The sequence below is a fragment of the Amborella trichopoda genome, chromosome 2, assembly GCF_054954075.1.
Source record: "Amborella trichopoda isolate Santa Cruz 75 chromosome 2, AtrichopodaSantaCruz75HAP2 v2.0, whole genome shotgun sequence".
Taxonomy (NCBI): domain Eukaryota; kingdom Viridiplantae; phylum Streptophyta; class Magnoliopsida; order Amborellales; family Amborellaceae; genus Amborella; species Amborella trichopoda.
In genome coordinates, this window is record NC_142337.1 from 64789321 (window position 1) to 64847846 (window position 58526).

A 58526-nucleotide genomic window follows, 5' to 3' on the forward strand; every position below is an offset into this window, starting at 1 on the left:
TAAGTAAAATTTAAAAACAAAAAATAATAATTATAGTAAGAAAACATTTGGACCATTAGTTTCTATTGTTTTTAGATGGAATGCCTACCTGCATCCATCTTTAAGATGGATGCTTTACATTTTCTGGACCGCTTATGTAGAAATGCAGTCTGGCCCGCATCAAACAATTTTCCATTTCAAAACTCCCATGAAATAGCACATTCCAACTTTTAAAAGAATAATTTATTAAAGGTTGAGGCTATAAAGTGTTAACCTTAAACAATCAAGGTAGTGTGCACCTCAAAATCTCGTTATAAGATGTATTTTAGGGTCCATAACTCTTATGATCGCCCCAAACTATGTTTTTCACTCATATTATGAAATTGAATGCTCCAAAAATTGTGTAGATCTATCAAATCTATGAACACTTAAATATATTCATATCTTGTAAAAATTGTGTAACAAGATGTACCTTATTAATACTTGAAATTCAATTTTTCTTTTGTATTTTTATATATCAAATTGGATAAACTTTTTCCTTTATTAAATAGTTCCTCTTATTGGCATTTAGTTAAATTTCCATATCTTGAAAGTAGCAAATGATATTATTTGGATCACCATTTTTTCAAATTTGCCTTCTAGATCGATGTTTGCATTGCGTTGGGATGCAGGCGTTGAACTGCATCCTTTCGCAAAAAATATTTGACTTTTGTTTTTTTTATTGTTAAAAGGAGTTTTCTTTTTCCACTTCTAAAATTGGGCAAATTCACCTTCTAATGTTGGCTTAGGGCGCGTGAAAATATTTATGGGGAAATTTTTTTACATCAAATACTATTTCAAGTGGTTAAGTATGGGAATATTTTTGTATCAATTAGCTGCGTGAAAAGATGCACCCCCAATTGGTGTGGAATATTCTCATATCAAACTATACGAGATAATTATTTTACATTAAAATATTTCTATGCGAAACTCACATACTCTTCTTTCACACAAAATGTGGCCACCATGGCTCAAGGAAAGGGCCAGGCCTGGCCAAGTCGACAATAGGGCTGGTGTGGTTTGATTTGTCCCACTCCTTTATTCTTATTATTATTTTTTTATATTTTTTTACTTTTATTATATCAGTCCTACTCCCGCCCAGCCTTGACCCTAGCTGGACTTGGGCTAATGCTTATTCAGCCCTATCAGGTCCAGGGCGGGCTAGGGCCAGCCTTGAAGCGACTAAAGACAAGCTAGTTCCAAGGTCGACCTGGCCCATTGCCACTACTATTCTAAATCTTTTAAAAAACTGCCCCAATCATGTACAAAATCTAAGTATGAGAGAATGATAATTGTTGTATTCTGATTTGAACGAATACTTTTTTCTACTTTTTATAGCTACAACTTATTTTATTTAAGTAGGGTATAATAGGTCTGAACTACGGACTTAAGCATCAGTAACTTAATTCGAGAGGAGTACGAAATATAATAGCATTTACAATGGGATCTAATTTCTATTAAGGCCTGGGCCCTATGAGAAAAGTAAAGTTTCACCTTGAAATCTTATCTGAAAAATATATTGGATTTGAAAAATTTCTATGATGACTCGAAAATCAATTTTTGTTGTTGATTATGAAAGTTGTTTCAATAAATACTACAGATCTTGCGGATATGTAAACACTTGAATATGACAATCATGAAGCAATTTGCAAGTAGTTACTGTTGAAAATGTTAGATTATTATCAAGTTGGACAGTGATTTTTTATATTTAATTTCTAATATAATATTTGAAATTTTTGTTAGCTCTATTATTGTAAAATTTCAACATTTGTATGTTTTGAAATTGTGTATACATTATATTCATATCTATTGATATTAATAGAAAACTGTTACATGAAAAAGTATACAGTTATTCGATAAAGAAAGAAAAATATGATAATATCCCATAAAACTGAAATCTTCCCACCAATAATATCTCGATAGCTCCTTTATTGTCAATGAGGTTATTTTTCAAATGTGGTTCCCTTTCAAAATTCATCTTAGAGATGAATTTAGGAATTGAAACGCACAAACTTACCCTAAATTCATTTTCGCTTTTGATCCATGATTTTGTAGCTCAAAAAACAATGCAAGTCTAAAGAAAGGGGTTGAGGTCAAGGTGGTAGTACCGCCTGTGACTGAGCTGCAAGCCTTAGTTTTTATTTCTACCAATGCTAACTCCTTTCAAAAACTACTAACAGTTTAAAAAATTACTGGTCCACTACTGACAATTAACGTTAAAAAAAAAAAAAAAAAGTTTGCAAGTCTAATAATGTATGAAGAATCAAAACGAATGACGATGACTAATCATAAAATAATATTTAAATGCTATATTTTATTGTTATAAAATTAAATTATTTCAAATTCATGATCATTGTTAGGAGACTTATAGACAAATGAGAGAAAAAAGTTTATATATGGTTGCACCTAATACTATTGAAGTATGTTGCACCTAAAAAATGTAGTAGAAAAAAATGTTTTCAAGTTGAAAAACCTTCAAATTGATCATCTCACCCTTCGGATGTGCGGATTTAAATACAAAATGGAATATGAAATCCCCAAATGGTGCATCTTGCAACAATTCATCAGGAGAGTCTATTTTCAATATTTTAAAGTTTTTATATATCTGCTCAACCCACATTGTTGTTGGAATTTTAAATTTTATAATTAGAATTGAACATTAATTTTCGCCATCCTAAGGTTTCGTATACCATAACTACTTCTTCCAGCAAAATTTATAGGTGTGCCCACTTGTATATTATAACGTGAGAATCACCATGTTATAGCACTTTGTATATAGAAAAAGTTTGTATAAGGTTGCAACATTAAACTATAGAAAAAATGTACACTTAAAAAATCCATTAAAAAAGGCTTTTATAGTGGAAAACGCTCTAATGTTCATCTCAACCTAGATATATATATAGGTATGAGAAAAAATAGATTTTTGAAATACCAAAAATAATGCATTATCTAGACTATTCAATCTCAAAATTTTAATGTATTCATAGGCCTTCTTGATCTAGGTCATTTTTTGAGTTTTAAATTTCACCATTTGATATGAGGTAGTTTTTTCAGGACATCATTGAAATTTCAGACACAAAAATTATAAGTGTGCCTTAATTGAATTGATTATACTTGGCACCCTATACAAACCACATCTATCTACCCATCTATTTATATATTAAACGAGATGAGCATCCCTTATCATCCCCACGTGTCCTATCCTATTAAATTGTTTTCTTGATTTCCTAATAAATCTCTCTTTCTCGATTAAAATTTTAATTTTGACCTTTAATTTTGTTTAGAAAGAGTATCGCATATATAATTTTATGTAATGCTACATTTAACTCCCCCCTTCTTTCTATTTTAATTTGCTCTCTCTCTCCCCATCCCACATTCTCCACTCTCTCTGTCTCTTCCAATATAACATTAAAAAATATGCTATATTAATTACCTATCTCTTTATATCTATTTTAATTTTATCTCTCTATATCTATTTTAATTTATTTTCCCTCTCTCTATATATCTATTTTAATCCCACATTCTCCACTCTCTCTCTCTCTTCTAATATAACATTAAAAAATATGCTATATTAATTACCTATATCTCTATATCTATTTTAATTTACTTTCTTTCTCTCTCTATATATATATTTTAATCCCACATTCTCCACTCTCCCTCTCTTCCAATATAACAAAAATATGCTATATTAATTACCTATCTCTCTATATCTATTTTAATTTACTTTTCTTCTCTCTATATATCTATTTTAATCCCACATTCTCTACTCTCCCTCTCTTCCAATATAACAAAAATATGCTAATATTAATTACCTATCTCTCTATATCTATTTTAATTTACTTTCCCTCTCTCTATATATCTATTTTAATTTACTTTCTTTCTTGCCCTCCCTCCCATGTTATCCACCTTCTCTCTCTCTATTAGTTATTTGCCTTATTCATCACAACCTTTCTATTTATGAAACATTTATTCTCTCATCTACTCTTTCTCATTATAGTTTTAACTGTAAATCTATCTCTCTATCTACGGTTTTACGTGTAAATTTATGTCTTTCTCTATCTACAGTTTTACATGCAAAATTATATTTCTCTCTCTTAGCCACATTTGTTTCCATCACCTCCTATATTTACTCTCTCTTTCTTTATCCATTATCTCTCTCAATACATTTACGTGCAAATTATCCCCTTAACTTTATTTTTCTCTTTATCTTTCTAGTTTGGTATTTTTATTCCTATGAGTCTCTCTTCATATCCCCCGCCCTATTCTCTCTCTTTATGTAAATCGTGGCCGCTCTCCCTACTTGGCCTCACTCACTCTCTCTCCCAAACCTAGTATTCTCTTACATCCTACAAACTCTCTCTCTCTCCCCCCTCACTCACTCTCTCTCCAAAATCTAGTATCCTCTTACATCCTACAAAGTCCCTCTCTCCCCCCCAAATGTAGTCTTCTCTTACATCCTACAAGCTCTCTCTCACTCTCTCTCTTATGGTGGGTTATGCAAGCAAGTGCTGAACAAATATTTTAATAGGTATATATCTTTAGTCAATAATTTCCCCCATCTTCTTGTGACTGTTGTCATTCCCTTGCTTTAAGGGTCTCTAGAATTCGAATGGGTGTGTAGTTTTAGTCGATAATTTCCCCTATCTTCATATGATTGTTGTCATGTCCATATTTTTGTCAAGTGAATGTAGACATTAAAGGCCTTATCAGTGCTTGTAAAATGAAATGATATAGTGGAACATGAACTTAGTGGAAGTGTGGCATCGTAGATCATACTAAACAAACGACGCATGCAGATATCGAACTGTGATTGACGGTTTAGACCAGTCGATTGGGAAAAACCTATATTACCTGAGAAACTATGATTGACGGTTTAGCCCAGTCGATTGGGAAAAACCTATATTACCTGGGAATAGAAAATTAACCAATAAGGGTTTTAATGGGTCTTGATGAGGTCGAAGTATGCCTTGATGAATAAGCTGAGGGATTGTGTGACCCTTGTGTGTGATGGTGGCCCTCATATACGGGGATCAAAGCCTAAACCATATACTATCACACGATATGCATAATGATAGACCATTTCGAGAAAGTGAACCACTTTTCAGGGTGAAGTTTATGCATGTACGAGAGATACCCTTATGCATCATAAGAATTGTGATCGCATCAAGTCTAAGTGACATGGCACGTCATTAAGGGATAACCTGAAATCCACATACTGAGATTGTGACCCTTGGCTCATCGGCCAGACTTTAGTGATACACTAATGAGCCCCTGTTTGGACTGTGGGTCGTGAGAAACACTGAGTCAGTTTGATAAAACAAGCGCGGTCCGTAGTCCACAGTTGAAGGTGGTGTGCCTCAGTGTTTTGTTGATTCAATTCCTATACCATATGAATCATTTTCCCATCTAATGAATTTAATTGTGTTTGTTTTAATGATATATGATTTTTATAATTATTATTTGAATTTTTCTAGATCTCTGGATATTTTATTAGAAAAATTTCATATAGAACCCTAATTCTTCATATTATTTCATGGTAGACCCTCATTCCGTTTTTCTTTCAAGCGGCATAAATAAACCCTTAAAGGTTTACCGCACCCCTTCATTTCTTATCTCCCTCTTTTATTGACTATTGACCATAAAATTAGCCACAACAAATCTTTCTATATTATTTCAACCAAAAAACCTTTTTAACCTTTTTTTCCCTTTTCACCCATTAAAAAAGTTTTTGGTTTGAAATGATATAAAAATATTTTTTGGGGTTAATAAAAGTCAATAAAAGAATGAGGTAAGAGATGAGAGGCTACGGTGAAATCTTTAAGGGTTTCCTTATGCAGCTTGAAAGAAAAATGGAATAAGGGACTATAAAATAATATGAGGAATTAGAGTTCTATACAAAAAAAATTTTTTATTTATCAAATTTAGATTTATAAAAATAGAGATATTGATTTTAGATTGATTTAAATATTCGGATTTGATTTTATGGATTTTAAAAAAACATATAATTAATTTTAATATTGCATGGGCCCCATTGTGCACATGGGCTCATCATGGCCTATATAGTGGGGTCCATGAGATCCTCTCACAGGTGGAACTCCCCACCCATTTAGAAGCTTTATATATTTTTTGTGATAAGTGACTTAGGCGTGTAGGCCAAGCTGTTATGTGTTTTTTAAAGGTATTGGCTTGATGAAGCTTTGAATGAATTTTTAGAAAGCGTGAGAAGGCTTGTGCATTATTTTGATATGCACAATATTATATTTGAAATTATTTTATTTAATTCATATTGATGGAAAAATGGTTTAGAAAAAGATGATAAATGTTGTAGCACATTCCATAATGTTGATGGCCATCTATTGAATGAATGACTCAAATCTCTCACCCCACAAGTCAACTAAGATGAATGGTTCATATTCAATCTTATAATAAGAGGCAAGCCAAAAAAATCCCAAGAAACCATAATGTTGTTCAAAGCCTGTAAAAAGGATTGTCTCTACCCAAAATATCTACACCTTATCTTTTATATCTAATTCTTATATTTTTCTCTTATATCCCACAAATGGGCGCGCTCCACTTAGAATTTATCTCTCTCTATTTTAAGAAAAAATTTCTCTCCAAAAGGAAGCACGTTCCAGTCTCTCATCTTTGATATATCTCTCTCCCACATTGTGAAAGAACCTAAAGGTTTAGGTAATGAAGTTATTCTCTCTCCCATCTCTCAACTATAAATTTATGGCTAAAAGTTTTAGAATGTAGCAAAAGATAATTCATCTCTTTCAAACTAGGTTGCTAAGGGAATTAACCTAAGGGTATGAGATTTGTGATAAAGGAGTTCATAGTTCCATTAGAGGGCTTGGCTTAAACTTGCTTCCCGTTTGAGATTCAAGGTTGATCATTTAAATATTTTTAATTAAAATATTTTTCTATTTAGTGAGTGATTGAATGTATGATAGAAACATATAGCTTTCTATCTTACGTGAATTTTTTTCTATATATTTAAAATCATTAATATTATCAGTTCTTAATTTTTAAATAAAATTTTAATATTTTATTTTCAGTTTCTTTAAATTTTTTATGTGGTTAATTTTAGTTTTGTTGGACAAATGGGTTTTAGATGAAAACTTAGAAGTTATTTTATTTTTTTTTAATTTTTTTTTTCTTCAGTGTCATTCATGGGCACTAACCTAGATGGTCATATTAAATATGTTTTATAGAATTTTATTTTTAATACAATATTTTATGTTTCTCTAATATTTAATTTATATTCCCCTACTAGTTAATTTACATTTCTCTAATGTTTAGTTTATATTTCCCTAATAGTTAATTTATAGTAGGATAAAATTTTATTTATTTAGATTTGTTTATGGTTTTCTTATTTTTTTTGTGTTTCTATTATTAAATTGACAAATCATGACAATTGTTTGATAATATATGTATTTTTAATGTTCTATAGAATTTTTTTTTCAATTACATTTCTCTAACATTTAATTTATATTTCCCTAATAGTTAATTTATATTATGATAATTTTTTTTTTATTTGGATATGTTTGTGGTTTTCTTATTATTTTGTGTGTTTCCATTATTAAATTGACAAATCATGATAATTGGTTGATAATATATGTAGTTTGTATGCTGATATTATGTGTAGGATTCCCATCTTTGATGTAATTGTAGATTTGTGTCTTTTGATTTCTCTATTTTTCTCTATTTCAATGCACTCTTACTCTTTTTTAATTTTATTAATTGTTCTAATTTTCAAATCTTTTTCTTCATAAACTCTCTCTCTCTAGAGAGAGACAATTTGTACTTATAAATGCACGTTACGAGTATAATTTTTACCCTATTTTGAAGTTTTGTCATATAATTCTTATTTTTTTTAAAAAAAAAATTTAAAAATAATATTTATCTATATAATTAATTGAAAGAAAAGCTTTATATATGAGTCAAGTCACATATAAAGTATATGTGACCCTTGCTCTCAGCCCTCCAATGTGAGGGAGCTTGCTCTTGAGCATCAAATCTTGATCCAATGGCTCTGAGTATTTCATTTACGTGTTCTATTTTACAAATCATGTTGTAGCATAATTTGAGGTATGCACACATTTAACAAGGGTACACAAGATAAAAATAATAAAAATATTTTATATTATAAAAATTACCATAATACCCCTAAAATTTGTAGGGGTATTTTGATCATTTAGTTTTATCATAATTTTTTTTTTTTTTTTTTTTTTTCCAGGTGTGACCCAATAAGAATGGGGGATACCCAAAATTTCATTGAAAGTATTTTGAGGAAAAAATATTAAAAATCAAACAGTATTTTGACATGACAGTTTGACATGAGCAATCCCAGCCGTTTCTTCGGATTGAAAATTTATTTTAGTAATTAAAATTTTCTTTAGCTCTCTTAAAAAAGCAAAAAATAAAAATTTTAAAATTATTTAATAAAAGTACTAATTATATAAATTAGTAATATACTATTGCTATGAAAAAAGAAAAAGCAAGATTTAATAAATATATTGATAAATATAAAAAGAAATAGATTATTCCATATCTATTTCTTTTAATACGCACTGATAATTAAATAATATATATTATAATGTAAGTAAAAATAATTTAATTTATAACTTTTATCTAATTAAATGTACTCTCTCCATCTTAAATGCTTCCATATTTTTAGATTTTTCTCTCTGGTTCTATGCAATTTTACTCTATTTCAAATGCTTTCTATTTTAAATTTTAGATTTTTCTCTTAATATGTTATCTTAGGCCGTGAAGTGTTTTTTTTTCTCTCTCTCTTTAGTTTTTCTCCTTGATTTAATTACTTAAATATTCTATTTTAATATGCCCTCTCTTTATAAGAGAGAGAGAGAGAGGCAAAATATAATTAATTATAAAAACAAGTTAGAAATTGAATTATAATCAATTATAATCATGTTTTCACATTTATACAATATATTTTTGTATTTTTCCTTCTTAATTTTCAAAGTAATATCTGTTTATAAGTACATAGTATATTTGCTAATATGATTTTAGAGTAGGTTGCTAACATCTATTTATAAATAAATATTAAATTTACTAATATGACTAATAAACATTTGGGAAAATATCTCCATAGGCCCCATTAAACATGAATGATTAAAGATTATTATACTCATAAGTACAAGGATTTGAGGATTTTCTTTTTGAAATTCGGTATTGACCAATGTATATAGGTTTATATCATTTTTTTTTTTTTCATAACAAGGTTAATGCTTTTGAAGTATGCCTTAATAACCTAATTTATTGGATGCAGCTATTAGCAAGACCTTATGTTTTAAAGAACTATTATATTTGATATTGGCATTTGAAAGACCCTATATTGATTTTCCTCTCACTATTATTTATATAACTTAAACTCGCCATCACTGTTATTAATGCAATTTGAATTATTTAATATTTTTTTAATTTGTGCCAAATGGATATGAATTAATTAAATATTTTCAAAATACTGTATCAAATTTGTAATTATTTGGCACAATATTCATTTTGAAAGATAAATTCCTTCATTTAAAATTTTTTAGTTCCCCTGTAATCTTATTTTATCACAAATAGTATATATGAATTACTTGTTTCTATCATAAATTTTAAGAAATCATAATTATTTTAATGAAAATATTTTAATTATGAGAATAAATTCAATAATATCTAATACCATATTTTATTCAAAACATTTTTCAATTATAAATATATTTAAGTGATTAATATTAAATATCACCTACGTGACTAGTTATTATATATTAAGTGAGAGAATGACCCTTTTGTTTTTGTGCCACGTGTCATTCTCATATTAAAAAATTCTTTTATCTTTTTAAAATTATCTCTCTTATCTCTATCTTATTTATGTCATCTATCGTTTCCCTCTCTACCGTTTCTATCTCTCTCTCATCTTTCCTAAAATCTCTCTCCCATTTATTTCCCTATAATCTCTCATCTCTCCCTTATTTATTTCGTTTACAATTTCATTATCTACTGTTTCTATTTCTCTCTCCCTCTTTCATAAAATATCTCTCCTATTTATTTTATTAAAATCTCTCACTCTAAAAGGTTTTTTTCTTATATAATCTATATTATTCTATCTCTCCCCTCATATTTTCTAAAATTTCTCTACTTTTTATTTAAAGAAAATTACATACATATTCATTATAGTTTGCGTTATTACAAAACTACCATATAATTTCCATTATTATTCATGTCATAACGATTTTTTAAAAAAAATTCAATTTTACCCTTTTTCAACAACCGAATTCCATATATTTTCAATTGTTCAACCACCAAAATCAGAACAATTTTAGTTTTTGAAAAACATAAAATTCAAAATATTCGTTTGTTGAATAATTCAAAATTTTAAAATTTCGGTTATTCAATAACCTAATTTTTTTTCTCTTTCATAGGTCGTCTGTGTATTCTCTCTCTATCAACTAATCAATTTTTTTAAAAAAATTCAATTTTTTAACGTATTCTCTCCCTATCCACTAATCAATTTTTTTTAAAATTCAATTTTTTAATAACCGAATTCTCGCTCTATACCCTTTTCCCAATATTTATCCATTCTCTTTCTATCCACATTTTGGGTAGTTTAAACTCTTCCCTATCTTTATCCATTCCATCTATACATTACATTAAACTCCTACCAATGTTTATCGATTCTCTCTAATCTAGTTATAAATTGACTTTCCCATCTTTATCCATTATATCTATACATTACATTAAATTCTTAACAACATTTATCGATTCTATCTAATCAAGACATAAATTGAAAGATGGCCACAGTAGATTAGTGGAGAGAATGGATAAACATATGGTAGATTAAAGAGAATGCATAAACATAGGGAAGTGTTTAAACCCAGGTATCGTCCCTATATTTATCCATTCTCTCTAAGTTATAAACTCTTCCTTATGTTTATCCATTCTCTCTATTCCCCGTTACAAATCAATTGAAAGACGGTCACGGTAGATTAGTTATGATAGAGATAATGGATAAACATAAGGAAGGGTTGATAGGGAATAGTTTAAACCTGGCCTATGTAACGCATAACGAGATGTACGAAATAATTTAAAGGGAAAAGACGGATAAATAAAATTTCGGTTTAAGGTATAAATAGACATACGAAAGAATTTAAAAGGAAAAGATTGAGAAATAAAATTTCGGTTATTGAATTGAAAATTAAAATTTCAACTGAAAAATGGTAGAATTATCATTTCGGTTTGAGGTATAAAGAGACGTACAGAAGAATTTAAAGGGAAAAAACGGATAAATAAAATTTCGGTTATTGAATGACAGAAAATTAAAATTTCAACTAAAAAATGGTATAATTATATTTTTTTAAATTGTTCATTATGACATAAAAAAAACGGACAGATAGGTAATAATAGAAACTATTTGGTAGTTTTGTAATAACGAAAACTATAACGAATATGTGCATAATTTTTCCTTCCATTTAGCATAACTTTCTCCCTCTCATGGTTTTTCTCTCTTTATTTTTTTTACATTTTGTAGTAATTGTAATTAATGTTTTTCAATTTGACAACTCTAACCAACATAAATAAATAAACCTATTATTTTTTTCTCCCTACCACGTTATCTCTTTTTTTATGTGCTACTTTTATTTTATTTTATCTCTAATTTACACTACTTGCAATTAATTACAATTAATACCTCTATGTGATCGCTCCCATCTTATATATCTCCCATAGTATCGCCCCTATTTCATTCATCTTTTTCTCCTTTAATTTGTCTCTCAATCTCTCCATTCTAAAATATATTTTTAGGACAAAACTCTTCCATCATTTCTCACTATAAACCCTCACACCCTAGCCTAAAAGCCTATCACGTCCCACCTTATCGTATGTGAAAACAATGTGTTTATCTGTCTTTCAAATTTATTTATTTATTTACCTCTCACAATAATGTTTTAGCTCGAAATATTTTTCCAATAGAAAAGTAGAAGGTACGATGTCTGTCTCTATCTCTATGTAGTATATTTTCAAATTGTAATATGATTTTTTTACCTATAGAAAATAAGTGGTTTGATATCACTCTTACACGTCGTGAAACTCAATTAGATTGAAAAAACTAAGTACTTATATTCTTGAGTAGTTATACTTTTTTATTATAAACTTCAACGTGGTAATAAAATAATATTTATTATTACTTATTATTTATATTATTATTATTATTTTATTTTGTTTTGAGTGCCTAGAGCTTATACATTTATGTTATGGGCAAGCTTTCTATGCTTCGTCTACATCATAGAACTTATATACTTCCACTTATCCAACCATCTACCCTGAATGGAGGGCTAAGATTACCCCAATCACAATGTCACGTCTCTACACTATTTTTTTTTAGTTTTATAAACTATTTTGACACCAAATTTTGGATGTCCAATCCTCTATTAAACTCGCACTAGTGAAAGATGTATAAATGTTTTTTTCAAATATAATAAGATGACCAAATACCCCTACAAAATTCAAGGGGTATTTTGGTCATTATATTTTATCAATTTTTTTTAATTATTTTTTATAGGTGGACACCATTGAGAAGATGACACATACCAAATTTCATATTAATACAATTTGTATAAATAAAATATCTTAAGATGTCGGATTTAAGAGTGACTCTCTTGATCAAAATTGGACAGCTGGATGCTAGGGGGAGGATAGTTCTTTTATGCTGTAGGGGAAGTATAGAAACCTTTCTCTTATGTTATTGTATCTTCTCACTTTCTCTTACTATTTTTCAGTTATATTATGCCTCTATTAAGAAGCAATATTTTAATATTTATTTTATAAGTTGTTTTTATCATATAAGGTAAAGTCCATGAATCTTAAATGTTAATGAAAAAATGATTTTTTCTTTCCTTCTTGATTATTATGTTAGATTATATCAAATTTGCTTCTATATCAATTTCACCCTTTATAATTTTAACTACACTTTATTATATTTTAGTTTTTTATGAATATTCTAATATTACATTAGTTTTTTGACGATAATAATAGCTTTATCTGGCTATTTTCTTAGCGTATTATCGCCTATTTTGAACTCTTTATTATGAAACAAAGTTAAAGGGCAAATTTGAGATAAAAACAAAGTCGATTTATCATTTAATATGAGAATAAAAAAGAAAAATAATCCTTTCTTTAGTACTCACGATCAATGGGTCTTTCCTTATAAGATAAAAATAAAATAATAATAATATTATTAATTTAATATTTTATTTTAATGTCAATATTAATATTTATATTAATAATATAAACAAAATAAAATAGTAATTTTGTTTATATCTCAAATTTGACCTTTGCATATTTTAACTATAATTTTTATATTTTAAATTTACTTATGACTATTTTAACATTATATTAGTGTTTTTAATGACAATATTATATTTTTTTAATGTGATCCAACATATAAAAAATTTACTTTTTTGTTTTTTCAGATACTTTAATATATTTTATTTTCTAATCATGAATTTTGAATTGTTAAAAATTATTTATAAGTGATATGTGATCCCATCTCCTCTAATTTTTTCTTACTATTTTTAATTTGCATTATGTCCCTCTTGATTTTTTTTGTTTAAAATAATATTGAAAATCTTTTGGTTGAATTTAGTATATTTTTTTTATAACAAATAGAATATCTAAATTATTTATTCCTTTGATGCTCTTTAAATAGTTTTTATACTTCTTAAGTTAATGCAATAGAAAAGACACGACCTATTGAAAATCCACATCCCTCATTAATAAGCATGCATTTTTTATTAATCATAATTTATCTCTCTCACATTCAAGTCATTATTTTCCATGCGCAACAAAAAGCCCTCGACCCAATAAAAAACATATATATATTTATTTATGATAATTTATCCGTCTTAAGTAACTTTTTCCCCTGTCTATTCTTAATAGAAAACATGTGAGTCAAGGGAAAAAAATTGTGTTATTCTCACCTCTTACCCCTAAGTATCTCGCTCACTCACTTTTCTTTATTTGTCACAGTTCATTTTTTCTGAAATCTCTCTCCCCTTTCTTGTTCTTGAAATGAGGTATTGATCAATATATATATAAATTATTGTCATTCTTTTGTTTATGATAAGGTTAATGCTTTTTGAGTATGATTTAATGGATTGATATGTTAGATATAAATATTAATAGGACCTAATGTCTTAAATTAATATATTAGATATTAGCACTAGGAAGACTATGGATAAATTTACCTATTAGTTTTATTTATATAATTTAAATTGTTCATTTAAATCATATTTATTATTTTAATTCTATGTCAAATGGACATGCGTTAATTAGTATCACATGTATTATTAATTAATAAAACATTCAATTGTGACGATAAATGCATTAAATTATCTCTCTTTAAGACCATGTTTTATTGATTTTTTTTAAAAAATAAATATATTTCAGTAATAAAATATTAAATATCACGTGCAATGCACTTGCATATTACTAGTATATAGTAACAAGAAAATATTTCTTATGCAAATGCTTGTAAAGGAAACGTAAGTAACGAGACTATTATATTTGGTATAAGGTGTTCACAATTAATCTTGACTATTGGATGTGAAATTTGAGTAGTTATATTTATGCCGTAGTCCAAACTTAAAGTTCAATTTATTTCTTTGACATTCTCAAGCTATCAGATTTGGACCCGGTTTTTATGTGGCCAAGCCCACATATGTAGAAATGTAGGCCCCTTAATAAATATATTTTGGAGATGGATTTTAGGACTTAATTTTTAAAGACATGTAATCTTTAACATCGAGATCCTGAATATGAATAAATAAATAAATTTAAAACACTAGAAATAACAAATTTAGTAAGAAAATATTTGGACCGTTAGTTTCCATTGTTTTTAGATGGAACACCTACTTATGTCCAATCTTTAAGAAGGATGCGTTACACCATATGTAGAGGTTCGCTGCATTAAACAATTTTCCATCATATTTTACATCGAATGGTTATAAGTAATGGTGCGGTTTGTATATAGCCGAGGAGGCTTTGAACAATCAAAGTAAAACACACCTTCAAATAGTATCGAGAAATGTGATTTCAATACCGGAAATCTTTGTGATAGATTTAAAATATATTTTCATCTTTAAGTATAAAATTTAAAGCTTAAAAAATAGAGTAGATCGAGCAGATTTATGAAAATTTTGAAAATCGACGGTAAAAAAATATGTTACAAGATGCACTATTTCTAAAACTTAAAATTCAATTTTTTTTCCTCAAATCCATGCATCTTGATGTCAAGATGATCAATTTGAAGATATTTGAGCATCAAAACAGATGCTCAATTTGAGAATATTTGAGCATCAAACGAAATTTTTGAGGCAACCTTTTGTGACGATATTTTTGAGGCGTGCGTTAATTTGCCTGTTTAGAGCCCTAGGTCTGTATAAACTTCTCCCGGCCTCTCGTTGAGAAAGGTAAATGGTTTCACTATATACAATCCCGCTTAAAAAACCCCACCGCCAAAATGGGCATCTATTCGTCATTTAGGAAGACGTCCGGGGTACGTTTCCTTTTATACCCGGTTCTATAAAGTAATGACTCGGTCATTATTTCAAGTAGCGGAGTGGAGTTGTATTCGCTGTTAAAAACGCTCCTGCGTTATTTTTTAGGGTTCGGGTTCTGGTTCTGCGATTTTCTAGGGTTTTGGTGTAGCGCCGTCACAGTCTCTGCAAGATGAGGTCTACTCTCTCTCTTGTTTTTCTTCGTCTTGCTACTACATTCTCTATAAAAATTTGATACTTGTAAGCCATGTCCACCACTTATCATTTTTTTCTTGTATCAATTCCCAAAGTTCTACGAATAGGATCTTATTAGCTTTTTTCATAGATGTTCATAATTTTAGACTTTACATTAAAGCTAAGCATCAATTCATTCAGCATAGCTGGTTTTTCAAGCTATAAATCAGGGTTCCTCGTGTGCTTGAATGTGTTTAGAAGAGATGGAATACAGTTACTGAAAGCGCAGTTACATTCTTTTAGGGTTAATAGATGAGCAAAAATGTTACACGTATGGTAAAGATAAAGATGACAAAGGAATGTTGCGTCCATTTCCGTGAGTGTTGGGGCTTAAACCATATATTTATTGAGAGAAAACTGTCACCTGCTTTTCTTCTTCTTCTTCCCTCTCTCTCTCTGACTTATCTTTGGAATAATCTTTTGGTGATATTAGACTTATCTTTGGAATAATCTTTTGGTGATATTAGCGTTTTGGTGATATTAGACTTATCTTTGGAATAATCTTTTGGTGATATTAGACTTATCTTTGGCACCTTCCTATTAGAAGGTGTTACATGCGAGTTTGTGTTTATTTTAGCGCAGTAATTGGATGCACTTGTACATGTGTATTAGTGTGTTTCTGTGGACATATTAGGTCCTTAGTGCCATTGCACAGTCTACATGATATACTTTTATTATTGTTATTATTATTTTTTTCACTTATCAGATTTCTCAACCATGTGTTCCATTGTCCTATTTTATATAATGCAATAGTGCTCATCTGTGATTTCTGATTTTAAAATTTATGTGACCCCCTCAACTATTATTGTCAGCATCTCTTATTTGAGGACAAGCCTCTTTAATTGTTGAGTGGTAGGGAATTAGCAATCTCTGTTTTTATATTTCGGGACTAAGCAGTGAACAAGTGGTTGTAATATCTGATGACCATTGCTATTTCATTCGCCCCTTTTTGGTGCACTGTCCATAGCAAGAAATCTGCATATAGCATATAGTTCAATTGCTGCGTTACTTTATGCCTTAAACGTTATGGGCCTTAGTAATTGATTAAATCCTGCATTCATTTTAGAGTCATATTGATTGTGAATAGGATATTTGTTGGTGACTTGATGGTAAATCATGAATTGGTAGGAGATGCTTCTCTTGCATTGACAAGGCAATAACCGTGGTTAGCTAGTAACTTTACTGTTTCAGCTCACTTTATACTCTGTGTGTTGGTCCTCCATCATGTTCACATGTTTATATTTGGTATGCAATGCTTTATTTATTCAAACATTGTGATATATTCAAGAAATCATCTGTACTAGGATTTGGAGCATTTGAGTTGTATCTTATGCATAGTCAAGAGAATTATGTTACCGCTGGAGACATGATCAGAAGCTACATGGGAGTTACAAACTGAACTTTTTAATGCACATCATTTTGCTTAAAAGTTACATAAGCTCATGTTTAGTATCTGTGATGTTATGAATGGTAATGAAGGGAGAAGCAGATCCCTTCATAGCGGTACCATGATTTTTTTTTTTCAGTTGGTAGGTTATAGCCTCTAATCTAGGAGTAGTGATAAGATGTTTTAGAGTAACGTTAAAATGAGGCAGATCACTCCCCGTTTCAAAAAAAAAAGAGGTAGATTATTCCAATACCTCATGCTTTTTATATTATATCCTGAGTTTATATCCATGTAGTCGAGAGAGGTTCACCTGACTGATGTATAAACTGACTCTTGTCTATGTCCGGTACATGTTTGCCATGTTTTGAGGCTGGTGCTCAAAGCTTCTTACACCGAGACATGTCTGCACTCGGGGGAGTATTTGTCACTTCAAGGCCTCCCTTGAATTATTTGGTCATTGAAGAGAAGTATTCCTTGCACTAGTGTTACTTCTATCCCATTGTTTGAAGTTTATTGTGTTAACTTAAGACCAGACCCAGTCTACTCAGGTTATATCCATGTATCCCTCTACAATTTTTGCTAATTTCTGTAGAGCATCAGTCAAGTCTTATACATGAAGTCAACTTGGTGACGGACCAAGCTGTGTCCGAAGCTCGTGGTTTGAGACATATGAGCGATTGACCTTCTACTTAGTTGATATATAAAGATATAAGCTTCTCATAGAGGGCCAAGCTTTCTATGTATCTCTATATATGTGTCTTGAGATAGTGGCCTGGTAATCATGTTGTGCATGATTATGGCCTGAAAAACAGCCGGTTCAAGCATCACTATGGCCCGTGACATTTAATTTCGGCCACTGCCAGCTGTCCTTTCAAAATTGGAAAATTGGCTTCTCTTAACAAATATTAAAGATGTCGGCCTAGTGTCACATAGATAGGTTTCCCTCATAGAGGTGTCCACTCCCTTAACGGTTCAAATATACCAACCATGGACCATACCCTTACTATGTCAATACATTTGGATGGAAACCTTAAAGAAATTGAAGTATGAGGTTCCACCAGTTTGTTGCAACCAATGTTTAAAAAATTGCCGATCCGATTTGGGATTCATTGGTGACAATGCCAGTTCTAACTCGGAATCAACAATTCTATAAGATATGTATATAATGTTGTAATAGAGCAAAAAACATCCAATGCCTTCATTAGTACCATGTAGTCGTATTTTACGAGAGGCATGACATTCGAACCTCTCCAATGCCACTTTTTTTAAAGCTCTTTAATTTTGATTCAGGCATATATTAAATATAATATTTAGTTAAAGGACATTAACCTATGAGTAGCTTAGTTGGTTATCATGTCCAGTTATCTAAAGATTTAGGGTTTGAAGGCTAGCTAGTAGTGTTCTTTTAAATAACTCTTGTTTAGGAGCCTTTTTTGAAGGTTAGGAAATAAATAAAATAGTGGGGAGGTTTGACCTTGCGCTTCTAAAGTGCAAAGTCTAGCCAAATTACATTGAAGCACCTTTGACAAATTTTTGATAAATATAAATTATATACTTTATTATTTGTTTTTCAATTTATTTCCCAAATAGCTGATCCAAATTGCCGATTTGGCCAATCCAGATTGGGATTGGTGGGTTGGCATCCGTTTTTTAGAACATTGGGCGCAACTGTTAAATCATGCTTCCTTGGTCTCCTATCTCCAATTTTTATGATATGAGCTGCCTCTCTCCTCCGAGAGCAGAGTTATTGCAAGTCATGTTGGTTTTTTCTCTTGTCACCCACTAGAGTTGTGCCTGATGCCACTGAGGCTTGCTAGTTGTACCTTGAAGCGTCTTAGAAATTAATGTTGGGTATTTTTAGTAAACATGATTTCGGCATTATACTTCTCAAAACGTAGTATAATACTTTCTACCAACCGACATCCATTTCTCAAGCTGTCCTCAAGGTCTATTCAATGTTCATCCTCTTTCTTGAACTGGAGTGTTGTGGCCTATTGACAAGTGACTAGCCTTTTCAATGTTGAACAATGTTTTAGAAATTGTTTAACATTGTTAAACAATGTTTTTGGGATGGATTGCCCACTCATCGATTTCAATCTGGATTGGCCCAATGGGCGATCAAGATTATCTGGATCGACAATCCATAATATAAAAATAAAAATAAGAACAACTAATAGAGTATGTACTTTATATTTGTTAGAAAATGGCCACAAGTCCTTCAACATTATGTTGGCTAGACTTTGCACATTAGAAGCGCAAGGTTGGGAGGTTCTTATTCCCCCCACTATTTTATTTATTTATTTTAAGCTTCAAAGAAGGCTTCTAAAAAAGGAGCTTGTTTTAAAAGCATCGTTTAGGTTCACGCTCTGAATCTTTAATAGGAGAATTGGATATGATAACCAACTAAGCTACTAAAGCTTAGTTAGTTCTATGTTTAAATATTATATTTGTCATATGCCTAAATCAAGACCGAGGCATTTTAAAAAAGTGGCGCTGTGGAGGTTCAACATCAAACCTCTTGTAAAATGCGAGTACATAATAGCCAATTAAGAAATTTGATGCTATTTTATTCATTACAACCACCCCAGCCGCCCGGCTATTTGATGCTATTTTCTTTATTACAACATATTATATGCACGCATGATAAAATATTGATTTTGATAGAGAACCGGCTATTCCTGATCTGGATAGCCGATTTTTGTTCCAGATAGTCAATTCTTTAAACAAGGGGCTGTCACTTGGTTTGACGGTAAAAGGCTCGGTTAGCCAGCGCAAGAGCGCGGGTTCGAGTCCTATGAGCGGCCACTTTGTGCATAAGCCAAAGGTTAGGACCGTTTCCAGCCCACCCCACTTGGGACCCTGCTTAGGCAGGACCAGCATTGGGTTATGGCCCTTTTTCTATAGGCAATTTTTTAAACACCAATCTCAAATATTGAAAAGTCTCTTGGGTCCTCCATAAGAGGCGATTGCAATTATGAGTTAGACCCAAAATGCTGACTTGTTCACTCCAAACTTATGTAAAAGTAGTGCCATATAAGTTCTGAAAATCTCAAATGTGTGTAGTTCTTCACTCCAAACTTTGCTTGATGCATTTCTTTACCTTATTTGAAGTTCTGAAAATCAATCGGTGTCTTAGATTTTTACTGAAATAAATAATTTATTGGGAATCGAGATAAAAGCTATTAACTCATATCTTGTACTTTCTAATGGGAAGGTACAAACCGTACAACAGCTTGGATTTATGGATATATGCTGTCCATCAGATGTTTCCTAATTTTTGAAGTTGTTATTGGTAAATGATACATTGGTATGATTAATGAGGTACCTCATGTAATTTGCATCAGGTAAAAATTGCGGCATGTGCTCTGTTTGTATAGGATATGCAGGAATTTTCAAGTATGTTAGCTTACTGATATTCTTTAACTTTGGGAGGAATGGTGGCTACTCCAAAAAAAACTGCAGGTTCACCATGTTTTGTTGAAGTGTGTTTTGTTAATTCTGAGGATGTTAAAAGTTATATTCCTTGGATGTATTTAAAATGGTTAGGTTATGGTCTCACCATGCTTACTACGCACTTCTTGTGCCTCCAAAGTGCATTGAGATATTCTCATTGTGGTTAGGTTATGGTCTCACCATGCTTACTACACACTTCTTGTGCCTCCAAATTAATCTAGGACATTGAAGCATTGAGATATTCTCATTGTGGTAAAGAAAATACGGGCCATATGTTTAAAGAAAAATGATGATAGTTTGTTTCCTGCATTTGATGGCTTGCACATTGGAATTTTTGACGGCAGTTTTCAATGAGTTTGTATTTTCTGTTAGTTTTTTGGGATAAGTAACATCTTATTGAAAATAGTGCATCAAATGTTTTTTTAATGTTAACTGGAGACCTGCTGAGAATGGAACTCTGGATGTCAAGTGGCAACACCACCCTGAACAGCTCTGCCTAGTGCCCATTTTCAAAAAAACAGAAAGAAGAAAACTTGTAAGAATAATATTTATATGTTAGTTAAATACAGTCAAAGATTGGTTCTTTCGCTCTCCTAATGCACTCCTGTGATTTGTGTGCTCGATTTTGCTTATGTCTTGTGTACAGCCATGAGTGTATTTTTAATACCCGTTCTGGTAAAAAATTAAAACAAACTTTGTTTATTGTTTTGAAAAATCTGCAGTCGTCATCCTGAGGTTAAGTGGGCACAGAGGTTGGACAAAGTTTACATCACGGTGTCACTGCCTGATGCCAAAAATGTGAAGACAAATCTTGACCCTGAGGGGATTTTTACATTCTCTGCTAATGCTGGGACGGATGGTAACCCTTACGAACTCAAGCTTGATCTTTTTGGAAAAGTAAATGCAGAGGTAGGCTTCATTCATTAGTAGTTTGTCCACTCTTATTCTCCTTCCCTTTTTTTTTTTAATTCTTTTTGGGTAGAGAATGTGAGCGCATTTGCCTTAAGTTCTCTTTCTAGTGAAAATATGCTTTATTATTTAGGTTCACCATCTTGGTTTCATTATGTTTCAGGAGAGCAAGATAAATGTTGGTGTAAGGAACATATTCTGCATTGTGGAGAAAGCCGAGGAGGGCTGGTGGAAGAAGCTATTACGTGGTGATGAGAAGACACCACACTACCTCAAAGTTGATTGGGACAAATGGGTAGATGAAGATGAAGATGACACTGGTATGTTGATCTAAATTTGACTGAGCTACTTGTTTGTAGGAAATTCATAGTCAATTTTATCTCCAAGTTTTGGAGATATAGACTGATTTTTTATATGCTGTTTTGTTTCATCCAAGCTTTTAAGTTACTGATTTACATTTTTTGTTTTGTTATTAGCTGTTGCTCCTGATATGGACTTTGGAGGGATGGATTTCTCGGTATGAAATATTTGAGGAAGTCTTTTCTTTTATTGCCCTTATCTTCTTCATGTTGGAGTAAACATTTTCCCTTTCTCTCCTCCAGAAATTTGGTGGTATGGGAGGCATGGGTGGTATGGAAGGCTTAGGTGGTATGGGAGGCTTGGGTGGTATGGAAGGCTTAGGTGGTATGGGAGGCTTGGGTGGTATGGAAGGCTTAGGTGGAATGGGAGGCTTGGGTGAAATGGGAGGCTTGGGTGGTATGGGTGGAGGCATGGGTGACGAGCTTGATGATAGCGATGATGAAGGTACATCCACTTTTGTGAAACAATAGAATTACATTGTCTGTTTCATTGAATCACACTGAAATTTAATCTTGAAGCTCTCTTTCTCGTGTGCACATACCGAAGTATCTTGCAAAACACCCCCCACCCCTCTCTCCCTCCCCCACACTTTGGGTCACACGCATATCTTTCAACAACCCCCCCACCCCCCTCTATCACCCACACTCCACACTTTCTAAAAACACATTTGGGTCTCTCACCATCTCTCTCGCTCTTAATCCCACTAAATTTCTATGGTATTAATTCCCTGCACCTCGCTTTGTTGTAGAAGAGCAAGAACAAGGTGCTCAAAAGACTGAAACAGCTGCTCCAGGTGCGAAAGTGGTGACAGAAGGAGCTGCTCCGAGCACATGAAAGAGCAATTGGTAGGCCTGGATCCCCTTGTCAGTTGAGGTTTGCGTGTGGTTTGACGGCTGAATTTGGCCCTCTCAGAAGATAAGCCCCTACTTTTGTTTCACTTTCAGGTTAAACAGCTGAATGCATCTCTGACGTGGCCCTTTCTAACTCAATATCGTGTTCCCCTGCTTTACTCTTGTTTTTTTGCTTCCACTTTAACTAGCTATTGGTATTTGGTAATCTTCTTGCGTTTATTGAATTTTGGGCCTCTTTCAATGTAATCTTATGATATGCCTGTTGACTTGTGTGCTTATATAGTGATCATCCAAACATCCATTATGTGTGGGTTAATGGATGGTTTCATGATTCTTTAATTCTGTGAAATGTAGCCACAGATCATCTTCCTCATTCACAGTAGGGATCCGGCATTGGAGATCAGGTTTGTGTATGATACCTGCTCTGGAGTATTATGTTTTTTTATGGATGATCTACAATGCTTGATCCGTTGAGTACACTATGCACCATGGTGTATATGTTATGTGATACACCATAGAGACGGTGCAGGCACTGGTAGGAAAGTCTGCCATCCATCATGTGCGATGCATGAAGGATGTCGCCATGTAGTAGTATGGTGTTTCTGTAGTACTTAGAGAAGGAAGAACATATGCTCCTCAAGCATGGAGGTATCATAGTAGTGGTGGAAGACATGGTACACCATATTGGCTTCCGCCATTCATCACACATGATGGAATGGGATGGCTGGGGTTGTTTTATCAGCTCCGCAAGAAGTCTCCGAAAATTTTCCCCTTGCTGTTCGATTTGAAATGGCATTTTCATTTCATGTAGTCCAACAACGTAACTTTCCACCTTCTATTGTTAACATATAAAAAAAAGAAAAAAAAAAAAAAAAAAAAGGAAACAACTCGTGTTTGAACGTGGTATCATGTTGACTATAAATAAAGGGAAACGTTTCTATACTCTCCCTATATCATAGAAGTTACATATTTCCCACCCAACCAGCCGTTCAATGTAGATCAAGTGAACCACTGACCGTTTGATCTAGATTCGATGCTCAAGAGTATTTTATTTTTAGTTTTATTTTTACAAGTTGTATAAAAATGAAATTTGGTATGTGCCATCCTCTCGATGGGTGTATCTAAAAAGCTATTTGAAATAATTTTTGGATAAAATAAAATGACCAAAATATTTTACAAAGCTTTTAAGGATATTTTGGTCATTGTATTTTATTGAAAATAATTTGTAGAAAAATTTAAAAATAAGATAATGTAGAGATGTGACATTGTGGTTGGGGTTATTTGAGCCGTCTATTGAGAAATGGACGGTTGAATAGGGGGAAGTATTATGCGATCGAGAAGCATCGAAAGCTTGCCCGTAAATAAAATGTGTACAAAGACGAAAATCTTTTGAATTTATTTTATTACTCACGATGAGATTTTGAGATGGGAAAACTTTTTCCCAACCAGGCAGTGTTATGGTAAATATAGGGCACGTTATTCGCATACGGCATTCAAATTCAAAGATGGAAACACGAAAAAGGCTAACGAGCTCACACCAGATGAGTTGCATGGTGTATATGATGGTGTAATACATCTCCACCATCTCTTTTGAAAATTAGATCCCGGCGATGAATCATTCCTTCACGGCTACACTCGCAGAATTGGGGGAGATCAGCGGGTAGACTTTCCTTTTTGTGGTAAATTTTATTTATTTATTTGAGGTATAAGTTTTATTTTAAATCATCTCATTTAATATTAGCATTAATGTTTCAAAAAACATTGGGCGGTGCCTAAGTAGTCGGGGGCATTGCAGTGGACGGCCACCTCTGCCCAAATGTTAGGTCCAATTTGTATATAAAAATGTATATTGAGGCATTTTTAATACATTTTTTATGTTCAATCAATCCAAATTCTAAAGACAATCAAAGTATTTGAGATTTGGACAATTAATACATTAAAAAAATTTATCATCATCATAATCTTTTCTCGACTAATTGGGGTCGGTTTAACACATTAAAAAAAAAAAATGATCCAACATTCAAATTCAACACTTAACCACCACTAGACTAGACAATTAGTGCTGAGTAGAGTATTGACACAATAACAAGGAAAATTTAATAATGATATAGTCGCAGACACATAAGCCACAATTCACGAATTATAAGCTAATTAATGCACACCCGATGGTCCAAAGCCCAACCCAAACACCATATAGAATACTTCTTATTAATTCGTACACATAATGATATGACACGTGGTCCATAGTCTATGCACTCCATAAAATTACCATGATTACACTCCATAAAATTACCATGATTACCATTCCAGTCTACATTCTATACTCCATTGTCCATACAGATAAAAGAAGGCGAAGAAAAGAAGGAAAAGAAATATACTCTTGAAGACTCGAAGAGTGTATGAATGTTTCTCAATCTCAAACACTTTTTAAAAACCTTCTCATAAGCTTCAAGAATCTAGAAAATCAATTCAAATTAAAAGGAAGATGTTTTGATCAATTTTTCAAAACTTTTAATTAACTGATCAAATCTAAAATGAATACAAAAAATGTGATTTTTCTTGTTTTCTTTTGCACTCTAATATGTAAAAAAAAAAGGATTTACATTACATAGAAGCTGACCCCCCTTTGCCCCCTTTTTAGGGGTGGAAAAGTACAAAAATGCCTCTCCCTAAGGGGCATTTTCGCCCTTGGGCGTCTCCCCAATACTAGGTGCCTAAGCACACAATGCTCAGGAGGGCACCCTAAGCATGGTGATGTGCCCAAGCCCCCATGGCCTACTTAGGCTGCCATCTAGGTGAGGGCCTGTTTTTTTGGAACATTGAATAGCGTTTGGTTTGTATAAGGCAAAGGCTCTAAACAATCAAAGTAAAGCACATCTTCAAATAGTATCGAAAAATATGATCTCAGTGCTAGAAATCTTTGTGATAGCCTTAAATATATTTTCATCTCTAATTATATAATTCAAAGTTTAAAAAATAGTGCAGATCAAGCAGATCTATAAAAACTTGAAAATCTTGAAAGTTGACAGTAAAAAAAATGCATTATAAGACAAAACTTGAAATCCATTTTTTTCGCATGCTTGATGTCGAGATGATCAATTTGAGGATATTTAGGCATCAAGATAATATTTTCTAGTGAAATTTTTTAGATAGGCTCTAATTTTTATATAAACTTTTTCTTTAAAAAAATAGTTTAAATATTTTATGTTTTCATGGGAGTATACTGTCCATTTACTCCCTTGGGCAATCTTATTCTAAGGACTAATTATAGGATGCCAAATTTTAGGAATATAACCTCTTCAACCCATATATTAATATCAATAATATAATTTCCTAATTGCATCTCTATGCACTAAAAAAAAAGGTTTGAATATCACACAACGACCATCCAATTTTTTGAGGGTGAGATTTAAGTATTCGAAAACCACAAATTTAAATCTTTTTGTTTTGAGAATAATGCTCTAATGATTCTTAGGTGATTCCTAAATTTTCAGATTGAAAATTTTTTCCCATGTAGGCTTATGGCCAAGAGAGTATATGTATAATAATGTACTTAGGAACAATTGTTTCATGCGGGCTGGACCTCATTTGTACAATGTACGGTCCGGAGGTATAAAGTATCCACCTTGGACGCAAATTGGTGGTTCATCTAAAAACAATTGTAACTAACAGTCCAAATGTTTTTTTAATATAAATATTATTTATAGTATTCAATTTTTTTTTTTATTCATGATCTCCACATTAAATATTATATATTCTCTAAAAATTAGGATCAAATTATATTTAAAAAATATATTTATTGCCAAGCCCGCATTTCTACATGTACGGGCTTGGCCGCATGCTAACTGTGTCCATATATTTATGTGGGAGCATATTATACGTGCCGAAAAATATATTAAAAATGACCAATCCATTCTTATTAATATTGAAAAACTTGAACAAGCAAGATAGATTGCAAAAAAATATAATGAAACTAGATGGGTGTGGTTTGTATAAACTCTAAACAATCAAATTAGAGCCCACCTTCAAATAGTATCGAGAGATATGGTTTTAGTACTACAAATTTTTGTTTTAGCTATATCTTTAATTATAAAATTTAAAACTTAAAAAATAGTGTAGATCGAACAAATTTATGAAAACTTGAAAATTTTAAAAATTAATAGTAAAATGTATTATTTTCAAAACTTAAAATTTATTTATTTATTTTTCTCATGTTCACGTATCTTGATGTCACTTGATGTCAAGATGATCATATTTAGGCATCAAAACAACGTTTCTAATAAAATTTTTGATGTACGCTCTAATTTGATTGTTTAGAGCCTCGGCTCTATATAAACTTTTCCATTCTTGGAAGGGAGGGGCGAAAGAGTTTTTGAGTTTGGGCACAGGAAAAGCTTTGAGAGTAAGACGGAAGGATTCCGTCAGTTACAGTGAGAGAGATGGAGATGGAGGTAGAGGAGGAGGGGATTCCGTCATATAAGAGATTGGGCATCCGCAATACGATACAGACCAACTTTGGAGACGACTACGTCTTCCAAATAGCCTCCTGGTACCCTGTCCCTCTCTCTTTCTCTTTCCACTGCATAATTTTCTATCGCTACTCTCCATATTTCTCATCGGAATTTCACCAATCAATACTAAATACTGAAAAATCGGAAAGGTTTTTGAGACTAAACCATTATTTACTTGCCCTAGTTGTTCAAAGGGATGATTTTGCAGTATTTATTTTAATTTCACAGTACATATGTTATTTAATTTTGTTTATATTAATCTGGTAAGAATGCATAGTGGATTCTGGATTTTTTTTATTTTTTTTTGTATTTTATTATTTCATAGTTGCTGCTGCTCCATTAAAACCTGCTGCTCCATTAAAACCTGCGAATGAACGATGTTGTGTAACTCCCATTTTGGATATTAAGGGCGGGAGGCCGTTCAAAAGGAATTTGAATATACTTCTTCCACTGCATAATTTTTGTTGTGGTTTTATGAGAGATTTAAACCTAATAGCTGTTTAGTTTGATTGCTACAGTTGCATTCTCTGTGTATTGTCTTTAAGCTGATATATGGTAGTTCAGTAACATCTCAACTTTTTGTCTCTTATATAATAATTGCTTTGTTCATATGCTTACATTCAATTATTTTGTGCTAATTATAGCAAGGAAGGATCATCTATGGCGGTTTCTTTATCAACAAATATGATCAAACTTTACTCACCAGAAACTGGACAATATTTGGGAGAGTGTACAGGCCATTCTGGAACCATTTCTGAAATTTCCTTCTCTTATCCTTCCTCCTCTCATGTTTTATGCTCTTCCTCTGTTGATGGAACTCTCAGAGCTTGGGATACAAGGACCTTCAACCAGGTTGCCAACACACTCTCTCTCTCTCTCTCTCACTCTCTGTTGTCCATTTTGTCTGATGTCTGCTCATATGAAAAAGGTTGATATGACTGGCCTAATGATAGGTTGTGTAGTTTAGTTAAATGATAACCATGGTAGTTGCTCAAGTAGTTGCTATTTATGATTTTGGCATAGAGAGGATTGGGAATGTAAGTGGTCCATATCTGTCACAAATATGTGGGTGTTTATATTTAGTGGGAAACGCTTTCTCTCCTTCTTTCTTTCTTTTTATTTTATTTTATTTTCATTTCATTGAGCGTGCCTGTATAACTGTTACTTTTGATAACTGTATTTGGTTCTAGATTGGCTGTATTGTTGTTTTTTTAAGTGGTTTCAATTTTTGTTTTTCTTTTTATTTCCAAGAGATTCATGAATGATCTGTGGTGACTTTGATTTTTCATTAGATGATGTATTCATCGCCTTCCACCAACGATGTGTCAGTTATCAACCCTTCATAAAATATTATATTCAATGATTTGTTAATTATAAATAATTTGATTTTATTAATTTTAAAAAGTCTAATAGGAATTCAGGAACTCTGAAAATGTTCGTTATAGAGGGCAAAATCTCTTGAGACTTGATTAGTTTACTGGCCACCCAGTATTTTTAGTCTTTAAAAACCAAATGATTCGTAAAAGCCCATGACTCATTGACATGTATACAATTTTAAACTGGCCTATTTAAGGAGTCTTGATAGGTTATCTATTGCTTGACCTTGGATTGCGACATTGTGTCTATTTATGGTTCACAAGGGTGGGTGATCTTCTAACTACTTTGATGTGGACCTTTCTTTGTGAACTGATCACTCAATGGACATTCGTTGATGTTCCAGTGTGCTTCATATGTGCATGCACTTCGAGAGCTTTAGAATATCTATTTATTTATTTATTTCCTTGAAGTGTCTATTCTGTGGCTTAAGTGATGCCTTTCTATTTTCATATCTACATGTTCATTTTACAGGTTTCCTTATTAAGGAGTGGTCCTTCTCAAGAATTATTTGCCTTTAGCTTTGGGGGATCTAGTGGTAACCTTCTTGCGGCTGGATCTAATGCACAGGTGGGATCTCTCTTCTCTTGTTATTGTGTTGATTTTCTTGTTTCGTGATAGTAAAATACTCAATTGCAGTATTCATAATTTGAATTGCTTTGTGTTTATCCCTACTTCAGAGTTTTTGCCTTCTAATTTAAATACTCACGAAATATTCTGAGGCCTTTGCAAATATGAGAAATAATGCGTTCATTTGGAAAAAGTCTTTAGCTATATCAATAGATTATAATATGATAGTAGCTGAGCTAGTTTGTAGGAGAAGAAAATATTACTTTGATTTTGTTGGCTCCCTTACCTATTTGCCTGCTGCCCCCAAATACCCTAAAGGACCTTCCATTTCTTTTGATCCCTTCAACACCACTGCTAAACCATAAACAGCTTGAAGTTTCTTTGTTTCTTCAACTCTTCAATGACTCACCAAAATTCCTTACTATGGTTATTATTTAATTGGTAAGTAATGCCTTACTAAGAATTTTCCTTCAAGCGTCGCTGAATATATTTTGCGGTGTCCGTAAGACAATGTTCACTATCATTATTCTTTTATATTTAATCAAACCAGGATGATATTTGTATCAATGCATGGCTGCATAAGAGGTTATTTCAGAGTAATAAAATTGTTTGTATCATAAGGTTCCATAGTTTGAATTTTTCTCAATATGTTCTCTCAATTAATTGTATCGATTTCATTGAGCCACTTTCAGATCCTCTTTTGGGATTGGAGGATTGGAAAGCTCGTTTCATGTTTGGAGGAATCCCATATTGATGATGTCACTCAGGTTAGGGTTCTTTTTGTGCTTGTCTTAACTCTGCTGTGATGAGATTTCCTTACCTTTGCATTTCTTTAATACTAATTCCTTGTTCTAAGCAGTTGACCCGTCTTAATTAGGTTCTATTTGCCCCAAATCACCAAAATAAGCTCATATCTGCTTCCGTTGATGGATTGCTCTGTACCTTTGATACTGATGGTCAAATCGATGATGATGATAACTTGGAATCTGTAAGTATACCTTTGACCTAGATGTTTGTTAGATTAAAAAATTACTATCCGTAGATAGACACCGACTCATAATATTTTAACCTCAATGGCATACAATGTTCATAACTAAGTTGTTAGCCAATGATGTGAAACATGTTGATAAAGTATGGATTAGCAGAAGTCATACTTCCATGATGTGCAAATTTTAGTATTGGCGATACTATAAAATGGTTTTCTCCTGTTCGTCTGCAATTTTTTTGTTTGCCACATATCTTTCTTTTTTGTCACACATGTGATACTTCTGGCATTTTGGGAACTGTATCCCCCTGCTGTAGTTTTGGGCTACTTGGCTGCTTACAGATGATTGTAGCAGTTTGTCCATTTTCTTTGTAGGGGTATCAATTTCCTTCTTCAGGATGCTCCAAGAAGAAGAGAATTGCTTAAGGGAACCATGTTTGTCTTATTTTGATGATTTTCTTCCTAATTTCCTGTTACAGCCAAAACTATAATTGTAAGTCTATAAAAAAAATGTAAGTCTATTATGCTTTTCTGTTGGACCACCAGCTGTGTTGGCTAAATTCGCCAAAACGTATGACTCGTGAAAATGCTAAAATATAACAAGCCTAATACAAAAGCTGGTAAAGTTATGAAAATGGAAAGAGAAATAGCAAAACAAGATGAAACATAATAGACTTACTCCAGCAGGACCACAGGCTCTGCACCCAGAGCTAGGGCTTGAGTTAGACCAATGCACGAAACTGGCCCTCCCTTCCCACTTGAAAAGAAATTGTTTGAACCTGAAGTTGGAATGTAGATTTGAAGTTTTTGGGTTGGATAAGATAGATATAGGAAGTTTTAAGAGTTGGAAAATTAGGGCTTCCTAAGGCCTTGATCTAAGGTTCCAAGGTCTTTTTAGTGAATTAGGGATTCAGATGGCTAGGGCTAGGACTAGGACTTGGAATCTAGGTTTAGGGCCTTAAGGGTCTCTCTAGTTGAGCTGGATCTTAGATCACAGATTGGCATCAAGGTTCCTAGGGTTTGGAGACGAAGATGGTCAATATACCAAAAGAGGGTTAAGGATTTCAAGGGGTCAAAACTAGTCCAAATGGTCCTAATAGTCCCTTAAAATCAACTCAAGGTTGGTTATTTTTACCTAAGAGTGTGAGTGACTTTCCTTCCCAAAATGACGGCTCAATCTAGGCCTTTCATCTGACTGTGACGCATATAGTGTCACGTGTGACATAATTCGCATCCCATCCGATGCGTGTCTTCGCCAAAACTAATCCAAAAGGTTCTAAAAGTTCCTTGAAATTGACTCGGGGAAGGCGGGGTTACTTCTACCTAGGAGTATGTGCAACTGCCCTCTTAAAGGTGATGGCTCAATCTGGGCCTTTCATCTGGCCATGATGTGTATAGTGTCATGTGTGACATAATTCGTGCCTCTTCTGACATTGTATCTTGGTGTGGTGAGATGGTGTGTCCACTCGGTTTTCTTTTCGTAAGTTAGTTCTTTTTGAGGCGGTTGTATACAAGTGCATTCAAGGGGGTTTCAAGTGTTTATGCCCACTTAATTTCTTTTGGTTTTCTTTAGTTTTTATTTTTTTATTTTTTGAAGGGGGAATTAACTTCTTTAGTTTTTATTTTCAAAATTTGGATTTTAAAGTTGAGGTTATTAAGTGAGATATTAATTATGTTGCGAGCTTTCTAATTTGGAACTAGGGCAAATCAAGGAGGTCTATGAAGTGGGTTTTGCCAAATAAGGCAAGTTATTAAGAAGGCAAATGAGGAAAGTTTCTAAAATGGGTATTTTTTGGAATTCTGGAACTTATTGAAATTTTCATTTTTAGGGTTTATTTTCATGTTTGAAATAGGCAAGAAGGCTTCTAGAACCCTGTGAGAGTTATGGAGCACATGGGGACTGGACTAGATGGTATTGAATGATTTTGTTTGTTATGGTGCATAGATGGTCTTGGGTGGGAGTGAGGTATTTTTGATTAATTTTAGGGACTGATTCTGTGTTTCTGGAATTTTGGTGCCTTCGGGTAGGGAATCCAAGAAGTTTAATCAACTAGAGAACATGGTATCCATAGTTGTTCCTCTGTGGTGCTCATGCTGTACATTTTGGGCAGAAAGCAATTTGAAGTCTTATCAGATGGTCAGAGGGCGGTGACACCTCAGACATCAACTGCCATCCTATTTTCAGGACGCTTGGACCCATTTGTTTGGGGTACTTTGGATGTACAACATTGAATGACATCACTTGTCCTGCATTAAGGTTTTGCAATGTCATCAATTTTAGGACCTTGAAACTGAATTGAGAAGGAACGAGTTGGAAATGGATTGAGTTGAATAGAATGGAAGCAATTAATTGAACAGCTTGGTGTCCCTGTTCTTAAGGTTCCTTTAAGGATCAGGGTCTTGGCAGGTTTGCTTGAATAACTTTGTCTTCAAGGTCAAGCAGCTGTTACTGTCTTCAGGACACTTGGACCCATCGGTTTGTGGTACTTTGGCTTGTTTGTAGAATGCACACCATTGAATGACATCATTTGTCCTGCATTAAGGTTTTGTCATGTCATCGGTTTTAAGATATTGAAGTTGAATTGAAAAGGAATGAGTTGGAAATAGATTGAGTTGAATAGAATGGAAGTAATTAATTGAACAGCTAGGTGTCCTTGTTCTTAAGGTTTCTTTATAAAATAGTTCATCTCTTGCTAATCCAGCTCCTTCATTTTCGAATTCACTTTGTAGAAAACATTGATGAGGGAGGATCTGTGAAATAAATTTGAAAATATGAACTTACGCTGCGTTATGATTTAAAAGAACATTGAAGTTTTTGAAATCAGACAAAGCAGTAAGTTTACCACTACACTTGAAATTGACTCAAAATGGAACTTGAAATTGAAAATGAAAATGGGAACTTGAATGGATCATCATCATCATCAGAGCCTTTTACTTTATCAACTATTTGGGTTCGGCTACATGAATTATGGTCTGCCATTTTACTTTATCAAGGGCCATACCCTTGGTGTGGTTATAAGTCCCCATATCTTTTCTCACTACGTCCAACCATGTCCTTTTGGGCTTACCCTTAGCCCTTTTTGAGTCTTCCACAGGAACCAACTCGCACTTCCTAATAGGTAGGTGCTATACTGGGTCTGCGTTGCATATGACCAGCCTACCTAAGTCTACTTTTTCTCATCTTATTGCCTATTGGAGCCATTCCTAAGTTGTCCCGAATGTATTCATTTTTTTTTCTGTCCCTTATTGTCTTGCCACTCATCTATCTTAACATCCTCATCTTAGCTACACTTATCCTATTGGAACTTGAATAGATGAGGAAGAAAATTTCGAAAAATTCTGAAAATTGAAAATAAAATAGCTGTTCTGCAATATTGAGAATGTTTCTCGAATTTTGAGCAAACTTTTACTTGCCAGTTTTGCATTGCATGGTTTTGGAAAATGGAATTTTGACCCTTGTGGGCAAATTCTAGGCCATTACACCATATCATTATACTTCACCTTTACTACTTCTTTTTGCAGCGATTTGTTGGTCCAGTGACCATTGGAGCAGTTTTTCGGATTGTTTTGTGCTTTAAATAGGCTAGTTCTCAGTTGGGACTTGGGAGACCATCCCTCCTTTTTTTTTGACTAAAATGCGCTTTGCTTATTTTTTGCTTCCGTGGTTTTTAACATTAGTATATGGCTTCTAATGGTAACCAAGGTTCATCTTCTAAAGGGGGGTATGTCACGCCTCCCTCATTTGGTATGGTGAGCCCCTTTCCTTAGAGCAACCCGAGCTACATTACCCATTCCATCTTGTCCAGGGTCCTCACAAAGTCCAAGCTTCCCTTTGATTCCCCCATGCTTTAGGGAATGATTTGCTATAGCCTCTAGTTTGGCTGAACCGGTGATTGAAAAATCGCCAATCATAATTGGGAATGGCCAATCTGGATCGGGAATTCCGATGGATGTGCCGATTCTTGCTTGGAATTGGTGATTCAGTCACTTCATAAGAATATAATATATACTTTTTTATAATGTAAGGCTGAAACAACCTAGTTGATAGATTGTATGCCTATTCAGATGTGGTTGGACGTTTGGATCTTCACGGTGTCCTTTCATTTTTAACGTATTTCCAACTTTTTTATTAACAAAAATAAACACAGTGGGAGGATTTGAACCTCCAACTTTGCATATGAACCAAAACCTCTAACCACCTCACTAGTTCCAGGTAAATGCCATAAAATATATATGTTATATGCTGCACAATCATTTTTTCCTCTCTTTTTATTTAGCTAGGTTGCCGATACAGATCGCCAATTTAGCTAATTCAGATTGGGATTGGTGGGTAGATTATTTATCCCACCAATTCGTTTTTTATAACTTTGTTTGTAAGCTTGACTTTGATTGGGCAAATGATAGCAATGTGCTCATATGCCCAAACCTACAGAACAAAATGCCTCCCATAAGGGTCTTTTCATAAACAAGATGCTAAGGAGAACAAGGACAATCGTTAACCAGGCATGTGCATTTTACCTGAGGAAAAGCATGCACCCTTGAATATACCGGTGCCCCTCACCACTCGATTGTAGAGACCTCTGAAGATTCCATTGAGGAGCAATGACGCAATCGTGATGTTATGTCCTTGCCAAAAAAAGAAGGCGAGAGGGATAAGGGAAGATGCAACCATCTTCCCCATGGTGGGGAACAACACCAACCCGAGCAAAGCCAAGAAAAAAAGTTTGAACTTGCTCGTTGGGGTCATCCTACCCCTGCCCGTAACAAAACTTCCCAAAACCGACCCATTCAAGCCTACTACTGAAGGAATTCTTTAGAATCCTCCTACCTGCAGGGCGTGGTCGTTGATAGAAGTGGGGGTAAGGAGTGCTTGAGAGTTGGAGGCCCAAATTTTGGGCTACTTCTTTAAAGTAGGAGTTGCTTTGCTCGTAGAAAGAAGGTACTGGTCAAGTGGTTAAATGATTTAACAAGGGCTTACGTCAAATTAGTATTAATATTAACATGGAAGACTTCCCCTAGGGATAACCCTAATAAGAATGATAAGAGTTCAACCCAGTGTTTTAAAAAACAGATTGGTGGGGTGGATCATCCACCCATAGTTCCTGATGTAGATCAGCTAGATCGGTGATCTTGATCAATGATCTAGCAATGAAAAAAAGAGATAAACTTAATACATATTATATAGTATACATGCTTTATAGAATTTTCTTGAAATGTGTTAATGTGGTTAGAGGGTCTAGTTCATGCACAAATTTTGGATGTTCAAATCCTCCCACTGCCCCTCCCACTGCGCTTTCTTTTTTGTTAAGCATAAAAAAAGAGTAGAAGTTAATGCTAAAGAAAAAAAAAAGCTCGAAGTACGTTAAAAAAAGAAAGGATGTGAGGAGGATTCGAATCTCCAACCACATCTTAATAAGCATGCGATCTAACCACCTAGGCCATTTCAAACTTATGCTATAGAAGATATATAAAATATATTATATTCTATTAAGTGACTTAATTGCTGATTCGGATTAGGAATCTGCACAACCATTAGATATGGATCTAGAGAATGACTAGTTACATTTGTGGATGCTCGTGGTTTAGGCAATAAAAATGAACGTTTGCGAATGTCAAAGAGGTTTAAATGCTCACTGATTTTGGCTTGAAATTCTCAGAATATTACGAACAAGAAATATTCATGAAACTTGAATCAAACCTATGCCTGCTCATGGAGCTCTATGCTAGCAACTAAGGCAACACAACTAGAAATAAAATGAGCTTGAACTTCAATCATCAAATAAGGGCCATGGGAAGGTGATACCTTACCGTTACGGTTGGTTTTCTGGTCCAAGAGGACACCAAGGGGCTGCACATTGAGGCCTAGAATGGCCTTGAGAAGCTCAAGCTGAAGGGAGTTCCATGGGCCTAAGATTGGTTCACCATAAAACAAACAACCCCCCCCCCCCCAAAAAAAAGGGGGGGGTGCCACTTCTCTATCTCCCCTTTTCTTCTCTCAACATGTAGGTTCTTGCTTGGTCTTTCTTAGTGTTTGAGATGTGTTGTTATGTAAGAGATGAGGGTTTATGAGACTTTCATTCAAGGAGAGAATGTGATAACCTTTTAACCTAGATTGGATGTGTGCCTTTGATGTGAGATATCTATGGTGTGGGAGAGACCATTATCCTAACCATATACTCATTCATCTATCATGATGAAGGGTGTTGATTTAACCACCTTACCCACTTGAAGCAAATACTAATTTCCAAATCTCCTCCACGTTAATATAATATTCAACTTTAAACATTCATTTAGGACCATTACAAAAGTACCCACCGAGTTTAAATGGGTAAGGGGAGAACAAAGGGAGTGGGGTGCGCCCCTATGTAACAACCCTTTCTCTCTATATAAGTTTGAAATTCAAGAATGGGCTATCACTTTCGAAAGGGTTATTTTCAACACTTGTGGGTCATACTTCACACACTTTTGTCATATGCTCACACATTCGACTAATGTGAGATCAACACACTATAAAACATCTTTTTGACCTCAAATCCTCATTGGAACAAAATTATAAAGATAATAAAAATGCCAAGTGTTATTGGCAATGCACACATGTGCACACTCACACACATGCCACAAATAAAAGACACTTAAAAACACAAATAAGGGCTCCAAACAAATAAGCCACGCTCAAACAAATAAGCCACTAACGAACACCCCACTACGTGGCATGCCCGTGTCACCTGCACATCATCGACACGTGTGGTGATGTGGCAACCATGTGCTGGTCACATGGCACAAATTGGCCACTTGGGTCGTGCCATATGTGTGGCATCCTTAAATGGAGTTTCTTAAATAGTTTCAAATATACTCCTTTTCTCAAATAAAAAATCTCAAAAAATCTCAAAAAAATTAGAAAAAATATTTCTCAGGGTTTGCTCATAAATTTATATCATTTATGACTAGATAAAATAGTTTGATGGAAATTAGGATCCTTTAAGAATTAGATTAGATAATAGGGTACTCCACTCGGCTAGTACCAGAAGCCTAAGTTATCTTTCTTGAGTCAACTCAACGAGACCCATGACCCATAATCTATAGCAGGGGCTCATGCTTGGCTCATCAAAGCTAACCCAACAAATGTCGAATCTCATAATCACAGTGGATTACAGGTGGACCCCCAAGGATTACACTTTTGTGGATGCAAGGGTACTCTCTGGTGCACACGTGCATTCCTCTTTCTCAATGGATCAAACAGAACGAGTGGCTTCCCATAATGCGAGTGTTCATGCACATGTTCTTAGATGGTTCAATGTCAAGGACTTGGCTTATGTCCTTCAAAAGCCATCCATCTTACACAGGGCTCACTTCATAATACTCGAGCCCGTAGGAATTCTACGATCTAAAAAACATGCCCTGGGAATAATGACTACGAGGCAATATAACTGACCCTAACTCATGCTAACCCTCAAACCTCTCTTGGTTAATCATCCCTTACACACTCACCTCACAATCCGGAGTTTTACAACCAAATCGAGATCCCATTTTGCAAAGATCTGGCTATTCGGGTTGTCCACATTCACTCCCACTGTGAATAAGGACAATAGGAATGTTGGTATTATGGCCTTTAAGGCCATAATCCCAACATTTGTCTCCACGAAGGGGTCTTTGTGGCTATATTTTGTGACCAAGGGTTGTAATTATGTTCTTTATTTAGAAAAAATTTAAGTTGCATGTCTTAGAGCTCAAGGCATCTATACACGACCAACACTTAGCACATAGAAGGAGTGGCTACATATGGGGTACATAGAGCTACAGTCAATGGGATCGTGGGCCAAGACATAGATCTGTGAGAATCGGAAGCAATGAAGAACCCCTTGAGGGAGATATCCATCATATCATTAATGAAGGGGAACTGGAAGAGGGTAGAATCTTCTTCAGCTGTGATGGTTTAAGTAAAACAATCCAAGCTGTCATAGAAGGTGATGGATTTGACTATGGAGGAGGCGGAGATCCAGATTGCTCGTCTTAGAGCCTGGGTGGCCGTACAGAAGTTGAAGGCTAAGGTCGATGCTCCTGTCCCAAGGAAGGATTAAGCCTTGCTTTTTAGGAATTGGGTCCTATAATATGATGGGTTTTTTCTTCTAATGAAGGTCCCTTCTAGAGGGCAAGATGATTAATTTTTCCTTTTAACTTTTCATTAAAAATGTTTTGAATGTTTACTTTGATTATTCTTGTGCCTTGATTTGGCTGAAATAGAATAAAGAAAGGTAGGAAAAGGAGTTGAAGTGGGACCAGGGAGGCGGTATGTCAGTTATGCAACATGTGATTCCCGCATCATACCATACGTCTCGTGGGACGCGAAATACGTCACGCACACAACACATGTTCTGCATGCGCTGCACTTCTAGCGCATTGTGAGTCCAGCGCCGTGCCATGCATGCTCTATTTAACTTCTATTGGCTTTTAGAAGCATCCTTGCCTCTTCCATACCTAAACCTAAAACCCTAAAAATGAAAAATTCATTTTAATTGCTAAATTTAAAGGACTCAGAAAACGTTCCTCATTTGCTAACTTTCTCTCAAAATTTTTTTTCCTCATTTGCCTTCTTAATAGCTTTGTCAAAAACCCACTTAAGAAAACTTTCTTTGTTTGCCCTAGTTCCAAATTACAAACCTCCCATTGTAATTAAGATCTCCCTTAATAACCCAACCTTAAAATCCAAAATATGAAAAAAAGGAAATGAAATTAAAGAAATATAAAAGAAACTAAGTGGGTACAAACATTTAAAACTCCCTTGAATCCAACTGCAAAAAACCAACCCAAGATGATTGTGTAAACTTAAGGAAATGAAACTGAAACCGACTCTACCCACCATCTCATTCCTCTGCATGCAATACGTGTCACGGTTCAGATGTACGTCCTAGATTGACCATCCCCTTTTGGTGCTCAGTTAGACACACTCTCAGGTATAAGTAGCCCTCCCTGAGTCAATTTTAGGAGACTCTTAGGACCTTTTGGGCTGGTTTGACCCTTTGAAATCTTTAACCCTCTTTTGGTATCTTGAACTGCTTCTCGAAACCCTATAAAACTTAACCGGAATCATGTGACCTCAATCTGTAAGTGGGTTGTGTGAGTGGAACTCTAAGGGGAAGGTGTATTTTGAAGTGGATTTGTCTCCACCATAGAGTCTTTGTGGTTGCCTTTTTATGAGTAAGAGTTGTAATTGTTTTGTTTGTTGAAAAATGTTTAAGTTGTATGCTCTAGAGCCCAAGGCCTCTTTAATAGAAACAACAAATCCACTTCAATGTACACTTTAGAAACTCTAGAAAGATCTCATGGTTAGTTCCTTTAGCATTCTACTTATACAACCTGCTTGAAGATTGACTACGATTATGAATTATATCGCCATCATAGAAAATTCAGCAACATACATACAATCCATGTGACATACACAACCACCAAAATCAAATTATAAAGTAAATGTCAATCTTCAAATTACATATATGAAACAGTATGTGTGCCAGGTGATCTCTTAAGCATGGGAAGCTATGTATAGCTTGATTTACCTGGCTCACCGCCACAGGATTTACGTACACACTATAATGATATCCTCTTTCCATAGTGTAAGATTTATGACACACATTTATCTATTTTTTTGGAAAAGCATATCATGGAGGTTCAATAACACATTTGACATATGAAATACTCAAGAGAAGAAGTAAGGGAATGATACAGTGATTGTGAATACAGATGGGTTCTGTGGTGATCTAGAGAGATTTAATTCATGCGTGTGGGAGAAAATTTTGTCATAGTTTCTTCTTGTAAAATGAAGGTTTGGGGACAGAAATAAGGCTCAAATTCCCACTAATATATGCTCTAAAATCTTAGAAAATATGATAAAGAAATACTCATGGAAAATAAAATCTAATCTATGCCAAATTATGGAGCACTATGCTAGAGATTGATGGAACAAAGCTAGGCATGAAATGAACTTGAAATCAACCGAGCAAGAGGCATTAAGGGACTGTTACCTTGCTGTTAAGTGGAGCTTTAGATGCCAAAAGGAACAATAAGTCAGTTGTTTTATATTTCACTGGGTTTTATTCAGAATTTTTTTACGCCGAGAATCCCTAGGTTTTGCATTTTCGTCCTTGATGATAAAGTGCAGTATGGTTTATCCATGCTCTCGTGTGCCTTGAAGGTGTCTTAAGGCTGTGTTCCTCATTTCTAGAGTCCTAAGCGTTGGATATTATGTTTCATTGAGCTTTTTATATGCAATTCTTGTCCTGCTAATGATTTTTTGCTATAAATTTCTTTTATGAAATTATGGTATGTTGGTTATTCTCAAAAAAAAAATCATGATATGTTGGTTCCAGCTAATTTACTTTGCTTTCACTCTTTCTGTAGGTGATGAATTTGGGTACTTCAATTGCAAAAGTGGGGTTCTTTGGGGAGACAAATCAAAAGCTCTGGTGCTTGACACATATAGAAACTCTTAGGTTGCAGTTTAACTTTAACTGAAAGTATTTAGTGATTCTCACAGACCCACTTGGCACCACTTGTTGCTCGTATTTATTTTTAATGTCATTATCTCTTGTTGGTGTCCATAGCTAATACCGAGAATCTTGTTATCGATCTGTTCCTGGTTAAAGATATTTTTTATGTTCAAATTTTGACACTAACACATTTTCTATTGCATAATCAATGCTTGTTTGTGTATTTAATTTTAAAAATTTGAATTATTCTTCTTTTTGTTGGAATATTATAGACATTTATGCAGAGCTGCTTGTATGGTTATCCTCAGATTTTTACTGCCTCTTCGGGGAAGTACAATTTATCCAAACACTCCTTCCTTTTTGATTACCAGTATTGTCAGCATCCCTCTTGGTTTTTCCAACTGAAATCCCCTTTTTGAGTACTTAATATTTTAATAAAATTAGTGAAATTTACATTACCCTTTCCTCCCCAAATACAAGAATACTCCATCATAACAAATCCCCATTAAGGTGCTATCATCTAAAAAGTACTAATTTGTTTCTCATGGAACCCCCAAAATGACTAAATAATGGTAATTCAGATAGAAAATACTGCTTCCTGTTTCCATTCCCACTGACTTCCTTTCCCTTCTCTATCTCCATCCACCCCACCCGAAACCCTTAGTGGACAGACTGAGAGATTTGGGGCTTCTGTTGCTCAAAGACTATGAGATCTTTCCAGGGCGAAGATGCTCTGTTATACACATCTCATTTCTACAATGCACCATTGAATTTTAAGGGAAACATGGAGAAAATGGCATATAAAGTGAGAGATAACTGGAGAGAGAGAGAGAGAGAGAGAGAGAGAGAGAGAGAGAGAGAGAGAGAGAGAGAGAGAGAGAGAGAGAGAGAGAGAGAGAGAGAGATGAATGTAATAATAGTTAGCAAAGAAAGTACACTGTTCAGCCGGAACCCAGCAAGCAACCAAATGTGCTTCCTAGACAGACCTCATGTGTGCCATCAGTCTCATGTGCGAGGGGACTCTCAAACATCAGTAGCCATAGCGCAACCATTAATCCTCTTTTAATGCTGCCCATAATTCTTTGTCAGCCATTTCTTCTTCTCCAAACCATTCTTTCAACCCAACCCCTGCAATCTTACCACCAGCATTAATTGAGCACTGCCCCCTAGCTGTCAAGCTACCCAACTCTAACCTGTCTGCTTTGCCTATCTCCACCACCCAAGACACCATCTTAGATGCTCTCCCTTCCACATTCTCTCACCTAAACATGCCTCCATATGTAGGTACTCAAGAATGTCTCATACCTAATACCTCGAACAGTGAGTCACCACAGCCATCACCCTACCCAACCATCAACTTCGGTCCCTCCCAGGACCCCACAATCCGATGTCATACACTTTGCTCCACACCTGTACCAGCCTCCGCTTAGTAACTCCCAATCAAATCAAGCCCCATCGGGTATTATCACCGGTCCCCCCAACTCCATCTCCCCAGCTTCTGACGAAACACATTGCGAAGATTTTTGAGTCCAGGTCACCATGACTATGGGTCTCGCAGCATGCACTCCTGTCCTCTGGTACACCCCATTTGAGCCACGAGCCCCACACTCTGAACCGACATCTCCCATCTTACTGAACAAGAAAGGGAAAAGGCCAATATTTGAGGACCTCTTCTTGTCGCGTAACATGTGTTCAATCCATGGGATTGACAGTGAGGACTGCAATCAGCCAAATTTGAGCTCATCAAAAAATCCAAAACATGTCACTCACCCAGGAAGTCCTCTCACCTGAGGCTACAGTCTACACCTACTTTACCCAAGGCTTGAGGAGTAGGAAGAGAACATTTAAACACCGGGCTCTTGGCAGCCAAAGTCCTCCTAACTCCCCTTGTTTGTCTCTTGGATTGACAATGGCCACTCTTCTTCTACGAAAGAATCCATTCACAGAAACATCCCTGGTCTCTCTTCTACCATGCCTCATAGACAGAAGCGAAGATCATTCCTGCCCAATGACTTAAGACTTACATCGACCATTGTGTTCAGATTGGGGTCCTCTGAAGAGTCTAGAGTTGCTTCGATGCTGAGTCCACAACTGCCTCATCCCAGTTCAACGTTTTCCTCTTTTGGCCAAATTATCCGTCCTATCCCGCTTCTCTGTGGACCTAATATGCTACCAAGATCTCCCCTCCTTCCTAGAAACCCGTTCCCAAATTCTCTATAACCAATACCTAGTCCAGTGGAAGGATAAGCCAGAGTTGGAGAATTGATTAGAAGGGGACCTAAAGTGGATTGACGAGGAAGCATGGAGGAGGTTCATGGCTTAGCCGGACTTGAGGGTGAGTACTTCCTAAGTAGGGGAGAGTGATGTAGGTAACATATGAGCAATGTGCCTTCAACAGGCATAACGTTTTACATATAGCTCATAATCACTGATAAGGGAACTCTGCGAAAGCTCTTTCAGAACCCTATGATTTCAAAACCCACTCCCACCAATTTGGCAACAAATTTCATAGGAATTGCCTCTAAGGGCCAAAAAATAACCTTCGAAGTTTATGCCACAAAATTGGGGTAGTTTCGTCTTTTTGGGCATCTTGGATTGACGTGCTTTTTTCAAATTTATTTCTTTTTGTTTCTGGTTGTGTTTTGAAGCTTGTAAAGATAGTCCTAATTTATTTCTTCTTAAAATGCCAGACAAATCGAGGAAAAGTACCGTGGTACCTATTTTTATACTATTGAGGGATCAAACTCACGAGCCACACTATGAAGTTGTGGAAATTGATTGAGCAACGATTAAAGCATGAAATGAGTGTATCAGATAACCAATTTGGTTTTATGCTAAGGAGGTCAACAACTGAGGCTAGTTTTCTACGTAAGCAACTGATTTAGAAGTTTAGGGCAAACGAAAAAGATCTGCACATGGTCTTTATTGATTTAGAGAAAGCTTATGATAGAGTACTTAAAATTTTGATTTGGTGGATGTTGGAAAAGAAATGAGTCTCAAGACACTACATTGACTTGGTGAGATATGTACAAGGGAGTGCTAACTAGTGTAACTAGTGAGTTTGTAGTTACGATAGGTCTACATTAGGGGTCAGCATTGAGCTCATGCCTCTTTGTATTAGTTATGGACGACTTAACTAGACACCTACAAGATGAGTTACCATGGTGCATGTTGTTTGAGGATGACATAATTTTGATCGATGATACCCAAAACGACTTTAATAGATAGTTGAAACTTTGAGGGGATACTCTAGAATCTAAATGTTTAAAAATTAGCTGGACTAAGACAAAGTATGTGAAATGCAAATTTAGTAATAATAGGAGTAAAGAAGAGGAAGTAGTTAAAATTAACAGCCAAAAACTACAAAAGAGAGCGCACTTTCGATATCTTAGGTCGATAATCTAGAACAATGGAGAGATTGAAGAAGATTTCACACATAGAATTAATTAGAGCTGGGTGGGCGAAGTGGAGATGTGCAACCGGAAATTTATGTGATCGCCGCATACTAATGAAGTTGAAGGAAAAGTTCTATAGGATAGCTGTGAGACCAGCTTTACTTTATAGGGCGGAATGTTGGGCGGTCAAGAAACAACAAGTCCATAGAATGAGTGTAGCTGAGATGAGGATGTTGAGATGGATGAGTTTAAAGGACAAGAAGGGGTAGAATTCGAAATGGATACATTCGAGAGAATGTAGGTGTGGCACCAATAGGCGAAAAGGTGAGAGAAGTAGACTTAGGTGGGCTGGCCATGTGTAGTGCAAACCCAATACAAAACTTGTTATGAGGTGCGAGTTAGTTTAAGTGGAAGGCTCAAAAAGGGCAAGGGGTAGGCCCAAAAGGACAGTTGAAAATAGTGAGAGAAGATATGGGGACTTATAATCTCACTGAGGGTATGACCCTTAATAGAGCAGATTAGTAGACCATGATTCGTGTAGCCGACCCCAATTAGTGGGTAGAAAAGGCTTTGATGACGATGATGAATAGATAGTCGAGATTGTATTTTGGTTGGGGTTAAAACTATAAATAGACTATGATGTAAGGTTGTGGTCAGTTGTTTGGACCTGATCCAGTGATACCTTAAGGTTTTTTTGTTTAACCAGAGGAGTCTATGGAGCTTTGGCTTGTAAGCTCCCAGTTTTCCATTTCAATCAATACATCAAGTTATTGTTTTCCTTCTAACTGTGGTTCAACCTTCATCACCAAGGGCTGGATGGCCAGTGTGGAGGACCCACAATGTGACATTTATGGCTCCATTCCTACTTGCTATATACCTGTCAATAAGTCCAAAAACAAAAAGAAAGTAAAAAGTTTATGTATGGTTGCAACCTTGTAGTATAGAAGTAAGGTGCACCTCAAAAATCTAGTACAAAGGAGTGCTCCAAAGTTGGAAAACCTCCCAATTGATCATCTTGACCTCAAGATGTATAGATATAAAGAGAAATAAGAAATAATGCATCTTGTACCAAGTTATATCGATTGTTTATTTGCAAGATTTTCAAGTGTTTATAGATTTGAATCAGCTCGATCTGGGCTGTTTTTGGAGATTTTGTTTCATAATTAGAGTTGAACATGGATTTTCAAGCCATCGCAGGGTTTGCGATACCCGAACTACATCTTCTGGCAAAATTTAGAGGTACACCTTACTTGGATAGTATACAGTGGGCACCTTGTACAAACCTTACCCAAATAGAAATATTGTAGATTAGTGTTGTATGTAGATGATGCACATAATGAACTATTAGATATCATGGTCTATAACAAGTATGTATCGTAATTGAATGTGCTCAGTAACAGTACAGGTTGGTAGCAAATGTTCATGCATTTCCCATGTTCTAGTTTAGTAACATCCCTTTGGGTTCTATCACTTGGCATATTTTGAGAAAAAAATATATTCATATTGTGGGTCCCATGGTAAATTTTGGAAGAGACCATGGCATAGATCTATGACATTGTTAGTATATTAATTGCGTTTGGGTGTTGGACTCTTGGTAAATGTCAATAATACCCGTGACAAACATTAATAGAGACTGGCATAAAAATGAAACCACAATGAAAATCACATATGAGGTTGTTGTTGACAATGAGATGATGAATCTTTTTGGACCTGTGGAAGTATATGACATCAGTGACAGAAAAGGTTGACGATCCTAAAAAAACGAAGTGAAAAGAAGAGTCTTTCAAGGAGAGAAGACATGGAGGAAATATTAACATGTGTTGTAGAAAGGATGTGATAATGCCAGCAAAACCTTTTCAGTTCAGAATTGGGGCCTAAATTAATAAATATGCTTGTAATAAATGTACTTGTTACAGTTTCTTCTTCATAGTTTTTATAAGAAATAAAAACTTACTTAGACATATGAATTTGTCAGGGTTTAATATGAGACTGTTACAATGGCCTATTAATGGCTGTGGCAATGTAGAGCTAATCCACAATGGTTGATCCATATAAAATTCAATGATGCCTATAACAAAACTGGATTGTCATTAGTCGACTAATTTACCCTTGGATTCCTTTGTATTACTGATAGATATATATAGTACAATCTTTGCAATATGTGGATACATTTCTTCATTTATGTTTTCCAATGCTTTGTATGTTCTTCATCTATATCTTTTTTGTTTAGTCTTCTGACACAGGAATTTGTTGCCCTACAGCATTTGGGATTGGGAGCTTGCAACTCAAGAAGCTGATTTTCAGGATGCTCGTTCATCAGTCTCTGCCTGTTGGAACCTTGATCAAGTATGATAATATATTGCAGCATTCCATAATGAATCTAATGTAAGATTATTTTTGCAACACTTTCAGTTCAGAATAAAATTGACGAATAACGAACACTAATAAAGAGAATGATTAAAGCATCTTTCCATTTTCTCCCATTTTGCAGTATGTTTTGTTTGTGTCCTATTCACCAGTAAAATCAAGTCAATGACTGGCCAGAATTCAACTGGTGATGCTCTGTGTCAGATTATGCTATTATTGCCAGTAGCCAAATCTTTGTTATGATAATCGTAGCAGAGAATCATTTGTGGAATCATGAATTTTGTCGGAGTTATCTTCACCATATTACCAAGGTTCTCAAAAGCAAGCCAAGAGCTCATCTAACTTACCAACATTTCCTAGGTGCTTCTTCATATGGTTACCTTGCTTGCTCTCCCTCCCTCCCTCCCTCTCTCTGCGCATGTGTCTGTGACTGAATGAATGTATTTATGTATGTACATATTTATACATGTATATATGTATGACTTTGCTTCTTATTTTTATTTTCCATGAGTAATGAAAATAAAAACCTTAAAAAGCTTTTAGGTGTCTTTCAGAAAGTACAAATCTGTGTGACATATTGTGTTTCTTCATAACTATTTGTTGCCATGACGTTCATTCTCTTCCCAACTTCTTTCAGGTGGACTATTTTGTGGACTGCCACTATTCTCAGGCCGATGAAAGGCTATGGGCAATTGGGGCCACAAATGGTGGCACATTGGGCTACTTTCCTCTCAACTCTAATGGCACATCTAGGTTTTTTGGGACTGTAGATGCAGTTCTTGAGGGGGGCCACTCAGGGGTTGTAAGGACGATAATGCCTTCATCCACAGGCCTCGGGGGCTCCATTGGTGGACGGACCATATTTGGGTGGACAGGTGGTGAGGATGGACGGTTGTGTTGCTGGTTGTCGGATGAGGAATCGACTGAGACTAACCGTTCTTGGGTTTCGGGGAGTTTGGCTATCAAGTCTCCAAAGAGTTATAGGAAGCGTCGGCATCACCCTTATTGAAAAGGTTAGCTGTTATATCTCGTTTTCTGTATCCTTTCTATGTTTGTGGTAATGTATGTAGCTGACTGGGTGTGTAATTTTATTATATATTATCTATATGAATATATTAAATAGTATAATTTATATATGTTAAAGGGATATCAAGTCTTGAAAATAATGCATCTTGTAACGTACTATTTGGATCATTCATTTTTAAGATTTTCAAGTGTTGCTTGAACCTTATACAAGCTACGCCGTTATATATATATATATACATTACATAAATATGTAATGTATTCATACCTCCCATGTTGTGGTCAAAGCCACACACTCTGGCCAACTCAGCTGTTCTAGTTGAGTGATATGAAAATATATAATATTTATTTATAACCTTAATTTCCTTTTTTTGTGGTCAGATCGCCGATTAGGCCAATCCAGATTGGGATCTATGGGTGAGCGATCCACCCCACTGATCCGTGTTCTAAAACGCTGCTATAATCCAATGGGGGAAAACCATAGTCTATTGTGTCATCACTGTCTAGTGAAAGGACGATGGTGATTGATAGCGGACCTGACCCCTAAGTGGGGTACCACATTCTCTCCATCACCTGTCCATTTCAATGAACAGCGCTGACCCCAGTGGACCGTGGTTTTATTTGATCTTTCCACAGTTCATGACAAATATAGTAATTTTTTGTATGATTTTGATTGTTGGTACTTGTAGTATTTTGTATTTGTATTTTTACGGATTTTTGTAATAGGAAAGTTCAAAGCTTTCTCTTCGGTTTGGGGGCTGTTTCTTATAGGAGTAGCTCAAGGAATTTTGCTTTATTTGTGTGAAACCTCATAAATTACCATGTATCAGAAACAATGCTAGCGAGGAGCACTAGTGGGGACCCTACTTAAGGTCAGTGTGTTTTTTTGAGTTCCCTTGTGTAATTTTGGTTCTGCAAATCAAAAAGTGTATCATGGAATAACCGCAAATTATTACTCAATAAAAATAAATAAACCTGTGAATATGTTATCAGTTTTGCCTCAAGAGATTATCTCTTGTTTCTTACCGTGATGACTCTCCCACCTTTGAAATTCCGGTTACATTACACACAGATGCACAAGCGCGTGCGTGGAACTCACGGTTTTTTTTTTTTGAGATTGAATGCATTAATACTGAAATGTCAATACTTTTTTCCCTCCACATGGACGATTTCTTACCCATTCAAATACGTGAAGAAGGAAGTGGATATAGACCGGATTGTTTTATTGGTGTATTAACAGCTGTTTTGGCAATGTTGGGTCAAGTGTTTTGCTTTTGAAATAATCCGGCTTGTGTGATTTTCGGTTATATGGTGCACAGACAGGTTAAGTGCTGGTCATCACCGAAGAGGCATTTTTGTTTAAGTTTGACACCGCCCTTTGGCAGGGTTTGAAGTTCCAAATGATAATGTAGCGGGAAAAAGGGAAATTTATCAAAAATACATCTAAAAGGTCAACTATTTAATATCTTATCTTAGTTGTATTTTGATAAATTTTGAAACCCATTTTAATGTATCAAAGGGCTATTTGAAATTTGATCCAGAGAATGAGGAGCTATTTGAAATTGGATAAAAGATAAGGCGAGATGTTAAATAATTCAAATTTTGTACATGGTTTGGTAAATAAAAGGATTGAAATCGTCGACAAATAATGGTGAGGCAGGAAGGGACCCCTGACTTCTTTGATGCATTGAATTCAAAACCGTTCGTAGTATATATATCATCTTAGGATCGATCCTAGAGTGATGTTATGTATTTGAGATTAGATTGGAGTTGGGGCACTAGGGAGCTCCCTTAGTGTCTTCCGTTTCAATTTTGTGTCTATGTAAATTGTTGTATCTGGTCTAGAAAAATAGTTATGGATTCGGATGGTTTTGCTTGTTTTGAGAAAAATTCATATGTATTTGAATACTTTGATGATATATTTTTAGCATTTCATTGGAATCTATTTTAAAATGTTGAGTTATTGGGGCATTGATTTTAGGTACATGGATGACATATTTTGGTAGTGATTTTGGGTTAATTTTTTGTTCACCCGATGGGTGTGATTGTTCCAGAATGCTGTCTGGTGTCCTAAGTGATGGACAACACTCTTGGAAGTAAAGGAAGGGTCCCATTACAGAGTGTGTCCGCCTGCTGGACAACACTACTAGAAGTATCGTTGTCCGGCACTTGGTTTACCAGACAAACATTCTGGAATGGCAATGGCATGGGTTGGTTGCATTATAGAAGGTTGTCCGTCTATGCAAGTGTCGGATGTCATTGAGGAATCGTAGGGGTGTATTCCAGAATACTGTCCGATACTTCACTAAACGAAGTAACGTGAAGTCAAGTTACCATGACAAATAAGGAAAAAGGAAATTGTAAATTATATATTTGAACTAAATACAAAGTTACCATGAAATTGCTATAGCCTCTGACGTGTATACCATCCATCTCGGGTTTCTTTGGGTTTTGAATTGTAGGGATGGAAATCCCACGCTTCATACTCATTTGAAGGCAAATTATGACTCTTGTTTGGCTCCCTAGTCAGACGGTACCGAACCCGGTCCTGCCACGCTCTAATTTGGAGGACGAGTTCCCAATTTTCTGCGTTTTTACCTCCACCGTTCTGTTTTATCCCATCTGCTGGGTTTTACTGGAATGGGTTGCCTCAAGGCGAGTGATCTTAGCACCCTGTCTGGTACCGCTCTACTATGTTGTCAAGTATTACATATGTCATGCAAATAGCAGTTTCAAATGCCTCTCGATCTAAAACCACTGCATCTTCGTCTCAGCACCAATGTAGCTTCATAAAGATTCCATAATACCTGTAGGAAGGGAAGCTTGGATACCCAATAAACCAAAAACAAATATCAAATATTGGAGGCTACTTTGCAGTGAATAAAAAGATGACTTCCTGTTTCATCATCCATTTTGCACATAAGTCAAATACTAGGTAAAATCTTATCTCTTTTTATCAAATTGTCGACGGTTAGAATCTTATTCTGAATGGCAAACCAGATGAAAACCTGCACCTTATTGGGAATTAGTCATTTCCAAACATTATGTGCAATACGTAGTGACCATCGCCATCGATCATGAAAGAGAAATCTATAGCAGGACTTCACGAAGAAAAGGCCATCATCTTCAAGTTCCCACACGAGATCATCCAAATGAACAGGGGAGATGCAAACCCGGTCTAAAAGGCTCAACAGTTGCAGCCACTGGTTATAAACCTCCCCACTAATACGATTGTATGGAATGATATGCCAGTTTACATTGGTACCTGCATATTCGAGCATATCTACAACTGAGGCATTCGAGTGGAGCACCCTAGCAAAGAGGAGTGGGAAGCGCAACTTCAATGGAACCTCCCCTAGCCACTTATGGTGCCATAATGAAGTTTGTGTCCCATTCCCCATGTTCCAGCGGAAGTGGCTGGCAATCATTGGTTTGCACCTATATATGGGCTTCCATATGAAGGAAGCTTCACCAGGACAGCCTCCTTCGATCCACATGCCAAACCTGTCCCTACCATATTTGGAATTAAGGACCTCGACCCAGAGATGGTTAGGACATTGGAAAATCCTCCACCACCATTTATAAAGTAGTGTTTCGTTCATATATTTAAGTTTGCGAATACCCAAACCACCTTTCCTCTTGGGGGTACACACTCGATCCCATCTGAGCAAATGAAATTTTCGAGCCTCACCTAAGGATCCCCACTAGAAATTGCGCATCATCAATTCAATTTTCTTAATGATAGAGGCTGGCATATGGAGAAGTGACATAAGATAAATCGGTAAGTTTGATAAGCAAGATTGTAACAGAGTCACTCTGCCACCAATAGAAAGATATTTGGGCTTCCATAGGTCCAGTTTAACTTGAAGTTTTTGAATGACCTTGTCCCAAATTGATATCGAGTGTCTAGAGAGGGAGATAGGAATGCCCAAATAAGAGGCAGCCAAAGCCAGGGACAATGGAGATTGGCAATTGATTTCAAAGAGAAGGGTCTGATTTCAAAGAGAAGGGTCTTGTTATAATTGATCTTGATTCCCAAAGCTGCCTCACAACAATCCAAAAAACAGGCAATATTAGAAACTTGAGCCTCAAAAGCGTCGCAAAATATGATAGTATCATCAGCATATTATAAATGAGATACGAGTGGAATTGAATCAAACACTTTAAAGCCTTTAAATTTACCACGATTATCCACATTCTGGAGCAGCATGCTAAAGCATTAAGCATAGATAGAAAAAAGGAAATGAGGCAAAGGATCCCCTTGGCGAAGACCCCTAGTAGCCTTGAAGAAAGTAGCAGGAGAACCTTTAATAAGGATCGAGAAATGGGTGGAAGAAAGGCATCCAAAGATCCAACTCCTCCATTTTTCCTTAAAGCCCATATTTATGAGAATTTCCAAAACAACACTCCATTCAACTCGATCATAAGCCTTCTCAAGGTCGAGCTTAATAAACACCCCAGGATTTTGACTACGCACTCTAGAATGAATGCATTCTTGAGCAACTAGGATACTATCACTAATCTGGCGGTTTTGGATAAAAGCAGATTGATTGGGTGAGATTAGAGAGGGAAGGACAGACTTCAGCCTTTCGGCCAAAACCTTCGCCATAATCTTGTAAAGGCTTGACAATAAGCTTATTGGGCGAATGTCAGACAGCTCCTCAATAATAAACTTTTTAAGGATTCGAGCAATAAACGTGGCATTAACTCTTTTAAACTCGTAGCATAAAAGCTCTGACCATCTGGAGGAGGTCCAATTTAGTACGATCCCAAAATCTTTGGAAGAACACCAAAGGGAATCCATCTGGACCCAGGGCTTTGTCACTAGATAGGGAAAAGACTCCCCTCTTAAGTTCTTCTAAGGAGATATCACACTCCAAAAAAGCACTTGAGTCAGCTGAAAGGGTTCTAAAAGGCACTTTGGAGAGGATAGTGGTAATTTGACTTCTGAAGAGAAAGCCTTCTTAAAGTGTGTAACTATAGCTTCCACCCAGGCAGAACTATTATCTGCCTCCATATCTGGGATAGTGAGACTAGAGATATCATTCTGCCTTCTTCTTGCATTAGCTATTTAATGGAAAAATTTAGTATTCAAATCACCCTCCTTAAAGTCATTAACTCCTAGACCTCTACTTCCAATATAATTCCTCAATTTTATGGAGGCTGAAAAGGTCTTTTAACTTAGATTTTCTTGCCTCCCAGTGCTTGATAGATAAGGACCCAAACATCTGAACCTAGTGATCTAAAAAGGTAATCTCCTCTAAGAGATCATCAATTTTGGCTTTGACGTTCCCACAATGTTCCCTATTCCATGCAATAAGCTTGTGCTTGATACTTATAAGTTTTTTATGCAGCTGGAAGTCTAGGAAACCAATCGACAAAGAATTTTGCCACGTGGAGGTGATTAGATCAATGATAACACTATCTTCCAACCAACTCAATTTCAGTCTAAAAGGTTTGGAACCCCCTCTTTCTTGGGCAGTAGAAAGTAACAAAGGGGTATGATCCAAAGAAAGTCGAGGGAGGGCTTTGACGAACACCAAGGGGAAGGTCTCTGCCCATTCCGAAGAAACAAAAAATCTGTCCAATTTAGACATAGACAGAGAACAAATAGAATTATTAGACCAAGGATAAGCGAGCGTGTAGAACATTCATCTGGCCATTTAACCAAGTTAAAATCCCCGCCATTACACAATGGCAAATTGAAACTGCGAACAACATATTCCATATCATTAAGAAAGGCCTCCTTAGAAGCAAAATTAGTAAGACTGTAAACATTAAGTAGGCCTCACGAAAAACCAAAGATAGGGCTATGAAAACCAAGAAGCAAAAACCTATCTCTGAATATAGTCACAAAATGTTGCAGGACCAAAGGGTCCCACAGAGCCCATATACCCCCTGAAGTCCCCACAACGTCAATACCACAAAAAGAAACCGCATTAGAACCCCAAACTTGCCTAGTATCTGAAACAGTCAGGCTAGGAAGTTTGGCTTCTTGAAGAACTAAAATCCGAGGTTTAAATTTGGCAACAAAAAAGGAGACATCCATTTTTACAGATGGGGTTACCCAAATCCCTTACATTCCACGATAATATATTCATATTAAAAATAGGCGGAAGAAGAACCTTGCTCATCCCACGTTGCATCTGAGCCGGGGTGTGGTACAGACTGCTTGTCTCTGTCTATAGCCAACCGGGGTTCCAAATGGGCAGACAACCTGATGCCCACATGACCCTGATGTTCCTTCTTGTTGATTGCAGTCGTAGTTTCAGCAGCAGCACCACATCCGGTATCAAGTTGAGCCAAATTTCCATGCTGTTGTGCAAGCCTATCTTTCTTGAGACGCCTAATCTCCTTGTAGAAGATCCCTATCGGTAAGTTAAACTCGAACCCCATATGTGAGACCATGGCAGCCACATTATATTCATCAGGAGTGTCTTGGATCACAGGCTGGTCTGCGCTAGAGGAGGTTGTATCCACCCATATAAGTTGAAAAGTACAGGATGTCGTAGAGAGAGGAATCGTTGTTTCAGCCACCACCAGTGCAAGGGAAGGCTCCTCCGGCTAACCTTGAGAAGCAGGAGAGAGTTGATCGTGTTGTTCATCGGAGGATACATCCACAAGGACCATCGGGTCAATAAGCAGCAGATCAAAGTGACGCTTAGGCTTCTGGGATTGGCCCTTAATGGCTTCACGACGATAGAGGAGGGGGTACATGGTCAGTAGGTAACACATCACACCTACAAGAAGGACCCGGTTTAAGGCAGCCAAGACACGCAAACGTTCGCCTCCTGCACACCGAGAAAAGGCAAAAGCTTTCCCTCTCCAGAGGCCAAGTACTACGGCGATGATGGTTTTTGCATAAGAGAAGAAGGTCGCTCGCAGAAGATATGGGGTGACAGAAATGAGATTTGAATCAACTTCCGCACATGCAACGGCATCTTCTGGAAATATACTTGGGCCCGACTGTGCAGCTACAGGAGGTGAGACCGCAGAGGACTCCGGGTGAGAGGGTAGAAAGTTTGCCGAAAAACCTTTCGTCCATGCTGGAAAACGACCAGATAGGGATCCATTTTTTTGCAATTTTGAAATTAAGAACATCCTAAGATTTTTCCTCTTACGACGCCGGGATGAAGCATCTTTCACAACATCAATGAGATATGGGGTCTTCGTGATAAAATGAAGCGGCAATTTATTCCGGCTAGGAACGACCTGCCAAGCATTGTCCTGCTGGGATGGGGGAGCCACAAAGGAGGTCTTACGAGGGTCATGCTTTTGAAGGACATTCGCATCAGCAGTGTCCAGAGACACTGAGATAAGAAAAAAAGAATCATCTACTAGAAGCTTAATCGTCTCAAGAAGGGGAAGGTTAGGCACAACCCAAATTTTAATACGGACAGAACGATAGTTTATCCCCAAGAAAGAGTCCCAATCCAAATTGCGGTAAACCCCGCAGCTGGAGGCAAGTCTTTTGATAGTTTCTAGTTTCTAAACATGTAAAGGAATACCCCACAATCGGATCCAAACCAGCTTCTTATCAGTAAATGAAGCGTGATCTGAAGGCTTCCATCGATCAAGAGAGAGGAGAGACCCTCTAAATCTACAGAAACGATTACGTAGGGCCATGGAGACATCATCGGGTGATCTTAGCTTGAACACCACCTTATTACCTAATGACTTTGACGTCAGGGGAGTAATCAAGTTCCCAAGCACGTTTTCCCCAATCTTCGAGTCCAAAAAAATCTTTCAGAGGAAGAGAGAAGGAGCCTGTAACAAAGAAAGGGTAGGATACTCCAAAAAGTCCCAAAGTTTCTTTGTTGACACCTTCTTGTAGTCCTTTAGACAGCCACTCCCTTTTTTTTCCCTGTCCTAGTGATGACAAAAGTAAGGAAAGAAAGAGAGAAACAACTGAATTCGATTATTGAAAAATGGTTATATGAGTGAACAGTTCTATACACATATTGTAGGTTGGGCAACTAATATCAAAGAAATATGGCAAAAAGAGAAAAGTGGCTCGCTCATATCTGACTTAACAAATTTAATCATTTTGAAGAAAATAGGATTCGGATGGACTTTAAATTTCACACACACATACATATATATATATATATATATCATCTAGATGCTTATAATAAAAAAATAATAATATAAAGATTTGGGGTGAATCGGGTCAATCATTTTCGGATATGTCATCTAGATGCTTATAATAAAGAAAAAATAACATAAAGATTTGGGGTGAATCGGGTTAGTCATTCTCGGTTTCATTCCAGCTTTGCGGTGCTGTAAGAACTGTTTGCATGTACTAGAGGAACTTCCATTTATTCTAATGAACAAAGCCCATATCTTTTTTTTTGTATTTTTTAAGAAAAAAAAAAGACTTTTGGCCCTTTAATATTTTATCATCAAGTTTTTTTGAAATTTATATGAAAATTTGCAGAAAATGAGATCCCTGTGATATAATGCTTCAAATGAGTTTTTTTTTCTCCCTTCATTCTTCTTCTATGTTGTTTACGAAAACTAGTTCTTTTAGGGTTATAGTTGATGGCAGTACTTTAATCCCATCTCTACGGTAGAACCGGATGTGAGATTTTTTTCCATCCAGCTATTCGTGAATTAAATGATTCAATCTATATATACATGTATTTAATGAATAATACATTGAATCACTTCAAACAAGTTTCTTTCTTTGTTTTCCCTTCAAACAAGAGTAATGGCGACAGTTTTTTTGCCTTCAAACAAGAATTGGTGTTCCTGCACATGTTTCCTGCCGCTAGCAAGTTATCTGCATTAGACGGGCAAAGATGTCAAATCATTTGGACCAAATTTAAAAATAAAAAATAATAATTTAAAAATAAAAAAATATTATGGAAATGATAAAATTTATTGAAGTTTTCATAAGAGATGAACAATTTAATATGTTCTTCCATCTTTTGATTTAGCTTCAAAATAACCATAAAGTTGGAATAGTAAGGCTGAGGCTTTTGAAAACAAAGTAAAGTTTCACCTCAAATTCTCATATGGAAAGCACTTTGTGTAATGGAAATATTCACGATGGTTCTAAAATCAATTTTCAACATTGAGTAGGAAATTTGAAGTTCAAAAAATAATACAGATCTTGCGGATCTATGGAAACTTTTTTTCTTTGAAGTGAAATGGATGGTCTAGATAATGTGTCATAACAAACACTATCTTTAGGACTTGAAATCTTAATTTTTTTCACAACGATAGCGATAAAGGCCGAGATGATCAATAAGAAGGTTTTTCAATGCCAAAAGTACAAATTTTTGTGAGTTTTGTATTTATCAATTATTTTTCTTGTGAATTTTATTTTTTTGAGGACAACTTTTTTTCTTATAAATATTTTTCTTGTCAATTTTATTTTTTTGAGGTGAAATTTTTTTTATCAATTTTATTTTTTCTTGTCAATTTTAGTTTTTTGAGGTCAATTTTTTTTCTTATAAATATTTTTCTTGTCAATTTTATTTTTTTGAGGTCAAATTTTTTTTCTTATAAAAAAAATAAAAGGTTTTTTTTATCAATTTCACATTTTGTCAAAAAAATTTCTTATCAATAAAATAAAAATTTTCTTATATAAAAAAATGAAAGGTTCTTATCAATTGTTTTTCTTGACAAATTTCTTTTTTTTGTCAAAAAAATAAAATTTTTTTGTCAAAAAAAAAAAAGTAATAAAAAGTTTTTGTCAAAAAACAAATGTTCTTATAAAAAAATAATAATACAAGTATTTTTTGTCATAAGAAAAAAATGAAAGGTTTTTTTATCAATTTCGCTTTTTGTCAAATTTGAAAGGTTTTTTTTATCAATTTTTTTTTTTGTCAAATTTTTTTCTTATCAATAAAATAAAAAGTTTCTTATAAAAAAAAAGAAAGGTTCTTATCAATTATTTTTCTTGTCGAATTTCTTTTTTTTGTCAAAAAAATAAAAGGTTTTTGTCAAAAAAATGAAAATTAATAAAAAGTTATTGTAAAAAAAAAAATTTCTTATAAAAAAATAATAATATAACAAGTATTTTTGTCAAAAAAAGGGTTATTGCTGAAAACAAAAAGAAATGTAATACGACAAATATTTTTTGTAAAAAAAATAAAAGGTTTTTGTCAAAAAAATTAAAATGTTCTTATAAAAAAATCATTATTTATTATAGTCCATGTTTGGACATCCATCTGATAAACCTCAAAATCAAAATGGGTTGTTATAGCTATAAAGATTCGGATAGATAGGAATTTGACAACAAGGGAAAATGTCTCTTCATAATATATCCATTCTTTTTGGATAAAACCCTTTGCAACCATTCTAGCTTTGTATTTTTTTATTTTCCCTTATGAGTTCAACTTTTTCTTGAAAATCCACTTACAGCCAATGGCTTTTCGTTTCTAAGGTAGAGATACTAATTCCCATACATGATTTTAGTTAATGAAAGCATATTCATCTTTCATGGCTTCTACCCAGTATTCATTTTTCAGGATATGAAAAGGCTTTAGAATAAGTATTAGATTCAGAATCTGAATCTTCCCCAACTCTATCAATATGTTCTCCCAAGTAGACAAATTGTTCTAAGTACAGAGGAGGTCTACTGATTCGGTTACTTCTTTTTGGTTCGAGTTCAGGCCATTTTGTTTAGAAGGTTCTGTTTCAAGCTCAAGTCTATTGGAAGTTTCAGATTCGGATTCTCGAAGCATAGCCTTGTTTATTGCTTCCTCAAAGAAGTCAGCATGTTTCTGTCTCATTCTTGCTCCAAGAAATTATTCGTCGAAGAAGTGAGTATCGCGACTCTCATTGACCGCCCTTGTTTCATGGTTGTAGAATCGATACCTATTACCATGGTCTGAGTAGCTGATAAAAATAGTTTTAACAGTTTTGGATTGTAGTTTGGTCCTATTTTGGTGCGGGATGAGAACATTGGCTGAGCAATCCCAAACTTTTAGGTGATCAAGAGAGTGAACACGACTTGTGAATATTTTGTGAGGAAAATAAGTTCATATAGAGAAAAAATATCTCAATATTCATATATTGATAAAAAAAATAAAAAT

The 58526-nt window shown here is 35.0% G+C and overlaps 2 protein-coding genes across 8 annotated transcripts; both read left to right on the forward strand.

Moving 5' to 3' along the window:
- The first annotated feature begins 15637 nt into the window (after positions 1-15637).
- On the forward strand, positions 15638-23114 carry LOC18430325 (HSP20-like chaperones superfamily protein). Of its 2 annotated transcripts, none has more exons than XM_006840484.4 (7): positions 15638-15758; positions 21378-21564; positions 21728-21884; positions 22041-22081; positions 22167-22368; positions 22673-22769; positions 22869-23114. In XM_006840484.4, exons 1-6 carry the CDS (start codon positions 15754-15756, stop codon positions 22756-22758), a joined length of 678 nt encoding a protein of 225 aa, XP_006840547.1. In that variant the 5' UTR covers positions 15638-15753; the 3' UTR covers positions 22759-22769; positions 22869-23114. The 2 variants fall into 2 exon arrangements, with proteins under 2 accessions (XP_006840547.1, XP_011621931.1); XM_011623629.3 differs by having other exon boundaries at positions 22676-22769.
- A 4065-nt stretch (positions 23115-27179) lies between these two features.
- Positions 27180-48473, forward strand: LOC18430324 (Transducin/WD40 repeat-like superfamily protein). Of its 6 annotated transcripts, none has more exons than XR_016050155.1 (10): positions 27180-27324; positions 27931-28138; positions 29135-29230; positions 29923-29997; positions 30108-30218; positions 40608-40699; positions 46353-46476; positions 46583-46818; positions 47096-47471; positions 47863-48473. XR_016050155.1 is itself a non-coding variant. In XM_011623628.3 (9 exons), the coding sequence occupies exons 1-8, from the start codon at positions 27215-27217 to the stop codon at positions 47465-47467; spliced, it is 1149 nt and encodes a 382-aa protein (XP_011621930.1). In that variant the 5' UTR covers positions 27180-27214; the 3' UTR covers positions 47468-47471; positions 47863-48473. The 6 variants fall into 6 exon arrangements, 2 of the variants coding, with proteins under 2 accessions (XP_011621930.1, XP_006840546.1); XR_016050154.1 differs by having other exon boundaries at positions 48312-48473; XR_016050152.1 differs by lacking the exon at positions 46583-46818.
- Positions 48474-58526: the final 10053 nt, after the last annotated feature.

Bases quoted from the DNA above. Each gene is read 5' to 3' on its own strand.
- LOC18430325 (XM_006840484.4), top strand. The intron at 22,082-22,166 runs GTATGAAATATT...TCTCTCCTCCAG, and splicing joins TTGGAGGGATGGATTTCTCG to AAATTTGGTGGTATGGGAGG. The intron at 22,369-22,672 runs GTACATCCACTT...GCTTTGTTGTAG, and splicing joins TGATGATAGCGATGATGAAG to AAGAGCAAGAACAAGGTGCT.
- LOC18430324 (XM_011623628.3), top strand. From the start codon at position 27,215: ATGGAGATGGAGGTAGAGGAGGAGGGGATTCCGTCATATAAGAGATTG. The intron at 27,325-27,930 runs GTACCCTGTCCC...TGCTAATTATAG, and splicing joins GTCTTCCAAATAGCCTCCTG to CAAGGAAGGATCATCTATGG. The intron at 28,139-29,134 runs GTTGCCAACACA...TTCATTTTACAG, and splicing joins ATACAAGGACCTTCAACCAG to GTTTCCTTATTAAGGAGTGG.